Source organism: Primulina eburnea, chromosome 1, assembly GCF_022965805.1.
Source record: "Primulina eburnea isolate SZY01 chromosome 1, ASM2296580v1, whole genome shotgun sequence".
Taxonomy (NCBI): Eukaryota; Viridiplantae; Streptophyta; class Magnoliopsida; order Lamiales; family Gesneriaceae; genus Primulina; species Primulina eburnea.
In genome coordinates this window covers 53607694-53679533 of record NC_133101.1, presented here as the reverse complement: position 1 = coordinate 53679533, position 71840 = coordinate 53607694, and the positions used below count along the sequence as shown (strand labels likewise).

The window sequence follows — 71840 nt, the reverse complement described above, 5'->3', positions numbered from 1 at the left end:
CCATGCGAAACGAATGAGTCTCAACGAGCCTTTTCAGGTTGTCGCTCTGGTTGAGAAACTCCCTCCTCCGTGGAAGGAGTTCCAAAACTATTTTAAGTAAAAGAGAAAAGAGATCGAACTCGAAGACTTGATAGTGAGATTGAAGATCAAGGAAAACAAGAGCAATACATAAGCCAAGACAAGTAAGATGGTTGCGAAAGTTAATATTGTGGGATCTAACAACCAAAGAAAGAAGAGAAAGTTTGATGGGAAACAAAAACAATAAATCAAAATATCAAAAGAAATTCAAAGAAAATTGTTACAACTGTGAAAAACCAAACCACGTGGCTAAGGATTGTAGGAAGCTAAAGAAAGGGAAAGAGCAAACTGATATGGTTCAAGAAAAATCGATACAATTTGATTTTTTTGAATTTGACTTATCTGCTCTTGTTTCTTAAACAAACTTGGTGGATAACCCAAACGATTGGTGTGTGATACGGGTGTAACCCTTTCACATATGCTCTGATAAAAAGATGTTCTCCACATACACTCTAGTTTTTGGAAGAAAGCTCTACATGGGAAAGTCTGCTACATCGGAGCTAGTGAGACTTGGAAATATTGTCTTGAAGATGATATCAGGGATAGAAGTAACTCTTGTTAATGTACTTCATGTTCCCGACATTAGAAAGAACCTTGTGTCATGTTGTTGTTGGTCAAATATGGTTCTGGGCTTGTATTTGAGTCTAATAAACTTGTATTGACCAAGAATGGATATTTTTTAGGAAAGAGGTATCTGGATGCCTCTTCAAAATGAATGTATTAGCGATTCGTTGCGAGATATATGTTGGCAATAATACTAAAATTTATTAATACTTACTTGAGTGTTCTAATTTATAGAATGTTCGTTTAGGATACAGAAATTTTAATAATCTGCGAAATTGAATGAATTTGGAATTGTTGCCTAAATATAATATTGATCACACACACAAATGTGAAATATGAGTTGAAGCAAAAAATGACCAAAATGTCTTTCCATTCAGTTGAATTTTGTACAAATCCTCTAGAATTAAGTCACTCAGATATTTGTGATTTTAATTTTGTGCAAATTAGAGGAGGAAAAATTATTTCATAACATTTACAGACGATTGTATGAGACATTTTTATATGTATATCTTTTAAGAAGTAAAGATGAAGCACTTGAGAATCAACTTAGAAAACGAATTAAAAGTATTCGCAGCGTAGAGGAGCAGAATATGGAGCAGCATTTGATGAGTTTTTTCCACATTGGGCATTATAGATCAAACTACTGCACCATACCCACTTCAATCTAATGGAATCGTCGATATTGTCAGCTAATTAAAGTCTAAACAAGATTCCCCATAAGAAAAATAACGAAAAGCCATGAGTTGTGAAAAGGACATAAATCATTCTAGAAAACTCTAGAAAAAGAAAAGAGAAATGATGAATGACAGATATGCAAATATTAATGAACCTACACACAATAAGGATGCTAGAACAGACAATGGTCCTTCAAAAGAAAAGAAACCTTGACAAAGTAAAAAAGCTAGATCTTTGTAGTCTTTAGGTCCATATTCCCACAATTTTATATTGGAAAATAAAATAAAAACCTTACAAGATACATTGTCTAGCCTTGAAGCACCATACTAGAAAGAAGCTATCAATACGACATGGACTTCATTATGCACAACCATACTTGGGAACTAGTAGATCTTATAGCAAGTACTGAGGCATTAAGATGGATCGTGAAAAGAAAGTATAAAACATATGGTTTAGTAGAAAAGTACAAGGCCATATTGGACAACTTGAAGAATAAATACATATGTAACAACTCAAAATCTATATAGTTCAAGGTCAAGAAAAGAAAGTTTGCTTACTCATGAAGTCTCTGTATGGTCTTAAACAAGCGCTTAAATAGTGGCATCAGAAATTTGACAAATTGATGTTGTCAGATATTTTTAAAATTAATGAGTGTGACAAATGTGTCTACATTAAAGACACTTGAGAATATAATGTAATAGAGTGTTTGTATGTAGATCAAATGCTTATAATAGGAAACAATCAAGATATGATCAAGGCAATGAACAAAATTTAACAAAATATTTTGATATGAACTATATGAGTATTGTTGATATTATTATAGAGATTAAAATCTCTAGAACTCCAGAAGAAATCTACTTATCCTAATCTCATTATGTTGAAGTGTCTTGAGAAAGTTTAATTCTTATGACTCATCTTCGGTAAATACGCCAATGGACGTAAGAGTCCATTTAGGTCTAACTGTACTCGACTGGATATCGCTTGTTCGATAAATAAATTGAGTCAATTCACGAGTAATTCTAGTGATGCTCATTGGAAGGCTTTGACATGGGTGCTTAGATATAAGACACGCCTTGGAATATGGTTTGCATTATATGAAATATCATGTGGTGCTAGAAGGATATAGTGATGCTAACTTGATTTCTGACACCAAATATTTGAAATCTACTAGTGTCTATGTATATAGCATTGGTTGTGGCATAGTTTCTTGGAAGTCATCCAAACAAACTTGCATCGCGAGATCGACAACGGAATCTGAATTCATAGCCCTCGATAAAGCTGAGGAAGAGGCAGAGTGGCTTCATAACTTTCTAGAGGATATTCCATGTTGGACAAAACCGGTGCCTGCAATATTGCTACATTACGACAGTTAATCGTAAATTGCAAGGACATGAAACAATATGTAAAATGATAAGTCTCGACATATTCGTTGAAAACATAACCAAGTGTGATAATTCATCTCAAATGGAATTATCTCTATTGATTATGTTAAATCAAAAGATAACTAGACGGATCCACTTCCAAAAGCATTAAATAGAGATCAAATGTATAATTTGTCTAGGGAAATGGTTTAAAACATACAAAATAAAGTTTTCATAGTGAAAACCCAACATTGTTGATTAGAGATCTCAAGATCTTGGTTCAGTGAGAAAAATAAATTATGAAAACTTAAGCTAACACTCGGGAATTCTTCCCTTCTCATTCTGTCCTAAGTGTTGATGCCTACCAATGCAGTGAGGTTATGTATTAGACTTTTAATGGTTCCTTAGCTTGCAAATGAAGAGTATGGTAGGATATTCTTAAAAAGAGGTCGCCAATGTTAGTGTGAGGACGAGCCACCTCAACGAAACACTTATGAAACCAAGAAGTGCTTCATGGCCAAAACAGACACAACCAGTAAAGAACTAAATGAAAATGGTTGGAAAGTTATCTTGTAGGTGCTTATGTATGATTTTACATAAACAGACAAGAAGTTTAAGATATCAAGTTGACTTCATGACCCTGTAAATTCGATAGTATTATAAGGAAGGTTCAATGCCAAAAATCACCTATCTTGATGCAATATTTTCTGTGTATACTCTCTTTCGACATCACGTGTATTCATACATTAATTTCATTCTTGTGGGAGATTGTTGGAATATATTTTAAGGTTTAATGAATCGAAATTAAGCAAAGAAAAGCTCAAAAGATTGTTTGGGCGCCAAGGGAGGAGCTAAAGCACTTAAGGGGCGCCTAAGTGTTGCTTGGATCAATCCAAGTCCCAGAAGAGGCGCCTAGGCTCCTCCCCAATGCCCTGAATTATTCCGGGGTCGTGGGAGAGAAGCCTAGGAACCTCCTGCCTCAGTACCCTAGAATTTCCAGGGCTGTGAGGAATGCGCTTAGTCGATTGATTGAAAGTTGCAAGTTTTAATATTATATTGTATCTAAATGGTGTCCCTTGACTTTTTCATTAGACTTTTCGATGAAGAGACGCCTCTTAGATGAAACAAATGCCCCTAATGATTTAGATCTATAAATACATTATCAAAGATAACAATAAAATATTTTTTATCATCGGATTTTCTGCATACATTTTATTCATTTGGCCTTCTCATCTACTTTCTTATTTTGAAAGAGAGTACACTTTATTTTTCTGGCTATTGTTCTTACAATTTACAGTGTTGTTATTGTAAGAGGAATTTGTGGTATCTTGAAGAAGAATTGCCATAAACTGAAACACTAAAAGGAGACAAAATTATTATTAAGTAGAGAGTGTCCAACATCTCACCTTAACTCATCCAATTTTGCTACAAGATTCATTTTATCATTATCGAAGATTTCAAGATATCACCAACAAACAACATGCATACACGAATTTTTGTAAATCCTATACCGAAGGATCGTGTCAGACTAATTAATTTCATTCATATGAATAATTTCCATTTTCTTTCTCCTCTAATTGAGCTAATTACCACGATTTCTCACATTATTTATGCTAACACCTAGCACCACCCAAAAGATGACAACATAGGCCAAATGAAAAGAACCTCTCCCCTTCCTAGCTAGTGTGTACTAAAGCAATACGCAATTGTTTATAATAAATCAATTTAGTCTTCTATTTGTGAGAATATTAAAGTTTGTTTTGCAATTGTTTACTCCTGATGGATTTTATCATATTCGAGTATTAAAATAATTCTAGTGTAAAAAAATAGAATTGATCCGCAGCCATGTCTCTAACGCTCGGTTTTGGAGAACTCCGGCTCGATTATATCGAGGTATCTGCCTTTTTGAGCTTTGAATCGAGCTAACAATCCAGGCAAATCGATTTGAGTTTTAAGGTTTTGTTAAGTTTCTGTTAACATTCAACGCAATACTTGTGGGTATAGATAGATTCACATACATGATTGATTATGGTTGTAGCATGCTCGTATTTAAAACCTCCTTAATTTCTTGGAACGAAAATCGCTAAGAACTCCCTAATGTGAACTCATCAGCCCGAAAGATGACAGCCAAAATAAACATTATATCGAAAAGTTCCATTATTCATACAGATGGAGAAATAAGAGCTCAGTAACAAGAGCATTTCAGACAACAAATGGGGCTAAAGTTCGACTGATATCATTAAAAGAAAGAAACTCTCACTTAAGGAACATATACATAGGCACACTAGGCTTGCTCTTGTACCTATAGAACACCTTCTTTTTTGTGAATGAACCATTAACTATAGTTATCACTATTTTCCCAGGCTCTCTAATGTGAAAAGAATTTCTCACAGTCGCCCCCATTTTCTTCTCCTTTTGAAGCAAGATCATGTATGAACAATCATCTTCTGGTATGAATTCCTCTTTGTAGGTCACATCATATCCGACGACCGTGACATCCCATGTCACCGTAACTTCGACCTTGTCGTAGCAGCAGAGTCAGAAGTTAGAAACACGGGAGGAAGCTCAACAGATCACAATACAGTTTTTCTTTTCAAAACAGAGAATGCTATCCTATGAATTCATAACATAAGAAAACTATGTGTCTGCAGCTGTGACATTCGAAATCTGATTTTGGTGTCTGATTTTATAACAATTCCTAGTGACAACCAGGGGCATACCTCATTGATTGGTATCTGAATTTGGTCGGTCGTATTTGCTCTGATATTTTGTTCAAGAACTTTATCATTTGTGGAGAATTCAGTGTCATTCTCTCTTTTCAGGCCACCATATTCAACTACTATGTTTTCTGGGGTGGCATATCTACATTTCAGACCAATTCAAATGCATCAAACTTTGTCATTAAAATAGATAATCAAGATTCATAACCTAGAAATTCACATAGACATAAAAAAAATATTTACTTGAGAAGGGTTTCTGTAACTTTTGATGGCTTCACAAAAACAAACTTGTTCTTGCTTCGTTGTGAGATGAGCCGTAAGTTTAGAGCATGTAGAGCCATAAACCAAGCTGGAACATTTATGATTAACTGCATCCATGGAATCTCAAGAACAATAACTTCATTTTTCAAACTAATAACACATATACTCAAATGAATTGATTTGTCAATCGGGTCCCTTTTTTTATCTTACATTTTTGTAGACCATTCCAGGATAATGATCATGAAGCAGGGCCATCATTTTCTTGCAAATCAGCATGACCTCCTTGACTGCAGTTCCAGGAGCATTCTTCAAATCAATAATCTGAATAATCGAATCCTCTCCACCAGGCCTAAATTGGAGATTCGCAATCCCTCTTTCAACGCACTGAACCCTCCACCTCAAGAAAGCTTTGAATCTCTCACCATTGCTCGAGAATTTCTTCTTTGATTTCTTGCCCAACACATTGTAACACAAAGGGCGGCCTTCTTTATCCATACCATTGCTGAACCACAAATAATCAGGCTCAGGCCTTAAATTCTCTTCCAGAATTTTATCTGCATTAAAATCTATACGCCATTTCAGGGTCCTGCGCAGTAAAGTAAATGCCTCGTGCACCTTGTAATTCTTTGCTTTCAAAAATTTCATCAGAATGATATTTATCCCCTCGTGATTTTCACTAGGCAATAAAGGGACACCCCAAAGCTTAATGTCCTTCAAATCTCCTTTCTTGGCATCTTCTTGGGAGAGAAAAATCCCCCTTTTCAGCCCAAACAGATAGTTTCCACGAATTGCATCCTCCACCCTGCATCGAAATTCAAGCAAGGCCTCCTTTCGCGATCTTTTCATTTCAACAATAGAATAGGCTGGATCACATTCTTCTTTATCAGATGATTCCAGCTCGCTTTCTTCACTGCTAGGATCTTCATCGGATCTTTCCTCCGGCATATTATTCGCCGGCAGTATGAGTCCGGCCGGTAAAGACGCGCCTGCCAGTAACCCAACTCTGAGAAAGGATTAATAGTTCCAAAATGAAAGGTTTTCAAGTCTTTTTCTCCTTTTGTGAGCAAAACGAGCTGTTGAAGGGTTGTAAAGCTCCTCAGCCAACAGTTTTTTCAGGCGGCGGTGCGATGTTTAAGGGGAAAATTCTCTCACCCCATTAATTTTTTCTTACTTTAAAATTTAAATTATTATTATTATTATTATTAAAAATTTTAAAACTAATTGTATGAAATTTTTAGTTGATGGTAAAAATTTTACGTTCAGATTTAAAAGTTTCATTTATTATTCTATTTTTTTGTGATAAAATCATAGAAGAGTTATTAATTAACTTCGGGAAATTTGGGTTCAGTCCCCAGCCGTCATTTTTTTTTTGTGTTCAGTTCCTAGGTACTTTTTTAGTACCACATTTCCACATGAAGTGTACCACATTTCTACATGAAGTGTACCACATTTTGTATGACATAGTACCATAATTTTGTGGGTAGAGAATGAAGCCAAAGAAATGTTTTCATTGGGGATTTTTCACCAACTTCCCCTTAAAACTTTATTTGATTTAACAAAAGAGGGATCACACACAACTATTCGATCCATGTCACGATCATCTTCACCAACAACAATCGCATCATTTAAGTCCAAGTTTTCAAGCATCTCATTTACCTCTATGGAAAAGCCTGAAGACTTCTTCTTATCAATTTTTTCATATCAGTGTGAACCAAACTTTTGGTGAGAAGATCATAACGAAGCCTCATCATTTGATTCTTGTACACAACATCAGACTCTTGCTCACATTCCCATTAGATTTTTCACTATACTGATTCCTATTTGTTAGCACTTTTTTCCATCTCATTTTTATGTTTTTTGATGGTATTTCATGCACTTTCATAAAGTTTAAAACAAACAATATGTGTCTACACAAGATTCCTGCCATTTCAAAATAATGACAAGTGCATTCGATCTCGTTATTTACCACATCAAACGTAACATTTCGAATTTGTTCTGATTGTCCAAGAGATCTTATATCAAACTTCAACGGATTGTCAGATACTGCAGGCAAGGAATCAAACTCAATGTTCAAAGAATTCACCAACTCCTTTTCAAATATTTTGTGAATTTCAAGTGTGTAAACAAAATGCAGCATATTGCACAATGACTGATTTTTCACCACAATTGAAGGAATTTTATGTTGGCATCTATAGTCCTCTTTATTTTCATTCATCTGCCACCGTTTCTGAATTGTTTCAGACTTTTTTCACAAACTCAAATAAATTAAAAGTTTTCTTTCCCCTGTCTTTCGAAACAAAATACGTAGACTCACTTCTAGAAGTAGCTTTAAGACCCACACAAAAATTGCCCGTATTGAATGACGTTGATCATTTGAACCTTAATTTGTGCATTCCCTTGAGCCATGGATGGTCTTGAAGACAAAAGTCATTATTCATTTTTGCCCACACTATATTAAATTCTTCTTTAGAATCACAAAATTGCATACATTTTGTGAACATTCCTTTAAATGAAGGATTGAGGCTCATACTACCTAAATGTGATGGAGCATTTTTTGAAATGTGTCATTGGCAAAGTTAATGTTGTGAACAGGGAAACAATGATTCAATAGCATTCATCATTGCCTGACATTGATCAGTAAAAAGCGTTTCTGGTTGTTGTCCTCCCATGGATTCAAGAATTAATGTTTTGAATAACATAGAAACGAAGTCTCTGTCTCATCAGATATATAAAAGCTAACCCAAACATCACATTATCTCTATGATTATTTATGCCAACAAATGGAGCACATATCAAATTATACTTATTAGTCTGATAAGTCGTATCAAAAGAAATCACGTCACCGAAGTACTCATAATCAACTCTCGCTTGACTGTCTCTATAGAAAAAATTAGACAAACGACCATTTCCATCCATTTGAATATCCCAGTAAAATAAATTTTCATCATTTTGACTTGGTTTTGAAATACCGCATCAACTCAAAAGAATCACCATTTTCAACTCTTGAATGCCCCTTTGTGTCACATTTCAAATAATTATTAAGCATCTTTTCGAATAAAGCTTAAATTCTCCACTCCATGTGATTGTTTTTTCATATATGACAATACACTAAAAGATTTTATCCCAGCCTCTGACATTGCTCTTAAAGTTTCACCCTGAGCATATGAAATTTTACGAGCTAATCTTAGCAAATATCTTTGGCTTTCATCAATAATTTCATTATTATATTCAATTTCAAAAAATCGCTACTCTCTGAATTTCATTTTTTTCCTTCGAATTCTTAATCTCGCCTTACATTTGGTTCTTGTTTCTAATTTCTGATACAACGCCTATTATTATTTACACTCTGTTTTCCATCCTTTACTCCTTGAGATGGGCACTCAAACTCTTTCATATAAAAATATGCAATGAAATAAAATTACTGCCAATATATATATTTAAATATAACACATATCATAATTATACAATAAAACATTATTATATGAATACATGAAAAATAAATTATTGTACATTTATATTCTACCACTATATTGTTCATTTTCAGAGAAATCATTTAGAAAATCTGCAGCATCAATATTGTTCATTTCTATCACATCAACATATTGATCATTTCCAGAAAAATCATTCATAAAATCACCAGCATCAAAATGAGTTGAATCACTCAAACGGTCACTGCGTTCATTGAAGTTGGTCTCCTTTTCATTCCCTTTAATGATTTTTTATAAAGTTTGCAAAGATGCTCAGGGGCTCGACAAATATGGGACCAATGTCCTGGAGTACCACATCTGAAACAAGAACTTTCATATCTTTTTGAGTGATTCTCATTAACACTTGTATTCTCATGATGTCTTTTCTGTGGATGGTTTGGGACGCTCTTTTGAGATGAGTTATGAAAATAACTATCTCTATTGTTTTCAAAACCACGGCCTCGACCACGACCACGGCCAATTCTACGTCCACGTCCACGACCTCGACCTCGACCAAAATCTTGTCTTTGAATTTGATTTTGGTTTCGAGGTTTAAATTCATTTTTACTTACAGCATTTACTTCTGGAAATGCTGTTGATCCAGTGGGTCGGGACTGATGATTTCTCATTAATAGCTCGTTGTTTTTTTCCGCCACAAGAAGACAGGCGATGAGTTCAGAATATCTCGCAAATCCACGTACTCTATATTGTTGCTGTAGAGTAATATTTGATGCATGAAACGTGGAAAATGTTTTTCAAGCATTTCCGATTCTGTGACCTCATGTTCACAAAATTTTAGCTGCGAGATTATTCGATACATCACTGAATTGTAATCACTGACTTTCTTAAAATCTTGGAATCTTAACATATTTCATTCATCACGGGCGGTCGGAAGTATAACTTCCCTTATATGTTCAAATCTTTCTTTCAATCATTTCCATAAAGCCATGAGATCTTTTTCAATTAAATATTCACATTTCAATCCCTCGTCGAGATGTCGACGCAAAAATATAATGGCTTTTTCTTTTTCTTGTGATGTCGATATGCCATTTTCTTTTATGGTCTCACTTAGACCCAATGACTCAAGATGCATTTCTACATCGAGAGTCCATGGCATATAATTTTCCCCCGTGATGTCGAGCGCAACAAATTCGAGCTTTGTTAAATTTGACATGGTGGTACTAAAAAAAATTACGATGCATTTTATTAGTTAATGAATATTGCAATACAAAGTAATGGATAAACAACAAGTACAAGCATTTGTAAAAATAAAGAAAACACACGAGGAGGATATTCTCCGATAAATAAAAGACTCGTGAGTATGATAACCAAAATAATTAAAAATAACCTTGAGAAAGCCATCTTCTTTTTCTTCGAAAATTTTAATGAAGAATAATTTTTAGAGAAGAAGAGAAAGTTGGAGTGATTGAAAGAGTTTGTGAGATCATATTTATAGGGCAAAAACTAGCCGTTTTGTTACCGTTTATGACCGTTGGTGTACAAAAAAATAATGTATGTATTTGTATAATTTTACGGTAATAATATGATGTATATAATATTAGACATGTTAAAAAATTATGTATATCATATCACATTATTATAATGAAGTGTTATAATTTATTTTGTTTAAAAACCTTACAGGCTTTTATACTTGTCGTATCTCTTACAGGGAGTGTGGGATGTCGTCTTAACATCCTCCCAGGATTTATAACAAGTTTTTGAAAAATTTATTTTTATTATTAATAATAATATTATATTATATTAAATATATACACAATAAATAAATAACAGTAAAATAAATATTATTAATTTTGTTACTTTTTTCTTCTGTCTGGAGCTTGGAAAAGGATGGAGGACTTTTAGAGCTTCGTGCTGAAAACGTGTTGTGAAAAAGTAAAAATTTATGTTAAAAGGTAAAAATCTCAAACTCTCAAAATTTAGCAAACTACACACTTTATAATATTTTTCTCTCTACTCAATTGTGATTTTCTTCATAAATGAGAGATCTATTTTTAGGAAATCTTTACAAATAATCCAAAAATAAAATACATCATTACCTACATCATCACAAACTAATTTTCAATATTTACAACTCTTATTTTCAACATTCAAATATTCAATACACGCATTTTAAATATATTTTTCAACAAACCCTAAATTTTTTTTTATTTTACGAAAAACAATAGCGACGGAAATCATAAGACAAACCGTCGCTACCGTCGCTAAGTAGCGACGGACAGCTTAATAAAACCCATCGCTAAATTGCGACAGAATGCAGAAACCCGTCGCTAATAGCGACTGTTTTGTTTAGAAGAACCGTCTCAACGTTTTTTTAACAACGATTTTTCAATGCTACGACCACGGTTTTTCACCGTCGTCTTTAGATGTCTGCGACAACGGTTTTTCACCGTTGTCTTTGAGCACACTCTTTAACCACAGGGCTTTTAACAACGGTTTTACAAGACCTACGACAACGGTTTTTCACCGTCGTCTTTGATGTCTGCGACAACGGTTTTTCACCGTTGTCTTTGAGCCCACCATTTAACCACAGGGGCTTTAACAACAGTTTTTTTGACCTACGACAACGGTTAAAAATCGTTGTCTCGCCTTTTTTTCTTATAGTGAAAGTGGATACTTTACTTCCAATTGTTCTAAACACTATCAGTTATAGCATACAGAAGAGTATCCATTCTATAAATGAGAATTTAATGATACATACTTTGCCTAACAGAGACAAGTTCATTCTGTCGGGAACTAGTATAAGTGATCGTTGAAAATTTTTATCCGACCATTGGAAGCTTTCAACTATTTATAGATGCAGATTCAGCTTCAAGAAGTACCAAATATACAACTCTCGCTCATCTTTCAATCTGCATTATCAAGATTTCTAAGCACTCCTAAAAGAAATACTTAAAATTTGATCAACCTATAACACGCTTATCAGAATCATATCAGATCATCAAGGATCAACTTGTGTCTCACCAACAACTCAAGCCGTCAAGTCTGACCGTTGGCTTTTATATTTGTTGTCTGATTAACCAAGGGTTCTTAAATATCCTGAAGTCTAAAGTCATCTCTAAGAGTTTCAATTAAGTAGTGATAATCCTAATTGAAGTGAGTTGTTACAAGACAACGTAAAACCAAAGTATTTCAGTGAAAATTTTACTAAGTGGAAGAAAGGGTGACATAGAAGTTTTATCTTCAAACATCCATAAAAATACTTTTATTATTACATTAGACACTAACATTCCCACAAATCTCATTTCAAGTTGTTTATTGTTAAACTGTTACATCACTAATCAAGTTGGATCGTCTTCGCACTTATACTCTTTAGTGGTCCAGCAATCTAGTCGTTTAAAAATATTTCATAACTGCCTGAAAAATGTCAAGAACAGTTCAAAAACAAGGAAAATTTTACAAGAGTTTATTCACCCCTTCTAAAATCCAACCTTATCCCAACATGTGGTATCAGAGCAGGTTTTTTCTTGAACTTTGATAACTATATTTTTAAATGGCATCGTTTAACAAAATTCTAATTTTTTCTATAGAAGATTATGATAATTGAAAAATATATATGCAGACATATCTAGCTACTCAGGATGATGACATGTGGCATGCCATCACTGATGGTCCAATGAAGATACTTAAATTCAATATAACAGTTGCAATATATGATGATGCTCTACAAATGATCGAGAAACACTGGTCAAAGTGGATGACTGATGACAAGAAGAGAGCAAACCTTGACAAAGTGGCAAAGAACATCTTATACAAAACTCTAGACAATAACATGTTCAGTAAGATCAAGACTTGTACAACAGCCAAAGAGATACGGGAGAAGTTGACCCCACTCTACGAGGTCAATTATCAAACCAAGAAAAACAAGTTAACTGTTTGCAATCCAAAAGTTCGAAAACGCCAAGATGAAGCCCGAGGAGACTCATAATGAGTTCGATGAACGATTCAGTAGTATCATTATTTAACTTGCTTCTCTTGGTAAAGAATACTCTAATCGTGAGATTGCACTGAAGGTTATGAAAGCACTGTCCAGATAATGAGACGTGAAGACTGAAGACGGTGACTATGAGAGAGTCCAAATATCTCAACAAACTTGAGTTGCAAGATCTATATGCTGACCTCAAAACATATGAGTTTGAGCTAGGGATCTGGATAGAAGAGAAACCATCCACTTCACAACCAACCAAAGCTCTAGCCGCCCCAACTCTAACCGCAAATGAAGAAGCATCTAGTAGAAAATTTTCCGACTAGATAAGCAATGATTCCATGTCTTTATTTGTTAAAGAAATTTGGCAAATTCATGAAAAAAAATCAATCTAAATTTAATTATTATCGTAAAAATGACCAAGTTGATGATAATCAAGCTTGTTTTAACTGGGGGGAAAAAATATCATTTTGATTCAGATTGCAACAGGCCAAAGAAAGATGGTAAGAAGCAGTCAAAAAAATGGGGCGAATCCAGACCAGTCCATTTCAGAGCCATCCTCTCGTGAGAGTGATGACGATAAGGTCCAATGTATCATGGCAGATGTTGAGCTGGAAATTTCAGATGTGAACCTGGAAACTACCGATGACAAGGACGAACCTATGCTTGGCCCGTCCTAGGCTGTAGCCCAACCCATTTTTTTTACAAGGATTTATATAGATTCAAGCCAATTCTAATTTTACTTTTTTTTTTATAAATATATATAGAGATTTAAGCATATTCTGATTTTTTTTAAAAAAAATATTACAAGATTCAATATGTCCATAATATCAAATTCTTTATACCAGATACATAAAAGGTAAAGTTATCAGTCACTTCATTTTTAATTCTCCCACGTCAGACATTAGTATCTCCACGAGTGCAAGCCATTTCTTTTTTTAAATTTTTTAAATAATGATTTTTGTGTGGTTACATATTAATTTAAATAATATATAAAATTTGAAAAATGATATTGGTTAAACTTTTTTTTCGAAAAATAACTCACCTATTTTAAATACGCTAGGAACAATAGTTTTTTTTTAAAAGAAAATATACCAAGATCATTTTGCTAACTATTTTCATATTAATATTTCATATTTGGTATATACATACATACACACACACACACACACACACACACACACACACACACACACACATATATATATATATATATATATATATATATATATATAAAACACGGAAAAACCAACATATTAAGCTTCAAATCCTTATCAAAAACCACGAAAAAAACCAAGAAATCGAAGCAAATCGCCTAAGGAAAAAGGTGGAAAATTTAGCATAAAATAATTCACGAACAGAGCTCTATCTAGACAGAAACGAGCATGAAAACAACAATCATGGCTCAAATCGAAGCTACAGATGTGGGGAACAAAATCCTTCAAGAATGTTGAGTTTTGACATTAGCCGAAGAAGTATGGCGATTCTCGGTTGCTACTACAGTGATGACAGGAAAAAAGAGGTTGGAGATGGGTTTTCTTGTTCTTCACCTGGAATGAGAAATGGGTGTACATATGTATATCAGTATATGTGTATATTATACTTAGTTAGTAATAATAGTAACGTATGCCAATTTATTTTGGTTATCATTTATTTTGCTCTCATACATTATTTTAACTCAATATGTATTTTATATCATTCAAATCTTTGACATCCAAAATACATATTTTAAAAATATTTCTTGAATTTATTTGATATAAATAATTATATTAATTAATTAACTCAATAATTATTCTAATTATGTCAAATTATCGCATAATTAATTATAGAGCCTTACAATCCTCATCATGATAGCTATCCACAAAGAAATCGTGCCTCGTTTGTTCATCATTATTTGTATATGGAGTTATTTGATTTGGATTACACCTTCGTCTTGCACTAAACTTCCATCTACGCCCCCATCATCTGGCCATGGAATGGTTTGTTCATCTTCATGATTATTCACATATTGGATTATTCACATATCATAAATTTCAGATAAAATAACTTAAATTACATCTTAAAATCGAATTCAAATTGGTCTTTTATTTTTTTCTATGTTTTGATAAATATAATATTCTTCGTATTATCTAATAAATTTACAACTCACTGTTATAATTATTAAAATGAATAATATATTAAATCATAATACATTTTGTTAAAGTATAATATTTTTCAGATTAGTTTTATGGAAACATGGTTTAGAAAAAATAGTATGTTTTGATATAATAATTTTTTTTAACAAAAATTAAATTTTAAAAATTGAACATAAAAACATTCATTTTATTTGCACACTCTTTTTAACAGATATTTTATGAAAGAATTAAAATTGAAATAGTTTAAATTATCTGGTAAAATAGATTTAAAAAATTAGATATATGAATTAATAAAATTGAATTTGAGACTAAATAAATTATGTTGGAAATTTGGTTAGTCACTAAAATTTTGTTTTAACTTTAATTTTGACAATCATATTAAAAATTCATTATGATTGTTACTTTAGTTATATTTTCTAGAGTAGGTTTTTTGTGAGACGATCTCATAAATCTTTATCTGTGAGATATGTCAACCTTACAAATATTCACAATAAAAGTAATAATCTTAGTATAAAAAGTAATATTTTTTCATGGATGATCCAAATAAGAGATCTGTCTCACAAAATATGATTCGTGAGACTGTCTCACACAACTTTTTACCTATTTTCTAATTTTAGCTACGTAATCCTCGTATAATACAATGTTTAACACAATTAATATGATTACTGATTAATGTATTATATTTAACACAATTAATATGATTACTGATTAATTTTATATAATTAATCAATTTTTTATTGCAAAATTTTATTTTATTTTTCATATTTTTCGATACATATATTTAGTTTTCTCATAATTTAAATAAAATACCAAAGTAATTTACGACTCATTATTATATTTATTATAATATTTATTTAAAAAGTCCCAGAGTTGGGGGATTGCATACGAAACACAAACTTGCCCACAGAAATTGGATTGAACCCCCAAATTAGAGGGGGGGAAGATTTCGAGGGTTTAAGGGAAATTGCAGCGTTAAAAAATTCATCCAGCTGAAATCGAGATGGTTGCGCCCTCTACTTGGTTCCGCTACATTGCCAGCAAACTGGACTACTCCGTCTCTCTCAGCCGAAAGGCGAGTCCTTCAGCTGATCGTGGAGTTTTTCTTTTTTTGTATTCCTTTGTTTGTTTTGAAGTGTGGTTTTGGATTCTGCTGTATTTATCCTAATATAATTTGTGGGAATGTTGGATTCTTACAAATTCTGTAAAGATTGAATCGTTTCTTGTTTTAATTGGTAACATTTGTGAAAAAATTATATTTTTGTTAGTGGATAAAACAATAGTGAAAATGTTTCTTTACTGGGTTAGCTCGAAATAATGAACCCATTCCGTGGGTCAGAAACTCGGGAAGAGGATAGATAAAAGAATGTTTTTATTGCTGAGAACGCTAGCCTGTTAAAGTTTTAGATATAAAATCAACATATCCTTTGAAACTCCTTTTGATTTCTAGCATATGTTATATTAAGCTTTAAACTTTTAGTAGTTGTAGCGAGATAAATTAAGGGGTAGCTGATTCCCCGGTTCTATTCATCAATCACTTTTTTGGGTGGAAAATGGATAAGTTTTACTGTTTTACTATTCAATATTCCTGAAAGGCTTCAGTAATGTTTTGTTGGAGGCCTTTGGCTTTAGCAACTTATTCTTCCCTTCACTCTGCTTAGGGCCTCTGTTTCCATGGTTTTTCGTTTTTTTTTTTTGCCATATTATTGTTATAGATCCTTATATCATACCATATAGCTTGTGTGTTTCTTTGTCATTGTCTCCTGTGTATTAAATTGTTCTCATAGAAGAGCCTGGTTCTGAGTTCTGATGACACTAATCTTTCGAGAGTTTGTGTCGCACAACTTATGCATGGATGATGCACAAAACGAAAGGGAAAATATCCGTCTGCCTCTGATTGGGAGCGTGACTGCACCATGGGGTTGCTTTTGGTAGTAAATGTCTTTATAACTTAAAAAGGAACATCATGGTCTGTGGACTTTATGTATTAGTTAATGCAGTTTTGTTAAGAGTGAAGGAAAAATCTATGAGACCTGAAGTCGGCAAAAGAGATGTAGTAGAGTGTACAAGGTTGGCAGTGAGTGTGCAAGGTTGGCTGTTAGAGCCTAATGTTGAGGAGAGGCCATGTAGGCATTGTATTCTATTTTATGTCACCTTGTTGGCAAAATATTGTATCATTCAATATTTTAGCATCGATTCTGCTCTAAACGGTTGTGAGAGCTGTTGCTTTCTTTTGCGTGAGCAACTTCTGTTATAAAATTTTAAGAAGAAGGGCTTGTTATTATGTGTTTGCTCTATCTGTTCTGCACATTTTAGAGCATTTATCTTTAACTGTTCTGTATTATCACCCGGGAATTCTAAATTTGGTGTTTGAAGATGTTTCGTGTAACTTTCTTTGATATAATCTTCTGCACAGATCTATGTAGGAGGTCAAATTGCAGACACTGAAATATTTGATACCATATGGAAAAATCTTTTTCAAGGAAAGTTGACATTCTTGCATTGGAACAAAGGAGAGGAGATGGCATCAACCATTGGGACTCAGGGGGGAACTCTTCTCGTTCGGAAAATTCCAGCTGCTGATCCAACGTAGGTTTTATACAAAAATATTCAGTGTTTTTACATTTATTTTATTTCTGTATATTGGATTTGGACATTGGTCTAATTTTCTCGTCCATTAGCATATCAGTCGTATTGTTACCTATTTTATTTTTGTTGGATATTGACCGAGAATATTTTTCTACATATGCAGATTTAACTTGACCAAAGGGGTTGGTGTAAATTACCATTGCATCTTAAAATATAATTGGGATTTAATTTTTCGCATTGACCATTTTGTTATTATTATATGGATTAAGCTGGAACAAACATTACATAATTTCCTGATTTTCCCTCCTGCGACTGCATATTTTGATTCTTGCCTGTCTTGGTTTCATATATGTTTGAGGTCGGGGTATCAGACTTCTCATTTTTGACTGACGTTTGAAGAAATTTTGACTGCACGTGAATGTTTTTTGACAGGAGAGTCTATGTTGGAGATGTGGTAGTCCTAAAGGATCCCTTGAACGTAGACAAGTATCTTGTGAGGAGGCTGGCTGCTGTGGAGGGATTTGAGATGGCTTCTACTGATGAAAAGGATGAGCCTTTTGTCCTCGAGAAGGATCAGTGCTGGGTTTTAGGCGACAATGAAAGTTTAAAACCTAAGGTATGCATTTTATTAGAAATCAAAGAATGTATTAGGAATTAGATTTGATATTGTTAAGATAGACGTATCTTTGGTATGATTTCATCTTAATTTAAACTTAGGAATGATTTCTAATCAGATTTACGCCAATACACTTTCACCTTTGCATAGAGGAGGTGATTGTGATTCAAATTGAAAGTGATTAATTGAGTTTTTGCAATTTGGCCTGGATATAGGTCTTTATGACCAATTCATGTAAATCTTGTGTTGTGTTGTATTATCTCGTCCCTGATTTCTGTTATTCAAAACCCGGCATGTCCTTTGTGCTTAAATGGTTCTTGCTTCTGTTATCACGTCACAAGTATCAGATTTTTATCATTCGAATAAGAAAAGTTTAACATGGAAAATACGATCAAAGACGATAATCCTGTTTTCTGGGCTTGTACAGGAATCCTATGATAGCCGAACATTTGGTCCAGTTACCATGACAAACATAGTTGGCCGAGTCATATATTGCCTGAGAAATGCTGTCGATCATGGACCTGTAAATAACAGGTTCACATTTCTTTTTATATACTCTTCATACTAAGCATTACCTATTGCTATAGAGCTTATGCTTTGCAGCAATGCAACTTTTTTTTTTCCAGCCATTTTAGCGAGAGGCAGGATTCACATGTTTTGGAAGTGGAACTTGATGTCGATGAAATGGCAAAAAATCATAAAGCCTAGGTTCGTGCCTCTGATCCATTTGGTGGCAGCTCTGTGCGTTGATTTTGTTGGATATCCTCGTCTGTCAAGTCTTCAGCATGAAATAAATGTAGCACATCTTCTTAATGTTAATTTTACTTGGCAAGGAGGCTTGTATCGAATGTTGTGTTTATATGTACTTCGAGACTGTTGTGGTTCAAGATATTGAACTTGGAGGTTTTTTGTAACCTTGAGCATCTGATAAAATTTTGTTTTTCGAAGGGTATTTGCAAAAGAAACTTTTCTTTCTTTTTTTTTTTGAAAAAAAAAAAACCGTCAATTCTTTACCAAATCGTCATTCGTCAAGTAGTGATTTACAGCCTTTCTGAGAAACAAAGGAACAGCATCCCAAAACAATACATCCCAGCAAGAAAGAAGGCTGCTGCGAGCTAGTTCGTGTTGTTGTGATCTAGTTTGTGGGCTACTTGGTTGGCGTTACCAAGGGTAGTGCAGAAGCGAAACTCCCTGTGAACTGGAACTGAGTAGACGAATAACCTCGGATATATGGTCTTCCTCTGCGAAAGGAGTACGAGTGTGTATAGATTGTGTTGGATCCCGGTTTTCTACACGCCCAAACGCAGCGGAAGTTTAAAAATTTTATTTTATTTTGACAATCAAAATATGTTTGGACGCTCGTATGATTTTCATAATCAAACATACATAGGATATTAAAGATTATACCTTTGTGAATTAAATCACTTGGCTCCAACTATTCCGGGGTTAGCGGAGATAGCTCTTCGTAAATCCATACGAACGTTCTTCGATCTACTTCGAATTAGGTCCACGACTAAATGGTTTATTCCTCTTCCAATTTACACTAGAAAATTGGAAGATATTTTACGTTGAGATAAAAACGAGAGACGGCTCAAACTTTTCTTCAAAAGAAAGTGGCGGAAATTCTTTGATAGGAGAGGGGAGAGTTTTCGAAAATCCTTAGGAGATGGAGGTTAGGGTTTTCAAAAATTATGAATGAATTAAATTAAACTCTAAGCCTGATATACAATATATAAGCTTAGGGCCCATTAACTTAATTAAATACTTAATGGGCTTAATCAATTAATTATTCTAGTCCAACTAGTTTAATTAATTAATTAATCTTTTAAAGTCCAATTAAGATCCTTAATAATATGTATGATGATCTTGTATTCCTACAAGCTCATTATACATATACCCATTACATTTAATTTAATTCATTTATAAATTCAACATTTGAATTTAATATTTAAATTATAAATTCAACTCCTTGAATTTATCACCTCCAAAATTTAATATTTAATAAACTCAACTTTTGAGCTTAATAAATTAAATCCTCAAATTTTATAAATTCAACTCCTTGAATTTATTCTCTCCAAATTTCATAAATTCAACTTCTTGAATTTACTATCTTATAAATTCAACTCCTTGAATTTATTTTCTCAAAATTTAATTATCATAAATTCAACTCCTTGAATTTACTATATCATAATATAAATTCAACTCCTTGAATTTATTCTCTCAACGGAAATAAACGATCCAGTGCTTGTGTGACCCTCAATGGTTCAGGGATACAGCTAGCCGTGGGTTCACAACTCTTTGTGATTCAGGACATAATCCTTTATTCGGGCTTACCCTAGTTAGCCCCATTCTTTTCATCAACACCTTGATTAAGAATGTCAGAACTCATTTCTGATTGCACCCATCGGATCATGGTAAGAGCGTCTAGTAGCATCGCCCCATGATCCCCTAGGTATCACTGATAGTGTCTGCAAGAACCAGTCGATTATGATTAACGTACAGTACGGTCCCTTCATCTCATATATCCCGATCGAATCTGCAACCATTGGTTCATCGAGGGTTGCATATTAATTCGATAACTATGTGATAACTATAATAGTAGCATCGCGTGTACTATTTGGAGAACTCCTTCTCCAACGTACATCTCGTACTCTGGCCAGAGATTCCATGCACTATTATTTCATTAGATCACATAGGATATCCACACCCGTAGGTGAGCGGTGAATCCCCGACTACAATGCACTGGCTCCTATATGTGTCGCAACTGTACCCAACCTCGCCACCTGATGACTCTCCTGGAGCCGGTAAACGAGTCAAAGCACAGCCCTAGCATATAGAGCCTCAGTGTTGTCCCGGGTCGTAAGGACTAATGGTGTACAATCATAACCACGAACTTATCCTCTCGATGAATGATAACCACTTGGAAAGTCCGAGGGAGGGTTGTTCGGTATAATCATCATATGACTACCCATCTGTATGTTTGGACATCTCTATGCCCTTACCAAGAAACGCAGTACACAACATCACAGATGCTAGTCTCGAGCTCAAGCGACCTTTATCCATGTTTTAGGCGGCTGAATTGACTAGGAACGAATTTAGAATATGCAGTGTTTACAAATGAGTTTCAACATCGAATTACGATTCATTTGTATTAAAGCATAATCAAGGACTTTATCTATGCTGCTTGCATGGGTATACAGATAAAGTATAACGAAACCATTACAAGTTAAATTATATTAAAATAAAGATTGTTTATTTCACTTGAGTCGATAAATTCCCTAGCCAACCGTTGGCTTGCAGGGCATCTACTCTAACAGATTGAATGGCTTTTTAAAAGCGTCCGACTCCACAAACCAAGTCGGCCATATACCAATACTTTTAGATGCTCATTGTTCTCTCTGCCCACTATCCCAATACTAAAATGATCATCTGACTCAAAACTGCAGCATCCACATTCACTTTCAAAATATTTCCCCGGTGCTATCTGCTCGGGCGAGGACATCCTCGGGTGACTGTTTGTGGCCATGGAATATCATTTGAATTTAGCTCAAACTGCATGCTCCAAACATATCAAAAGAAACTTCTCCAAATTAATTCAAACGCCAAATTAATTCAAGCGCCTTTCTCAACTTTCCAGTTGAACAAGTCACCAAAAGAGCCCAAATGGAAGGCTGCATTCACAACAGATTTTTTCGAAAAAAGATAACTTGCATTACTACCGAATATCAATCAATACTACTTCTTTAGAACATGAATGAGCAAATTTAGCTAAACTATGCGCAGCTTGATTGATGTCTTCTCGTGTGATGGATCCCAATAAAACCATTCGTCGTGATAAGATGTTGAATTTGTAAAATCAAAGACGACTCCGGGACCAAAATAATCAGAAGAAGTAGACGCTGCTCGGATTGCCTCGGCTGAATTGGAAAACACCCAAATGGAAGTACAATCACTCGCCCCTATCAAGAAACAACTCTTGTGCTTATTAAATTCTTCGTCTACATCAAATCTAAATTGGAGGTTTAATCCAATTTAATTGCAGCTCAAGACTCGGGATGCTGTTAATCAAAGGGACTGCTTGACTTGCATTTTGGAATTAATTATATTACAATGTCATTGCCCAGTTAACCAAGATAGGCTGGCTGATCGCGCAAAGACCTCGTTGGTTATATAAAATCAAATAACTAACGCTCTTCATTCAACCATTGTATTTTTCCAAAAATTTCTTCATTCAACAAAAAAACCATTGCTCTTAATAATTTGGATATTGAGTTTTTAATTCTTTGATTAAATCCATTAGAGTTCATAGTTTGCCATAAACTTCATAGCAATTCATCATTCATGGAGGTCATCTCCAACCCATAAATCTATTTTGATGCAGTTTCTACACCAAATACAACATTCGTCTCCAACCTATTTACTTCAAATCATACCTCAAAAAGAATATTCTCGAAATATTCTTTTTATTTTACATATATTAATTATTATATTTTATTTAATATATTTATAATTATGACTAAGATTTTATTATTAATAAACTTAAATATTATTATTTAAGTTTATAATTTAATTAAACATTTGTATTTATTATTATATGTATTATAAATCATTAAATCAAATCAAATGTGTCCTTAATTAATAATAATTAACATAAATAAATATTTTAAAAATAAAAAATTATTAATTTTAAATTTATATAATTAAATATTTAAATATTAAAATTATAAAATAAATATTATACTATTATTTAAATAATATTTATAATTTTTAATACAAATATTTATAATAAATACAAATAAAAAATCAAAAAAAAAAAAGGAAAAGAAACAAACATATGCGCCAATGGCGCATAGGACCGTTGGAAGAAGAAAAGCTGCACCAGCGTTGGAGATGGCCTTACATGACTCTTGTTTCATTGCAAAATATTTTTTTTTGGGACCGCGTGGATCATGAATTGTTTGCACAAGAGTTGACCATTCAGGATATATACCATTGGCTAAGTAATATCCTTGATGATACTCTTTTCCACCAATAAAGTAATTTGCTGGAGGAGCGATACCTTGCGCAAGATTTGAAAAAAGATTGGATGCCTCGAGAACATTGATGTAATTGTTAGACCCTGGCATACCAAAAAATGCATGCCATATCCAAAGATCATAATCAGCAACCGCTTCCAAAATAATGGTCGGAGAACCACTACGACCCGCGTATTGTCCTGCCCATGCTGTTGGGCAATTTTTCCATCTCCAATGCATACAGTCCAAGCTTCCCAACATTCCAGGAAATCCACGTTTTTCACCAATATGCAGTAGTCTATCAATATCAATGGAGGTAGGTGACCTTAGGTATCGCTCTGCAAATACCTCTACAATATCCCCACAAAAACGTTGAAGGCATTGAATTGTTGTTGATTCTCCTATCTTAATATATTCATCAGCAGCATCCACCGGTGTACCGTATGCCAACATCCGCATTGCAACAGTAATTTTTTGATTAGTAGAGAGTCCCAGCCGACCAAAACCATCTACTCGTTGTATGAAATAACGATCATGATTCTTTACAGCTTCAACAATACGAGGCCTCGTGACATTCGAAAACATCTTCGAAACATTGCTTCATTGTATCTTGGATTATCAGCAAAATAATTGTTGAAAAGATTATGATCCGCCAATTCTCGATCACGTGGAATTATGATATGATCGGGAATCAACCCTCCATGTTTGACTTCAACTTCATGTTGCTCAGCATATGAAGCCGCTAAAATTGTGTAATTGGTTGCTAGACTCCCCAATAAATTTTCTGTTTCGTTGATGGACTCAAATTGATCTTGAACATGTGAATCAAATTCATCAGATGAGCTAGACGATGCTGAATTTAAAAAATGAAAATTTTGATGTATATTGATAGTTGGAAATTTTAAAATACGAGTTGGATAACTTCATATGATTGATATTATATAACAAAACCAAATCTATTCACATTATATTTATCATCTATCCAAAAATTCTGAACCGATTTATACATCGTCGGATTAGATTTCATTTAATCCGAACCATAGGATCTTTAATATATATCCAAAAAAATCTGATCTGATTTATTCACCGTCGAATTAGATTTCATTTAATCAAAACCATAAGATCTTTTTTATCATTTATAAAACTTATCATATTTTGAATTATATATATATAATACAAACAACTAGCCAAAAAGATGATAAGTACTAATAATAATAAAAAATAAATAATAATAATAATTAATTTATCATGCATCGATGATAAGGATATGATATTATATACAATAAATACAAATGGCCAAATATGTAATAATAATAATAATAATAATAATAGGATCATTATCCTATATGCAAAAAAATCCGATTCGATTTATTCACCGTTGGATTAAATTTCTTTCAGTTGGAACCATATGATCATTATCCTATATCTATAAAATCTGATCTGATTTATACTCCGTCAGATTAGATTTCATTTAATCGGAACCGCAGGATCTTTATCCTATATACGAAAAATCTATCTGATTTGTTCACCATTGGATTAGATTTCATTCAATCACAACCATCAACTTCATATCCTCTAGTATCACTCATTCTATATATAGATATAACATAATTTCATTTCGAGTCACCATTATCATTCTCTATTTAATAAATATTATACTTATCTCCCAACATATTTTTGTTCCAATGGCTTCGAATGCACGAACTGCTTCTTATTCATATCAATAAGACATACACCTTTGTCATGTTTATCTTGACATTTCCCAAGATCCTATCATAGGCATAAACCAATCTCGAAATCAATTTTGGAGTCGTGTCGAGCAAAGCTACAACAGTTCCAGAGCACCCGACATGACTGAAGTTCGTAACAAAAGATCTGTGCAATCTCGTATGGGCTTAATATTGGCGGCGATTAGTAAATTAAACGCATGCATCCAACAAGTTGAACAACTCAATCCAAGCAGTGCTTCAGATATGGATATTGTGAGTTTTGTTTTGATAGAATATCTATACTTATATTATTATTAGTTTTTTATATTATTTAACTTAACTTTAATTTTTTTTTTTTTTTTTTGAAGGTAAACAGCTCCATTAAGATGATAAAGAAAGATCATGTTCTACAGCTTTCAACAACCAAGTAGGAAAACCACATGTTCCCCAATCTAAATTAGACAACAAAATCAAAGCCTTGTGGGCTAAAAGATGAGCTACTACATTGGCAGATCTCTTCATATGGTGAATCGATAAGAAATTATGCTCATGAAGCATAGAATGAATCTCCAAAGCTAAGGCACCGACTGATCCCAATTCTTCTTCAGGTTTGGTTACTGCATGGACCGCCTGAAGAGAGTCTGAAAAGATACAAACATTAGCAAACTGTTGGGCCACACAGTAATCCATTCCAAATCTTAAAGCTTCTAATTCAGCACCCTTAATCGACCCCTGATTTCGTATCAATTTTGCCTTGGCTCCTAAAAGAAGCCCATGAGAGTCTCGAATAACAGCCCCAACACTGAATAGGTTATTTGCCTCATCCCAACCTGCATCCACATCAAGCCTCACCTGACCAACAGTCGGCCGTTTCCATAGAGTATCAGGAATAATCTGCTCTTGCAAAGGCAACACTTTGCATGATTCACTTGCCATTCGAAAAGCCCCCAACAAAGAAAAAGCCCATCCCACTTCTATATCAACTGGTAACAGCTTATCGGCATGCAGAAGCTTACATAAATCACTCCAGATAGCCCAAGACACAATGGCAAACACTTCAAACTCTTCCTTACCACAAGTTTTTAATATTAGTAAGCCACAATCAACAAAGGAACACTCCTTGAGTTTGCACAAATAAATCCAAAAACTTGTATTTTTCCAAACCTTTTTCACAAAAGAACAAAACAGAAGGCAATGGCTAGTCGAAGCATAGTTAAAATTGCATAAAGGACACCTACCATCAGTCGGTACATGGTGTGATTGCAAGTTCGCTGACGTAGGTAAGAAATTCCTAGACGCCCGCCACATAAATATCCGGATTGTAGGAGGTACATGAAGTTGCCAGATAACCTTCCACCAAGACTGCAAAGAATGCGACGATTGAGAAGTAGGGGGAGCAAAGCTGTTCGCTTCTAGTCTATATCCATCTCTGACTGAGTACTTCCCATTTGAACTGCCATGCCAATATCTGATATCAGTACAACCTCTCCTATTCAGAGGGATGTCTAGGATGGCTTCAGCTTTTGGCCTCGAAAAAATCTGGCGGATAATGGAATCATACCAGGACCCATTTGGTGAAATGAAGGAGGCCACTTTAAGATTACCATCTAACAAAGTACTATTTTTGCATCGAAAAGAAGGCAAACCCGGAATCCAAGGATCCAACTTTGCTGAAATTTTCTCACCTGTTCCCACTCTCCAACACAGACCTTTACTAATCAGCTCCCTGCCCCAAAGAAAAGACCTCCAAACAAAAGAAGAGTTAGAGCCCAATCCTGCATCCATAATGTCTGAATTTTTAAAGTATCTCGCTTTGAGGATTCTCGCCATTAAAGATTCAGGATTTTGAACCACTCTCCACACTTGCTTAGCCACAAGAGCTTTATTGAAAGCTACCATATTACGAAATCACATGCCACCAAAGCACTTAGGCTTGCATAGATCATTCCAGTTCAACCAGTGCATACTTTTAGATTCTCTGTTATTGCCCCACCAGAATTTAGCACACATCCTTTCAATCTCATGACATAAAGAAGTTGGTAGTTTAAAACACGACATAGCAAAGGAAGGAATTGCTTGCAGAACCGATTTAATGAGAACCTGTCGACCACCCATAGAGAAAAATTTGTTGCTCCAGCCCTGAATTTTCTTACTAATCCGCTCACGAATGTAGGCAAATTGTAATCGTTTACTACGAAGTGAGAAAGTAGGTAGGCCCAAGTAAAATTCATGCCCCTTAACAACATCCACATCCAATACTCTCCTGATTTCCTCAATTGACAAAGCCGGAGTACTCGGACTGAACGTGAGGGCAGATTTATCGTAATTAATCAGTTGTCCCGACGCCGAAGCATAGCTATGTAAACAATTACGAACATTCTCACAGTCCTTCTTTGTCGCTTTAAAGAAAATAAGACTGTCATCAGCAAAGAACAAATGCGAGACACTCGGACAAGAAGCGGCAATCTTAACTCGTGCAAAATAGTTAATGAAACAGGATTCTAATTTCAAGAAAGGTTTTAAGTTTGATCATGTATGGTCTATTATGAAAGACATGGAGAAATTTGCAGCTTCGTCAAATTATTCACGGTCAACAATTCAAAGAGGTATTGAATTTTTCGACTCTCAACAATCGGACACACAAGCAATGGATTCTCCCAAATCAGCGTCCCTTGGATTATCACTATTTGAGATTAATTTAAGTGATGAAAATATTGGTGGTACTTCGTCACAGCGGCCACTTGGAGTGAAAAAGCAAAATCAAAAAAGAAAAAAATGAAAATATGTCACAAACAATTGAATCAATGAGATTAGGACAAGAAAAAATTCTGGAAATAATCCAAACTGGAAATGCTTATCGTGAACATAACAAAGAATTACAGATAAAACGTATGCAACAAGAACGAAAATTGGAACAAAATGAAACAAAAATAGAACAAAATCGACAAATGTTGGATTTGACTAAGTTTCAAGAAGAAAACAAAATTTTGGTAATCGATCTCAACTCAATTCAAGATCCATCTTTACGTGAAAATTTTAGGGCCGAACAGTCAAGAATTTTGAGTGAGAGGGAAGAAAGAAAACGTGCATGTGATAGTCTCGACTATGGAAAATATTTTGGAGACATTGGAGGATCTGGATCCAGCTTACCTTCGTTTTAAATTTAAGTGCTTGTCATCCTTATTTTATTGTATTGTGGTATGATTTTTAATAGTTTGTTGTTTATTATCTTGTTTAGGTTTATGTTGTAGCATTATCTTTGATTTTAAGTGTTGTCATCATATTTTATTTTATGTTGTATTGTAATGTCAATTTTAATAATTTAGTGTTTTTTTATGTTTGTTTATTTAATTTTGTATCATTTTCTTTGATTTTAAAAAAAGTAGAGTTTGAAAATGGCATATTTTATACTATTTTATTTACTACGACTAATTTATCACAAATAATTTATTAACATAATAATATTATCTTTATTAATTATGTATTAAATTAAAATATCCAAGTTTTTTAAAATCACTTTGTTAAAATTTATTGTTTGAAATAATACATTTTTATAATTAAATTAAATTATAAAACTAATTATATAATGTTTAGAGTTTAAGTAAAATTACAATAAAAAACAATTACAAAAATAAAAGAAAAAAGAAAAAAAAAACAACGCTATTGTTACAGTGTTGCACAAAATTTGGTGTAATACTGTAGCAAATCTCTATTTTTAAAAATAATAAATTTGTTCTCAACTATGTTTGCTCGATAGATTCATAGAAGATAATTTGCTGATAAATTTTTTTTTTAAAAAGAAATTTAATATTTTGTGAAAATTTTAAAATAACATATTAGGAAGATATATGATATCATTTTCGGTCGATATATACAATTTTTTTTTTTGTTTGCAGATATCTAAGACAGTTCAAGCTATAAAATCCATACAATTTCATCAAAAAATATATAAATATCAGCAAAATCTTGTGAAAAAATCTACAAAAATCTCGGGTAAAACCCTGTGATATTCTATAAAGTCAGTAAAAATCTATTAACTAAGCAAATACTATCATTTAAATACACATGAGAATACCATCTTTCTAGTATAATTATAAATGAATGGGCAAAAGCAAAAACAAAAATAAATAAATAAATAAATAATCTTGTTGCTATGGGCCATAGGCCTAAAATGCTGGCAAAATTAGTATGTGGGCCTATATTTTAAAGCCCATTTGTTGTCCTTACTACTTGCCTCACACAGTAACATTAAACACACCATTGAAATACCACTGCCAGAGTTCGTCACGGGTCGACCCACGTAAAATCTACACCGCCGTTTGAAGAATTTCCTCGTGCAGCTTCTAGGCATGTCGCATCATTCGGTTTCGTTCGTTTGGAAGATTATTCCAGGTAAACGTTTTGTTTAGAATGCACGATTGTGGTTGTGCAAAGCATTTTATGCATGTATTAAGTTTTTGCTCTCAAAGTTTCGTGCTTGAGAAGAAATGCCGGCATATCTGGTTTCTTATTCGTTAATGTTCGTTTTCGTTTGTAAATGAATTTATGTGAGGATTTTGTTTGTGCCTGGGATTGTGTTTTTGGCTGATGCTCGTCATCTGTTTGACGAAATGTTTGTGTGAGTGCATTCCGTGATAGGCCTTAGCATGTTGTTTCGGTTATTTGTGTGTATGAAGCTGTGCCGTGGTGGAGGAGATGATACATGGACTAAATCTAATGCTGATTTGAGCATTGGGATGTAAGGGTGTTTTTATTTCTATCGATATGATTTTATGGTGATAGGTCTGTTTCTAATTGGTGATTATGATTGTTGTTGTGGAGGTAAGTTGAAAATCTATTTTGACTGAGAAGAAACTTGGAGTTCTTGGTCTCTTGCTTGGCTCCACAGTCATGAACTTGGTTCCACTGGTAGTATAACTTGTGTAATCCTTGTTATTGCTATTTTTTAGCTTTCAGCATGCCGTTTAAACATAGCATGAGATGGTGCTTGTAGTTTATGGCATTCGAGGTAAATACTGGAAAAATGTTTTGATAATCTTTCTGAATTCTACTTATCCTTAATCTGTGCGATTCTTTTATAGGATTTGTCAAAAATTGTAAAGATGCTGAAATTATATTGTTTATCAGTCAATTTTCTAATTTTAATTTTGTAAGAAATTGTTCTTTTGTTTTTTAAATTCTTGGTTGTTAAACTTCTAACTAGAAATTAATTTTTTTCAGAAATATTTCTTAACCTCGATGCAGGATATGTGCCACATGATGTTAGGTGTCAGACCTACTCAGGAGTGTCTGGAAAAACAGTGGGAATATTATTCAACTCTTCTCGTGGTGACCACAAACTCAATTCTGATGTAAGGTGTTTATCATTGAGACATGCTTCTAGGCACACATCTTCTGTATGTCATGCCAGTACTGGCAATTATCAGAGAAATTCAGATTCCTTTAACCGAAAAAGGTCGGGCTTTTCCCGGAATAGGAATAGGCACAATGAAGAGAGAGATGGGCATGAAGATCTTGAAGCATCTGAAACGGTTCCATCAAAAAATGGACGACCCTTGCTTTCTGTCTCTGGAAACCAAAAGTTTCAGGGAACTGCAACTCCTGGCCCTAGAGAAAAAGAGATTGTTGAGTTATTTCGAAAGGTGCAAGCACAACTTCGTGAAAGAGCAGCAATGAAGGAAGAAAAGAAGGTTGAGGAATTACAAGGAAAAAACAAACAGAACGAAACTGTTGATTCTCTACTCAAGCTTCTTAGGAAACATTCAGTTCAGCAAGGAAAGAAAAGCACCAACGGCTCCAGAAGCAAGGAATTCATTCTTGGTGAACCTGAACATGTCTCGTTAACTGAAGAGAGAAGCACAAACATCTCAGATTATGATAATAGTGTGAAACACAAGACACAAGAAAGCCCAGATCCACTTCATAACAGGCCGAAATCAAATTTCCAAAAACGTTCACCGGTCCCTGAAATCAAGTTCCAGCCCAAGGATTCTGATGACTTAGTTACTCCAATCTCGCAGGGCAATCTAGATGGTAATACAAAAGGGCTGACATTGGAGGTCGAAGCTGAAAACAGTCTTGAACTCAATATTGAATCTGATTTTGATTCTGAATCTTATGTGGAGCCACTTTTTTCAGAAGGAAACGTGCTTGATGAGATGACGGAGGATGAAGCTTCTCATATTTATGGTGGCGAGTTTCTGGATGCAGCAGAAGCTAGCGATTTAAGTGCAATGAAGCTGACTGAATTGAAAGCTCTTGCCAAGTCTCGTGGCATGAAAGGATTCTCGAAGTTGAAAAAGTTTGAGCTTATCGAATTGCTGAGCGAGAGCTTGATCTGATGTTGTCTCCTCGTGGGGAATAGCCACTAAGTTTTCGATGCTGAGATTTTTCTCATGTTTCTCTTAATTAATTTTCTCGTCAGTTTGTTCTCTCCTCCAACATCCCCTGTAACTTTTCACCCTTTTGATTCTGGAAACATTTGTCATGTTACTTATTTTTGGTGAAATCCGTTTCTAGTTAGTGAAACCCGTGAAACTTTGATCACAAAACCAGCATGTTGGTTTATTCGCTTGCTCTCCAATCCATTCTATGAAAGTTCCATTTGTGGTGTTCATGGATGGAGTGGGGACAGACGAAACATAGCGAGAATAACGTCGGCCTGGTTTTTTGTCCGTGATTGGAGTCATGTTGGAGCTATGAGAGAAATGTGGTTTGATACTTAGATGTATGTCAAAGTTCTCGATAAAGTGTGCATGGAATGGTAACAGAAACACACACAGTGTAATGAATCAATACCTTTGCATCATTTACAGTCCGAGAGATAAAAATAAGAACTAGTGTGTGATGAGAACTACATTAAAATCAGTCGTTACAAGTCACAATTAGGACCACAATCAAAATATACAACTCATGTGACGAATTATAATACTAGATAAAAACATTGCAATTTAAGTTTATATTCAAATAGAATGTACTTGGATGGATGGATGGATTTCTCAAAATATATTACTTGAATCAATTACATTTGTTTCGATAATCATGAATCATTTTGATTTGATTTTGAGGGTCTGTATTAGCTGCCTATCCTATCTATGACTACTACAAAACAAGGTTTACAGCCCCATTTTAAGTGACAAAAGAGCCTAAATTTGTTTATGCTGATGAGAGTTAGAGCACATTTGGTTTCTTCTCTTCTAAAGCCTTAACAAGCAAGTGGGTTGTGGCCAGCAGATTTGGGTTCATATAGACTAGTTTAATCATTTAAACTTTGTTGAAATTGCAATTTCTCGTTGGATTTTGACCCAAAAATAATCGTAGTTAGTATAGTCTAACTTTGAATTGGATAATCCTTGTAGAAGTTTCAATTTTTAACTTTAGTCCCACCATTATTATAATCATATTTCTTTATATTTTTGTGAATTTTAGATGTACTTACGTGGATTACAAGATTTTGGAGTAGTAAAATATTTTTAGTATAAAAATTAATATTTTTTTATGAATTGGGTCGGGTCGGAGATCTATATCACAAAATTGACACATGAGATCATCTCACAAAAAATTTATGTTTTTTACTATATCTGTTTGCTTTAACTTTTTTGTTTCAACTAGGCATGCTTATCGGTTTCACGGTTCCAGATTGGGTGGTGCCGGAACCGGTACATGAACCGATTCAAATATTTGACATGTTCGGTAATTTTTAGATCGGTTACTGTCCGGATCAGACCAGTTCTAAGTTCCGTGTTCGACTTTATTATTTTTAACATAAAATTACTTTTATTAATGAACATTTTTTTATTTAGTATTTTGAGTTGAAACAATACTGACTAATCTTAAAAATAAAATAATTGAAACATGGAAAAAACTTGTGTGAGACGGTCTCACGAGTCGAATTTGTGAGACGGATCTCTTATTTGGGTTATCCATGAAAAAGTATAATTTTTTATGCTAAGAGACTTTTTATTGTGAATATGAGTAGGGTTGACACGTCTCACATATTAGTATCCGTGAGACGGTCTCACATGAGACTCACTCTTGAAACATTGATTTTACAATTGAAGATCTAAAATTCATCATGATTTATTAAAACATATTTTGAATATTCCGGATCTTGGTCGGAACTTGAGCTTTGAAATTAATCTATTGCTCCAGCTGTCTTATTCTTTTTTCGGCTGCAACAATCTTGTAGTCATGTTAACATGGAAAGTGTTCTTTGGCTTTAAATTAGTTCTTTGTTTACCAATGATTCTTCCACGTAGTGAAAAAATGCTGATTCGGAAGCAACACTTGAACTTTGAATGGGTAGGACATCTCTTGCAATTGCCGCTAACACGGGATAAAAAAAAACTTCCACCAATCATGGACATCGAAATTCTCCGTAGTCACAATAAATTGGCTTAGATAAATTTGGATCTCATTATAATTTGTTGTTATCACATATTTTCTTTTGAACTTTTGTCATTTCAAACTTTGAAAGAAATTGAGTGATTCAGTTTTGCTTTTATATGTCGGTCTCTCCTCCAATTGCGCACTCGGTTCATCACATTGTTCACTAGCATATAAATCAAACAATTCTTGGAGAAAATGCACGATTGACTTCTTTTGATCGTCAACATTCATCTGAAATTTTTTTAGCATAATTGAAAAAAAACATGCCTAATCCTCCTTGATTTTGACTTGAATCAAGTAATGTTATTAAACCATGCACAATTCGGATATTCTCCCAATATTTTTTTTAAAAAAATTTCATCTTTGAAATAAAATCACGCATAAAATAATCATCACGATATTCGATAAATTTATAAAACATATTGAAACACAAAGATAAAAACATGGTTGAAGTAGGGTAGTTAATGCCAAAAAAATTCCGTTACTTCTTTAAGAATTTCTCATAAAAAACACATTTACTCAAAATATTCCAATCATCGTCAGTCAGCGTTAAAGATTTTACCGCAATTATTGTAATATGTAATAATTAAATTTTGAAAACATAAAAAAGTATAAAGCAAGTGATATAAAAAAATTCCATCTAATTCAATAGGAAGATGAAATTTTTAAAATTTAATTCCGTTTGTTTTGACTAGTGTTTTCTAATCACGTTCATGTCTTCTTTCACGTAATAATTTCTCACATAATTTGAATTTTTCTATTACAATCGACGTATGCTCGTCATAAACGCATTTAACACATAAGTTGATAATATTAAATATAACATGCACATCTAACATGAAACAAATTACCATCTAAAATTGATTTTAGTGAATCTTTAGATATTTAATCGCAAGAGTATTGACATTCGCATTATCTAATGTGATCAACATTATTTTATTTTGTACGCAATAAATCTTAAAAATATTTAAAACATATCTAGCTATAGTGTATGTGTTGTATGACGATTTTAAAAGATCTAGCGCTAAAATTATTTTTTGCATAGTCCAAGTTATATCAATCCAATGGGATGTAACAACAAGATAAAATTCATATTTCAAATTAGTCCAAATATCAGCTGTTCAAACTAATTATATGAGAAATATTTGAAAGATGTTATTTTAATGTTTTTTTATATTTTTTATAAACATCACAACAATATTTCTTAATTGTGTGCCTAGAAATATTGTGAAAACCAAGTTGAATAATATTAGTAAATTCAACAAAACCTTCTTATTCAGGTATTATAAAGACAAAAACTTGTGTGAGACGGTTTCACGGGTCGTATTTTGGAAGACGAATCTTTATTTGGGTAATCCATGAAAAAATATTACTTTTTATGCTAAGAGTATTACTTTTTATTATGAATATGGGTAGGGTTGACCCGTCTCACAGATTGAAATCCGTGAGACGGTCTCACATGAGATCTACTCTATTATAAAAGGTTAACAACATTTGGTAACAAATTTTAAGATGGTTTTTTGAGAAATTTCTTTTGTAATAGTAAAAGCTTTACCACTTGAAGGATTAATTTGGAGTTTCGTTGGTTCCCTACTAAATGGTTGTAATGTATCATAGTCAAGTTTGTGTATAATAACTAAATGTTTTTTCTAAGTGCTGATATCACCGGAACCACCACCTGTTTTGTAATAACATCTCGTTTTTCAATTTTTTACATACAGTAAAAGAGTTTTTCGTACATTGTTATTCAATATCAAAGTAATCTCAAATTTTGCTTCGGTTTGCTCAAGTTGTTGTCGTGCTCGTTGACATTGTGTTTCTTTCTCGGGTGGACGATGGTGTCCTTACATCTTTGTTGAGGAGTTTCATGGCTTCTTCCCCCTCGTAATCAGGTTCGGCTTCATCAAAGTCGGAGAAGTAGCCAAAATGTTCATCAAAGTTGGAAACATATTCACCTCCACTCAAAATTGGGGGCCAAATAGTAAAGTGACTGAAATCCAAATATTTAATTTTACAATTGGCCTGAAAACGGCTACTGAAATCCAAATATTTAATTTTACAATTTGGCCCCCAATTCCGGCTACTGAATCCATTGCGATTGTGTAGCCTGCAGCTGTTGGCCCAAAGGTCTTTTATTTTTATTATTATTATTTTAAAAAAAATTTATGTGTTCCGGATCCAGTTACGGGCTGGAACCGGGTCGGAACTGGTTGAACCGATTCAGAACATGCTGAACCGATTCAATATGTTAAACCTTAAATTACGGTTTCGGGTCCGATTCACCTTTAGCGGATCCCGGTTCCGATCTTAACGGACCTCTGTTCTTGGCTGGTTCTAATCCGAGCTGGTCTATTTAGTATGCCTAGATTCAACGATGAATTTAATTTAAAATCATATTTTGACAAAAAGGATTTGGCGGACTTCCCCTTTAATATTTTTTGTATGTCACAACAATTTCAAATTCATATATTCAATATTAAATATTTATTTTTTTTCATTCAAATGAGCCTATTTCGAATCATATCTAGGGAGATAACGATGCGGTTTTGCGGTTTTTTTTTAAAAAAAATTCAAACCGAATTGTCATATGCGGTCGGTTAGTATTTAAAAATAATAATTGCGATTTTACATGTAGAATCAGTCTTACAATTTTGAGCGGTTGCTGTCAGTTTATAGTTTTTTTAATGAAAAATATTAGAACATACATTTTAATTTATTTGAAAACAACAACAATATTGTGTCTTCAAGTATAAAATATTGTTCAAATCACAAAGATAAATGTAGATAAAACAATAATCAAGATTCAAAATTAAGTTAATAATTTAAAAACACAACACACTGACAACAAAAATGACATTTACGCTATTTATCTTTCTTTACTTTCAAATTTTAAACAAAATATTGTTGTAAAAGAAATAAATACTATAATAAAATACTAATATGAAGAATAATTAAGAACAATACAAGTTTTTTTTGTAGGATTAATAATTTGAAGAGAATTGAGATATAATGAATGATGACTTCTTTAATTAAATATGTTGTTTGCAAATTATTATAATATTAGACCAAATATTATGGCAAGTGGCTTAAGCAGTGTTGAAAAAAGAACAACTGAACCGTATATGCGGTGTAGTTTGTGATTACTATTTTTAATCACGATTATAAAATATTAGGAAAACGATGCGGTGCAATTTGATTTGGACAGTTATGGTGGTTAATTAAAAAAATTAGGGGTGTTCATCGGTCGGTTCGGTTCGGTTTTCGGTTTTTTATTTCGTTTTTTGGTTTTACAAATATATAATCCGATATCCGAACCATTTTTCTTCGGTTCGGTTTTCTACCGAAATGGTTCGGTTATTTCGGTTTTGATACAATTATTTAAATTAATAATATAAATATATTATAAAATATAATATATTATTTTTTAAAATGATTTCTTAGTAAAATATTTAAATATAAAGTACAAATGAATTACATAAACAACAATCAACTAAGTATTATTCAAAATAATTCTTCATTCACTAATATCATCTCAATAAATAATATAAAATACAAATAACATTATTAATTTAATTAAATTTCGGTTTTTTCGGTCGGTTCGGTTTTGACTTTATAATCCGAAACCGAACCAAATTAATTTCGGTTTTAACATTTAAATCCGAATTATAAAATTCGGTTTTCGGTTCGGTTTAGTGTTCGGTTTTTTCGGTTTGGATTTTCGATTTTTTCGGTTTTATCCGAAGTTTGAACACCCCTAAAAAAAATTGATTACTTCTAACCATAACTATTGTTATTTTAATCTATTTCTCAAATAAAAGGGATGTAACTTTCTATATTTCATGCTAAATATAAATTGGCCCTCAAATTTAATGCTATTTGTAGAGAGAGACCTGTCCCTCCTCCACACCTCCACATTATATACTGTACTTGCCGATGGTGCTGCGTATGACTGGAACATCTCGTACGATTTGCAGCTGGAAATGGCAAATATTATTTTTCTTTCTTTTTTGTCACAAAAAATTGTCATTTCATAAAATAAATACGAGTCTTTTTGGATATCACCCTTTTCACCATTCCCAATAATTAATATATATATATATATATATATATATATATATATATAGATATGAAATTTATGATGTTCTCGTTGATGCCATGATTACAGATTCCTTTCTACTCTCTTTATCATCTCTAACCCGTCATAGATACTAAATAATTGCTATAAAAAATGATTGTCAAGCAGTCATATCATTAATCGATTCGTTTCCACAGCCAGCGAATCTGCATATAAAGGGCCCAGAAATTCGACCGCCGTCTTCTATTTTTTTTTGGGCCCTTTGCTTTTTCTTGGTGTTTCCTGCCTTTTCTTTTTTCTGAATTATGAAGCAAAGTGAAGAGGGTTGGCAAGAAGTCTTGGTTCAAAGCAAAAATATTGGTTTTTCAATTAGATTTTCGCGCTGATTTTGATGATCTTGGTAGATCAGAGTCATGGGCTCTCATGTTAATACCTGATTCCTTACTGGAATTCATCAAGATCAGTTCTTTTCCTTCCTTTAAGTGTCTAGACTCGAGGAAATAAATACAGCAGAGGTACATTTTTAATCCGACTTTCACATGCTTTTACTTCTTTTTTCATGGATTAAGAGGAATTTAGGGGACGCAAATTTTATGGGGATGTTGGACACGTGTTTAAAATCACGTTTTAGTGTGAATTTACAGGGTGGTTCTAATCACATTAGGAACGGTAAAACTATGAAGATTTCCCTTTCCTCTGTCGGTTTCTTCTCACAAGTGTCGCTTTTTCTCCCTTAAGCAAATTGCCAGATGCTGCTTGTGTTATTAAATTTTATCATTCTTGGCTTGAAACGAGATAATAAGATTTGAAAAAATGTCGGCGGTGTGCAGCTGTGAAGTGGGCTTAAATTTTTTTTATAGGCCATTTCCCTTTGTGTTTTAAATTTTTCTTATTTCTTTTCAGTAGAATTTTGGCTAGTGTCCAAAGACACACTCTTTTGTCAATATGTGTGGTGGCATACTTTTGCGCAATGCAGATTGGCTTCATGGAGTGCTAGTTTGTTTACATGTGACAAGTTCTAATAATTCACCACTAATAAAACGTGCCATGTTGATATTATTGCTTCGGAGTTTTGTGGATAACAATGACTCCTAATGTGATATGATGCTGTAAACGTAATCGAGTGACATTTTCCAGTTTTATTACACCGTTGTTTCTAACTTTTAAGTCGGACATCTTCTGAAATCCACGGGTGGTAAAGAGAAGATCTTGTGATCACCTGAAAGTTTTCTTTTTCCAAATATAATCACCTTTTTGCTTGTTGTTGGTAAATGCAGAATTTACTGTTTTCTTTCCCACGGTGGTTGTTGATTACCTAGCGTTTCGTTTTACTGTGGTTTAATTTCTTTATATTTCTGTTTGCTGGCAATTCTGATGGTATGATTCTTTGTTATGGTAAATTTGTTTCTTAGTATTTTTTGAACCTGAAAACGAACTTTTTGGTGAAATTCTAGTGTGTGAATTGTTGCTCACGTTGCATTTTGGTAGACATTTTCGGCGGTCTCTTCCTTTTCCGCTTTGTCAGTTGATTTTATGCAAATGCATGCTCTTGGTGCTTTTTGATTCCCGCTTTTTGATTCTATCGGTCTATTTTCTGTCGTTATGTAAACAGGTCAATGGACTTGACGTCATTACGAAGTCTTCTTAACAGTATATCTCGCTTCATTCATTTGGTATCATGTTGTGCCTCTGGGAAAATTCCAGTCGAGGAGGAATACAGAAGTATAGCAGCTTTCTTGAAGCAATTGAAGCCAGTACTTGATGATATCGCCGATTGTAAAGATACTTTCGATGAATCTCTAGCTAAAGTGTGTGAAGAATTGGATTCTGCTGTCAATGGGGCTAGAATGTTACTTGAAAAATGGTCTCTGAAAATGAGCAAGATTCTTTGTGTGAGTAACTTGACGCGGCTTTCATAGTTTTCTTTGTTTCGAGCAATCTAAGATTTATCATCGGAAATGAATACTGTAACCTTCTGTAGACAACCACGAATCAGTGTCACCATATAAAGTTCAAAGAAGAATATGGAGATGTTTGGAGTATTATATAAGTTGTGCACTTGTGCTCTCTCAAAAAATTATCTTAACATATTCCCGTTGTCTCTTTCAGGTACTAGAAAGTAAGCCCTTGGTGATTACAATTCAGATTTCCATAGTCAAGCTATCTTGTGTTTTATACAGAATATCTGTGTCATCACCAACCACTTTGAGTCTATCTCGCGCTCAGGTACCAACTACATTTAATTCTCTCTTTATGGGAAGCTTGTTGATCCGTTATTTCCCTTTTGTTTTGGCATCTTCATTTTACTAAAAAAATGTCTAACGTTAGATTCAATTTAGTTATGTATGCAGGAATCTCAGAATTTGAATCTCGGAAAAGTGTCAGAATATATAGATGCGATTGTTAAAAGCAAAAAAGGAGGAGATATTTTTGGCACCGTACATCTTATGGCAATTATCGAGTCCCTCAACTTGAGATCAAAACAAGAATTCTTGAGTGAGTGTATTGCTTTGGAAAAGGAAAAACAGAAAGCGGAAGACAATAGAACAAAAAAGGGTTCGGATCAAATCCCTCAGGCTACTCAGCTTATGAGTCATATTCGTGATTACATGGTTCGCGAGAATGTTGAAGACATACACGGTATTCAGATTCCTCCATATTTCCGCTGTCCCTTATCTTTGGGACTCATGTTGGATCCTGTAATCTTGTCCTCTGGCCAAACATACGAGTGTGGTGCCATTAGAAAATGGCTCGATCATGGATTAGAGACTTGCCCCATTACTCATAAGAAACTCTCTCACAAAAATCTTATTCCCAATTGTACAGTTAAAGCTCTTATTTTGAGTTGGTGTGATGAAAATAAAGTAAAGCTCTCCCGCAACCCTCCATATATTGTCTCAGTTGAACTTCATTCAGAAGAAATTAGTAATCAAGATGGTCTCCAGTGTTCAGCGCAAACGAAAAATTCATCTTTGGGATCAAACAGTTCTCGACCTATTGAAGAAAAAAACGGTGTTGACATAGAGGAGTCTGAGAAATTCGATCAATCGTCCCCGGAACATTCATCTATTCACAGCCGGAGTGAATCAGCATCAAGTGCTGTTTCAAGCATCGAGTATCTCCTGACAGAATCAACTGAAATTTCAGGGATATCCACAAAGCAAGATGATGCAAGTGAAAAATCAGGGGATATAACATCTGCTTGTCCCACTTCCTCAGTTTCAAATAAAATTTTCAGGGAATCTCCTTTAACTGGGAAGCAGTGTCTCAGCTTGGCCGTAAACGGAAATCATAGAGACTCATTGAGGACACCATCATTATCGTCCGAGGCAGGGTCTAATGATTTGACTTCTACTTCCCACATCGAAAAACTGGTCGAAGACTTGAAGAGCGAATCAACCGAATTGCAAACTGCTGCTGCTGGAGAATTACGGTTTCTTGCAAAGTATAATGTGGAGAATCGCTTCATTATAGGTCAATCCGGGGCAATTTCCCCATTAATCTCATTGTTAAACTCTGATAAGGAGCTCATCCAGGAACAAACGGTCACCGCAATTCTTAATTTATCGATTAATGAAAAGCTCAAGGCCAAGATTGGAGAAGAAGGTGCTCTAGAACCACTTATCCACGTTTTGAGAACCGGAACATCAGAGGCCAAAGAGAATGCCGCAGCTGCTCTTTTTAGCCTCTCACTTTTAGATGACTATAGGATGAAGATTGGTCGATCAAGTGCAGTCAAGGCATTGGTTGATCTATTAGGAACAGGTTCTATCAGAGGACAGAAAGATGCTGCGACTGCCTTATTCAGCTTATCTATATTTCATGAAAACAAGGCTCGCATCGTTCAGGCAGGAGCTGTAAAACATTTGGTTCCATTGATGGATACAGAAATGGCCGATAAAGTTGTAGCTCTTCTCGCCAATTTGTCCACTATCGAAGATGGATGCACAGTTATTGCTCGAGAAGGGGGGATACCATCACTTGTGGAGGTTCTAGATACCGGAACTCAAAGAGGAAAGGAGAACGCCGCTTCCGTGCTGATGCAGCTGTGCATTAACAGTAGCAAACACTGTCGGAATGTTTTGCAAGAAGGAGCTGTTCCACCCCTTGTCGCACTGACACAATCTGGAACTCCAAGAGCTAAAGAAAAGGTATGCATGCAGCAGAGCTCCAGTTATCTCATAGTACTGCTAGATACTCAAATCGACATACATAGCTTATGAGCTCAAAAATGTAAGTTCTTGTTCATTTCATTGATTCAAACATGCTCAACAGCTTCTTAATCACTTCCGGAATCAACGGGGGAGTCCCATGGCAAGAGGGAGATCGTGAAATAACAAGATTCACTCGTTCATGTTTTCTTTTGCTGTCTTTTGTGACTATTATTGGCACATTTGTCTGCGGAGATGTTCTTGCCTTGTGGTTTGTTTGTTCATTACATAGACTGCACATATGCTCAAAATTCAAATCCATCGTGCTTTTTTAATCAATCGATTTGTTTTTAAAGGAAGCATTTTTTTGTGAGACGAGTTAACCTACCGATATTCACAATAAAAAGTAATACTCTTAGCATAAAAACTAATATTTTTTCATGAATAACCCAAATAAGATATTTGTCTCACAAAATACGACTCGTGAGATCATCTCATACAAATTTTTATCCAAATTAAAAATATCTACAAGTGTATAACCCAAAAAATTTAGGTTTCTTTATAAGTTGTAAAATTATGTAACGTGTATAAGTATTTAATATATGATTTTACTTATAATTATTGGAGTTCTGACTCAAATAAAATGTTTATTCAATTTATTATTATTATTATTTTTTTATCGAATATCAATTTCTATTTATTAAAAAATTGCAATATGTGATGCACTATTTCACCATAAACTCATAACTAGTCATCCAAATTAGCCCAAATCGAAACAAACCGAAATTCATGGTTTGGTTATTGAAACTTCATGATTCTTTTTTTTGGGTTTAAAATTTGTAAAACCAATAAAATATGGTTTGGTTTAAATTTTTATCTAAAACTGAACCAAACTGTAATTAAATACCCCTATATCTAATCACCTTAGTATCATTAAAAAGGGAAAATATGGCGAGGGAAATTACATTTTTGTCATGTTATTTGCATGTTTATAACTTTCAGTTTTGTCGGTCTTAGTCTACTAATTTGTATTTTTATCGAAACATTGACATGGCGCCAGAAAATTATAATGTGTCACCCGAAACTGTTGATGTGACGACATAGGGTGAAAAGAACTAAAATTGATCCCCAAAAAATGTAAGGTAGCATATTAAGATCACGAATTCACTGATAATGCGATAAAAAAAAAAGTGTAAGATACAAGACCTAAATCATAAATTCTTTATTAAAAAATATGAAAATTTTCTAATGAAGAAATACATATTATTTGTGTGATACAGATTCATGCATTTGTGTAGTAGATCATACGATGTATCATGGCTTGGTACCACAAGAAAGGGACATCAAAATATTTTCAGCTCAGAATTAGAGCTCTCTCCATGTTTGTCTGTTCAAGAAACTGAGACATCAGCAAGCTCATGTTTCAAATTCTAAGAGAAAATATTCTTAAATCAATTAATTCTAGTCTCATGTTTCACACACACACACACACAAAATCAACTGATAATGGTTTTAAAGAATGTTTGAATTATTCCATAACAAATGCATCAACAATTTTCAAAATTCATCGTTATATTGTCAAATTTCAGTTTCAAGCAATTACTTTTGTATTCGTTTTTTTATTTTTTTTGTATTTTTTTGTCATTTTTTCATATGATATCAACGTGACAGTTACATATATACATAACAAATGCATCAACAATTTTCAAAATTCATCTTTATATTGTCAAATTTCAGTTTTAAGCAATTACTTTTGTATTCGTTTTTTTATTTTTTTGGGTATTTTTTTGTCATTTTTCCATATGATATCAACGTGACAGTTACATCTATACAACATCGTATCAATATTTCCAACGAAAAAACTAAAATTATGATACCAAGGAAGAATTTTCACGATACAAATAAAGAGCCAAAATCGCCAACATGCTGACCAGAAATTTTTTATATAAAAAAATGGAAAACGTAATAATTTAAAATAAATATATCTAGTTAGGGATGAGTATGTTTCCGAATGAGACAGGCAAATCGCGTGTACGCAAACGCTACATAAGTCTTCATCTTTGACCATAATACACAATTAAATGCTCAAAAAAAAAACTTGTATTTCAGATTAATTAAATCACATTAAATTAAAAAAGCTAAATAAATCAGGTTTAGTCTTTATTCCATATAGAGAAATTCTCCTCGACGCTGCGAAAATGTATCACATTTTAATGAAATTCGAGATCACTTGTTGATGATCCAAAAGCTAAAATCGCACTCGGAAAAGAAACACTCTATATCAAGATGTCTTGTGTGTGATTCAATAATTAAAACCAACTGGCCTAATAATTTGTTTGATAGAAAATTTGACGAAAAATATAGGAGGAAAGTGACAAAGCACCTTTCTTGAAAATGGTTTTGAGAATTATAAAGTAGAGAAATTGTCAAAATAAAAATAAAAAAAAAAGTTCCATTTATCCTTCTGTTAACTCAACACCTTCATATTATGTATCAGATTTCTCGAGAAAGGAACTGATTTCACTCTCTTTTTATAGAAATCCACACTGTTGTCAAGTCTTCCACCATGACTTTGCCACAGTGCTGCATTTAAATTTGTTACTTCGTCTTAGGATAAGTTAGGCAACAAAAATAAATTCGCATCAAGAGTACAAACAGCAAATACTATTTTGATTTGACATTATATATATATATTGATTTTATTTTTTATTTTTATTTTTTCTAAAAGTGAGAGGTTCAATCAATATTGTCCACAAAACGATGATATTTATTGATGTAAAATAGTTATCGACATTAAATTGTTTGGAATTATAATTTGAAAGGTGTAGTTTTTTTATATATAATAATTGAGTTTATTTTATGACTGAACATATGAAAATAATTACTATATAATTAATATGTTAGTTTAAAAAAATAGTGCATATTCTTTTTGTCCCTTGTTTAGTCTAATGATATTATTAAATTTATGTAATTAATAATTATGTAATTAATAATAAATATTATATAACAAAATATAAGGAACAATTAGTCCTGTGAATTTTTTCAGTAATTTTATGGAAACTAGTAACAGTTTTTTTTATATAAAAAAAAATTGACAATATACTTCATAATATATAATATTAAAAGAGAGATGGATCGACAATTGTTGATAATGCAATTTAGGACCATTTTTGTCATGAAAAAGGAACGACACAAAGCATGTACTTTCATTAAAATTTGAGATTAATTAAAGCTCATTCTAAAAAAATAAAAAAAACATATATATATATATATATATATATATATATATATATGTGTGTGTGTGTGTGTGTGTGTGTGTGTGTGTGTGTGGATCTTAATTAGATGGTAGAAAACTAGAGATTATTAAAAAGAAAATCTTGAATTTGATATATATATATATATATATATATATATATATATATATATATATATATATATATATATACACCAGAAGTGAGAATCCAACCTCTGGGCAAAATTTGTAATTAATGAAAAAAAGACTCAGACTCTTTCAAACTTTTTCATAAATAAACGTCACCAAAATCATTGAACACGATACTATTTGTGGTAATAGCTTCGATATTTATCGTAAAACTTAACCGGAAAAAGATAATGAAATGATATCGATCTCATCATTCTCACAAAACGATACCGTAAAATCGAGAAATCTTGCATCTGTATATTTCATTGTTTGATGGGAAATAATTTTTTAATTAATTGTTTGACGCAAGGGTCAAAAAGCATTTTACCCTTTTGATATAAATACTCCTTGAAGTACCAGGTTAGTCTGTTAAAAAAAAAAATAGTAATTAAAATCAAATTGTAAAGAAAGAGATAAAAGTTACAAAAATTTACCCGTTTTAACATTTACCTTTTTTCTTGTCTGCATCTTCACCCACTGTCTCCCTCTTTCCATTTCCACATAAAACCCTAGCATCCAACAGTCTCTTTCTCCCATGAGCATGAATAACAAACAGTTCAGTGAGAAATATATGAAAATTCCGTGACTGAGAGTCCCCTATTTTCGGAAAATTGCATCCTTAAAATGCACCAACCCATTTTCTTTAGTATTTGCTCAAACAAAGTATAATAACATGACCACTCCACCAATCTCTTCTCTCTTATCTTTCATCTATCCTATCAATCTTTACTCCATAAAAATGGTTGTCTCCTGATGAATCAATCATGATATAAAACCCGATTTTCTTCCGTCTCTATTGAGGTTTCTGTTTTAGTGCTGAATTCAATGTTCTTTTCTGTGTTCGGAGAAGTCTAGGTTTTATCATCATGTCAAATGCATAAGTAAATGGTTGATTAATTGTTGCGTATTCTCTCTTTCTTGCTTTGATTTGCAATTTTGAAACCATATGAGGAGAAATATTGAAGCTGGTGGTGTTGATCTGGATAAAGTCTTTCTTTTAACTTGTTCTTCAGGAAGCAAGCTGAGGGGGTATTAGATATTATATTGCCTGAAGTTGAAGATTCTTGGTTTCTTGATTGGATTTCTGTTGGTTTATGGATTCATCGTCGTTACAAGAAATGGAAAACTCCAACTCCGAGAACAGCATGAACACCTGCAACAACACTTCCTCTTCAGCCGGAGCTTCGTCTTCCGGCTCCACGGTCAGCCGCTACGAGAACCAGAAACGCCGAGACTGGAACACATTCGGTCAGTATTTGCGCAACCACCGCCCGCCACTATCCCTCAGCCGCTGCAGCGGCGCGCACGTGCTGGAGTTCCTCCGATACCTCGACCAGTTCGGCAAAACCAAAGTCCACAACCAAGTCTGCCCGTTCTACGGCCATCCCCACCCGCCTGCCCCCTGCCCCTGCCCGCTCCGCCAGGCCTGGGGCAGCCTCGACGCACTCATCGGCCGTCTCCGTGCCGCTTACGAAGAAAATGGAGGCAAGACGGAGACAAACCCTTTCGGAAGTCGATCTGTACGTCTTTACCTCCGAGAGGTGCGTGATCTACAGTCGAAAGCCAGAGGGGTTAGTTATGAAAAGAAAAAGCGGAAGCGCCCGCCACAACAGCTGACCACGCCGCCACCAGCCCTGCCGCAACCACCAGGTGAAGGCTCGTAATATGAACATGAACTCCTGGTAAAAAAAAAGAAAGAAATCTACCATCACTGTTGGGCCGATTTCGATGATCGTACAACGATCTTTACATTCTGTACTTCCTTTCTAGATCCATCTTAGGGTTAAATTTTCATCCAGTTTCATCAAGAACTGATGTTAATCAATCAAGATCATTGCGGGTTGCTTTCCTTGAACTAGTAAAACCGAAGCAGTGATAGAAATCGTTATCAGTAGTTTCAGACAAGTAACAGTACTCGCTCCTTTCATTTTCGTCTGCTCAACTAATTTACCAGCTTTACTGTCTGAATAATTAAGACTTCTCCCTGCAGTTTGAACAAGTGAATTGGGAGTGTTCCACTTCAAATTTACCATGCACAGTGCACTAATTATTATATATTTTCGGATCGAATTTGAATTCCCTTTTGCATGCAATTTTAATGGGATATCAATACTCAAATAGGTTCATTGTATATCTATATTATTTATATTTGAGACGAAAACCCTTTCATCCCATTCAGCTAGCTTTACAAAACTAATTAAACAAGAAAATAATGTAAATTTTGTTAAAAAATTGTAGCATTCATGTTAATTGTCCCACATCGGTTGTATAAATAACCTTTGAGTGGTATATATCGGATTGGACAATCCTCCTCCCTTGAGCTAGCTTTTGGGGTTGAGTTAGGTCCAAGTTTCAATCTTAACATGGTATCAGAGCCCGAGTTTCACCGTTATGTGTTGGACTGCCTATAATTAGGCCACCCGTTCTGCCCATAATTGGGTCATTTGTAAACTCCACGCTCCAGATGTTCATTCCTGGACGTGAGAGGGGTGTGTTAATTGTCCCACATCGGTTGTATAAATAACATTTGAGTAGTAGATATGGGATTGAACAATCCTCCTCCTTTAAGCTAGCTTTTGGGGTTAAGTTAGATCCAAGTTTCAATCTTTAACAATTCAAAGGATTGAATTGTTTAAAGAATCTGTACCATGTAGTTAGATTAGGCACATGGTTTTTTTATATATAAAAAAAAAATAGGAATTTTTTTGTTTGAAAATTCGCGTATAGAAATCTATAGTTAGATCCCCGTCCATTGAAAAGGACAAAGACAAAATTCAATCTCTTTCTTTTTAATTTCTTCCAACATTTATGACATTTTTTCATCTTGAACATGGAATACTATCATTAAAGCGAGCTTGACATGTTTGAAAAACTTATTAATCTTTTTAGAAATATAATATAAAGTTTCACCAATTTGGCCGACAACAAGCATATAATCAGCCATGCCCAAACACACACACACACGTGTGTGTGTGTGTGTGATCAGAGATCATTTTTGTAGATGGCTTAATTAACTATAAGAATAAGGAGTCACTTATTTCAATTATTTATAAAAATTAAATTTAATTTTTGTCTCAATCTAAAAATATTATTTTTAATTTACTGCCTTTAATTTACGTGTATGTATATAAAAAAAACATATATACGTGGGAATAATATATTAGTGTGCATAATTTCTTAGCATTTTTATTGGGAATTATTAGGATCGTGGTTTTCTTTGGTTCATTACTTAAGAAGTCTATTTTTAGCATTTTATCATATTCTTCCGACAAAAATCTTAATGTAGGTACAAAATATATGTATACTTGTATGTTGTTTTTGTTGAGGAATTAAATTGTTCGCGTGGTATGAAGAAAATGATTATTAATATTAATTAAACCTCAGCTTTATACATGTATTTTAGATTTGAATTTGAGTCTTAATCTGCTATTTTTTTCCTTTCAATTTTTTAGTTTTAATACTCACGACACAGAGCTGATGGGGCACTGACGTGACACTAACACGACTTCGTTAGTGTTTGCACATCAGGATAGCCAATTAAGAAAGAGTAAAATTTCAAAATATTGAAAAATATATGATTAAAACTTAAATTAGATAAAATAAAATACCAAAATCATAACAAACTAAAATATAATATCAAAATTAAAAATTTCACTTAATAATTTATTAAAGGCAGTTCATTTCAGTATATCTCAAAATTATGATGGATATAAATTATGAAGGATATATATTATAGTAAGAATATAAATAAATCTTGCTACGATATATAATAAAATAGACAATTGTGATATGATATCCACCCACCGTGTTCATCTATGTGTCTACCTTTGAGGTGATAATCTCCTATTAGATGTAATTTGTTTTATATGTTCTACTATATTCGATAGGTGATCAGTATAACATTGACGGTAGACACGATAGATGAGCATCATATCAGTTTCCATATAATAAATACATTATATATAAACTATAGGTTTGGTCTGAATAAAGTTTTGGATATTACAAGATGAGATATCAATGTTATGATCCAATGGCTTAAATTCTATAATATCTTAAGTAATACAATGTGCTGATTATAATTGATCAATAGCCAGAAATTTTCAAATCATTCAATTGATCATGCATGCTTTGATTGTATGAATAAATCTATATATTAGAAATTTCATGAAGTTGATTTATATTACAAGCTTTCCATAAAATTGTCGTTAATTTGCCTACGATTTTCTTAAAACCGTGAGGGCAAATTCAATTTAGCTAAGGAATTCGAAATACTGTCGCTAAATTTAGCGATGGTTTTTTGAACATCGTCGCTAAATTAACATTTTTTTAGCACGTGTAAACTCGAATAAAATTAATAGATTGATCGAGGTTCATATTAGATCAATTATTTCTGTCCTACTAGTGGAGCATGTGATATTTGAAACTGGTGTCAAAGTGATTGTTGCGGCTCTCAAAGATCAAAGTTAGAATCCACTAGCTTTGGATTGATGGATGAATATTGCAAATATATATATATATATATATATATATATATATATATATATATATATATATATATATATATATATATATATATATATTACAAAAAAATAAACAATTTTTGCAAAATTTTATTAACATTTTAATGAATAAATTTTTATTTGGTTAAGTATCAAATACATAAATATAGCAAATAAAAAACTAACTTACATTACTGTTACGCAGTTACAAGAAACCATCTATTATAAACTTCACGAAAACTCCTATGATATCGTCCCCTATCTTGTGATACATATATCTTATTCAATCTGATTCCTCAAAAAAATTAGTTGTTATGCACTCTAAATATGGACCGAATCAACACATATCATATATATATATATATATATATATATATATATATATTTATATAGAAAATATTATTACCATTAATCTGTTACTTATTTTGAAAATATATATTCAAGTAATTGGAATTGTCTAATTAATATTCGCTTAGACTCATAAAATTAAAGTTATATAGGGTACATGTGAACTTCCTATTAAGTCATTTTTAAATGTTTTCATGGACACACATTTAAATTATCTATGTTTTTATCATTATCATCAGAAATATTGGTATATATCTATATTTACACCAATATTTATAATACTATATTATAATATACTATATTATTATATTATAAAATATGAGGACAATACACTAACTAATTTTGATGTAACAAATTTCATTCACTTTTAAAATCTATAAAATATGTTTATTTATCTTATATGAAAAATTGATGATAAATATTCTAACGGTATTAACATGCATCACGTGGATCGGACCACTGATATATGATCGAAGGAGAGTACTCATGTGTTGTTACTTCTTGTTGATAATGCACTGTGAAGAAATAAATCAATTATAATTAAATTTTTACAATGATTAAATTTTATGACAAAAAATAATCCATTTACTGCAAAACTCGACATATAAAAAATCACAAAAATATTATCTCATAAATTCACGAGACACCTAACTTTTTGTAGGCAAAAAATTATGTGAGACGATATCACATGTCGTATTTTATGATACAGATCTTTATTTGAGTCATCCATGCAAAAATAATATTTTTTATGCTAAGAGTATTATTTTTTTATTGTGGATATCGATAGAATTGACTCGTCTCACAAATAAATATTTGTGATATCGTGTCATAAAAGATATACTCGTTTTTGCATAGTTATATTTCACAGTAAAATGATAACAAAAATAATGCATCGTTGGTACGAGAATCCCGCTTTCTGCGGTCAATCCGATTTGACGCAAAGTGGGGCCAATTGAATTCGGAACAAAGTCCGAATCCGGTGCATCCCAAGTCCATTCACGTGCAAACCTGTTACTTATGTCGGGTACAGTGGACCATTACCCGCTTCTGCTTTGGATCCGCTCCATCCAACCCACTCTTCACTGAATTGCTTTCAACAGCACTTTTAGCTGCTCTTTTCATATATTCTCAATCATTGACTTGAAACAGCACTTTTAGCTGCTCCTTCCATATATCCTCAATCATTGACTTGAGCGTCGAAGTGGCTACGCCAGGACATCCTCCTGGCCCCCTTTTAACGGTCTTGATCGCACTCAAACCTGATATTTATAAGAGAATACTTGGGCCCTTGATGAACTTGTTTTCCAGTTGGACTTGAGATGGGCCAGGGGTAGTGGTCCATCCCTGGGGTATCACTTCCTATTCCATTTAGTTTAATCCACTTAAATCAATAATACACACATTTTTAAGTATTCGCGTATGGCAAAAACTTGTGTGAAACGTTCTTACAGGTCTTATTTATGAAACATATTTTTTATTTGAGTTATTTATGAAAAATATTATTTTTTATGCTAATAGTATTACTTTTTATTGTGGATATCGGTAAAGCTGACATGTATCACAGATTAAAATCTGTGAGACGATATCACATGAGACCTACTCTTCTCGTATAACAATACCCAAAATAGTTCATAAAAAGTTTGTGTTACAAAAAAGTTGATTGTAAAAATAAAAATTTTACCCATAAAATGCAATAATTATGAAAGTTCAGATATGATTTGAAGTGATATACGGACCAACAAACATTTATTGCGATTAAACGTATTCTTGTCACGTATTAATTATGCATACGAAACACCATATTGATAATAACGCTGAATAGAGAAATCCACAGCACCGATACTTTTTTTAAGGTGGTGCACCCTAAGATGCCTGTCAATAAGACAACAAGAAGAGTAATCGCTGCGATTATTTGAAGGTTGTAGCCTAAAATTCGAGATTCAATTGTAACTAAAAAATAATGATAATAATAATCCACTAATCAAAAAGAAAACGAAAAACCCATCTAAAAATATCAAATAAATATATTGACTTTGTCAAGGAAAAAATCTCCACGATACAAAGGGTGGATTGGTCCTGATTTTGACGCATCCTACATTGTTGTGATCAAGACAATTAAACAAATGACACTATAGAATCCATAAGAATTATGTGGTGACCCGGAAGAGTCGTGTCAACGAAAGTTTCGAAAGATCTTCCCCATAATGGACATGATCGATGAGCGGTCGGAGGTTGTAATTATTACATAGGCCCGAGTGCAGAGTTGTATGATTTGGCTTACCAGTTCCAAGTTCTCCGAACATCTGCTTACCAGAATTGTTCTTCCCTTGCACATGTAGCACTCAAGCATTCGTGAATGAGGAGTCTTCGATAAAAGGCACCTAAATGAAAATGAAAGTGCAACAAAAGTAGTCCGTTTTTTTTTATGCCTTCGTCTTAATCCTTTGCAACCCGAACCACCAATCCACTGGGTGTCTGGACGGTTTTCAGGTGGCCTGAACCAATCAGATCTCGAAGATGAAATCTTATATCGAGAGGAGAAAGTTGGAGACGCTTCTTCTCCAAAGTAGCCAACAGCATCTCTTTGTATCGCTTACGATTCAGTAAAGACAAAAGCTCCTTCCTTCCCTTCAAAATAATGTGAATCTTTAGTACGGATTTCCACATTTCTAACAGCTCATAGTGTGCATAGCATTGGCTCAATGTTGTGCAACTCGAACCAACTATTTCGTGGATACATACAATGACTAAACGAACAGATAAAATATAATTTTGCATCTTAAATATGAACCCCCAAAATGTGATGAGTAGCCATAAGCAATACCTGTGAGAGACCTTTGAGCACTGAACCAATGTTCGGAATTGAAAACCAATACATGTTTCGATCGATAAGTTGGCAAACCTAGAAAAGAAATACAAATTAATTTCATGTTTTTCCAACAAAATCCAAGACCCAAACACAAGTACACATCCCTCTCTCGATATGGCAAATGCAAAAGAAGAAACAGGTGAAGTAAATCGCCTTAATAAGACTCGAAGCCGTTACGTAATGGACACAAGCAGTAGTGCTTTCGTGAAAAGTGAAGTGTATGTATACTCACAAGAAGACCAGTGTTAATTAATTGAGTGATGTGATCCTCTTTCACCACTCCACCCAATGACAGAAGCGAGCACTGCAAAAGATATACAAGCTGCTGCTTCAAGCACAGTTATACATTTGAACATTTATTCAAGGAAAGCAATACTCACAAGTTCTTCATGCTCAATGCTAGTATCCAACTTGGATTGTATCACATGCAATTTAAACCACTCAAAAACGGTGACATCATTTTTCTTCTTTTCTTCCAACCTTCTCATAACACCTTCAATCTAAAACAATTCAAATACCTCTGTCAGTCTTTGATCGTTAAGGATAAGATTCTTCATATGCGAGACAACAGCATATCTTCTAATGTGATAGCAGTCGTACAACACAAATTTCAACTATTCAAACAATACTCATACATGAACAAATTACTGGGCAAGTAAAGACCCAAGAAAAATAAAGTCTGAAGGGAGAGTTTTAAAAATACAGGGTCTTCTATTTTTTGAATTGAGTCTGTTTTATAAGCTTAGATGATATACAATGCACACTTTTTTCCAAACTTTTGTAACATGATTCATAAAATAACGAAGAAATAACAAATCATGGAACCTCTAGGCTCCACAAACTCCTCCGGAATGATGAAATAACAATACGGGATCAACGTTCAAAGAATAAAAGATACATGAAAGGAAGAAATTGGAATGACCCAAAATGCACGCCATTCATTACGCAATCCCATGCATTTAGGCTACAATTTATCAGAAACAACAGTTATTTGAGAATGAAAATATACATATTTAAGTATTTTCCTATGAATCATAAGAGCACCAATTCCATGTACAAAATTTAAAGATTAAAAGAAAAATAGGCATGGACAAGTCATACCATTAACTGTTGAATTATGATTAGAAAAAAGGAATCCAGAAGGATCTAAATAGACAAACCAACCTGTTTCACGTAGTCATCCATAAACATTATGGCATGATCATCCTGTCCAGTATTTAACTTAAATACACGCAACACTCTGTCCCTTCGCAAGGACTGCAGAGGATTAAGAAAAAGAAGGACCATTACATCCACTAATCATGTACCTAGTGAATAGAGTTTAATAAAGAAAAAGGTGAACAAATAACATTTAGTTGAGAAGTGAACTTTAAAGTTTTCTGTATGGCGATATCCAAGATGGTCTTCTTATGGGGTGATTATGATTTTGTTTTCCATTAGCTTTTTTAAAACTATGTGCATTTCATCACAACCACAGGACTGTGTGTGCGCGCACGATAATCACCCCATAAGAAAACCATCTTGGAATACAGTTCCTTTTAGGAGAATAATGTATGATCATTAGTAATGATAAATAAGGAGATAAAACAGTGAAGCATGATTTCAATCATTAAAACATACCTCGAATCAAGTCAACAATTGACGTAATAATCACATTCCAACAAGAAAAAATATATCTTAAGAAAATGTAAATGCTAAACAAGCTACTTAACCTCTAAATCTCGGTCCACTTGTGTCCTATCCACTATGCTGCTGTACAACTGTGACCGCAAAACAAAAGGTTGAACAGACACCTGAATACACATAGAACTCCAAAATTGGAAGCTTTGCAAACAAATAAAATTGAACTGCCTTGAAGAGATTCATAAAAGAGTAAATATATTAAACTTCCAAAATTTCAATATTGTATGTGAGAGTAAATAAAGACCTTTTCAATAGCTGGAAACTGAGCTCGCATCATCTGAAGAGCAACCAGAGTATCATTAAATGAGAAATCCTCCTCTGTGAAGTAAAGTACGCAAAATCAAACGATGTCATAACAATGAGTCCAAGAAAGTTTCGGAAGAAAACAATCGGACAATAAAGCATAAGAAGGAAAATATATTGTTTCACCTCGGAAGGAAGAACCTGAACAATCAGCCACATTTTCCGGGTCAGTTTCCCCTCCGGATTCTTGATATCTTGGGCGTTTGCGGCCTGTGGACGGCTGTAAATCCCCCATTTTCTAGCTCACACAAATTACTATAATCAAATAAAACCTCTTTCTGGATAAGTCTTGACTTTTGTTGTCTCTAATCTCAATTTTCTTGTCTTTTCTCTTGATTCTTGCTTTCGAGCTCGAATCTCTCCCTACTCTCCAGATTTTTTCCCTTCTCTGCCCAATATTTGAGCCCATTTTTCGGATTTTATATATCCTAGCGGATGATGCGTGTTCTGGATAAAATTATCTATACAAATAAAGAATAAATTAGTCTTTAAAATAAAAATCACAAAGTTTTGAAATTGAAATAAAAGATAAAATAGAATATAAAAATGTAATTATATATAGATATCAAAATAAAAATCACAAAGTTTTGAAATTGAAATAAAAGATAAAATAGAATATAAAAATGTAATTATATATAGATATCATGTAATTACTTTGAAAAATACGTTGATATTTTAAGTAAATATAAAATTATTTCATAACTTTATATAGTTAGTATAGAGTGTTTTTATATAATATAATTGTTAGTAGAATAAGTTTCATCTTGACACAGCTTTTAGGAATGCGTTTTCTTCCTATTTTAGTTTAGTATAAATAGTTACTTTTCTTCATTTGGTAACAATTCTGGCAGTTCATTTTCTCGTTGTAAGCTGAACCTTGGAGTTTCTCCAGTTTATGAGAAAAGTTCTTATGAGATTTCACATGGTATCAGAGCAGAATTTCGGATCTGAAATGTACGTTTGATTTTCTTCGACGCATCGCTCTGTAACAACACCAATTTGAGAATCGGTGTGCGGTTATTTCAATTCTTCTTTTCTGGAGCTTCGGTCGAGTTTTCTCAATCTCCAAGTATCTTCAATGGCGGCTAGTATTGGATTCAATGATCATCTCTACATTCATCCCTCCGACACTCCTGGTATGTGCCTTGTTAATGATCACTTGACAGGGGCAGACAATTATGGAGTGTGGAGTCGAGCCATGCTTATTGCATTACGTGCAAAGAATAAAATTGGATTTATCGACGGTACGTGTAGAAACCTACTCTTGAACAACCAGCTTTGCATCAATGGGAGAGATGCAATGCGTTAGTATTGTCATGGATCATGAATTCGGTTTCGAAAGAAATTTTGGGGGTATTGTTTACGCCATTGATGCATTTGCCGTTTGGAATGATCTCAAGGATCAATACAATAAAGTGAATGGTTCACGGATCTTTGCTCTGCATCGCGCAATTGGACGCTTAATGCAGGGTAGCAACACTGTGTCGAGCTATTATTGTAGATTGAAGCAGTTGTGGGATGAGTATTCCTCCGTAGTCACCCTTCCATCGTGTGAATGTGATACTGCAAGATAATACATTGCACATGATCAGCAACACAAGCTTCTACAATTTTTGATGGGACTAAATGACGGTTGCTCAAATTCGAAGCCAAATTTTGATCATGAGCCCTCTACCTTTTGCAGGCCAATCATTCTCGATCATATCCCAAGGGAATCACACAAGTCACTTTCTACAGTTGAATTGCCATCAACAACCCTTTTCTGTACAAGGCAAACTGAATAATCAGAAAAGAAATACTTTAACATGTGACTATTGTCACTGGAATGGTCATACCAAGGAATTCTGTTATAAACTTGTTGGATATCCTCCCGGTCACAAACTATACAAAGCTAACAACAATAGGAGGGGGCCAACCGGAAGATCATACAAGGATGCTCCTAAAAATCAAAGGCCATATGGAAACTTAACTGATGTTGCACCAGTAGAGACTTCACCAATGGGTAATGCGGAAGTCCCCAGTGCTACCAGTGCTTCAATCTTCACACCAGCTCAGTATGCTGAAATATTAAAGATGTTAGGAACACACAAGGTTCAATCTCCAACTGAACCAACTGTGAACATGGCAGGTACACCTGATAATTCGAACTCTCCCTCACAATGGATAATTGATAGTGGTGCAAATGCACATATGGTTAGTGATTCTAGTTTGCTGCGCAACTCTGAACCCATAGTGACTTCTCCTAGGTCTGTACGATTGCCAAATGGTAGCAAGGCTTCTGTCAGTAGAGTAGGATCTGTTTTACTCACTGATTCTATCACACTTGACCACGTATTGCATATGCCTGATTTCAACTTCAATCTTCTTTCAATATCCAAGTTTACCAAGGACCACAATTGTTTTGTTACACTCTATCCCCACTTTTGTTTATTTCAGGACCTCAAGACTGGGAAATTAATGGGGATTGGTAAAGAATTCAATGGACTTTATCACCTTGATACAATATTTTTTTCCAGCTCAGATCACAGTCTAGTACCTTTTGTTCAATCTCTTGATTCAGTCTGCAATAATTCTGTTCGTAATAATAGTTCAATTGTCAATGTTTCTGGTGATAATTTTCTTTGGCATAAACGCTTAGGACACGTGTCTATTTCTAGAATGCAATTGTTGCCATTTATTCAAAATTATGTAATTCTTCCTCATTGTTCCATTTGTCCCATGTATAAGCAAACAAGACTTAAATTTCCCTCACTGAGTTCTTCCAAATCTTCTTGTTGTTTTGAGTTGATTCATGTTGATGTCTGGGCCCCTTCCATACTCTCACGCATAATGGTGAGAAATACTTTCTTACAATAGTTGATGACTTTTCTAAAGCAGCTTGTGTTTATCTCATGCATTTTAAAGTTGAGGTGCTGCAAAATCTTAAAGTTTTTTTTCGGATGGTTCATACTCAATTCTCTGCCATCATAAAAACCATCCGAACAGACAATGCAGGTGATTTCTTCAAAAGTGAATGCAACCTGTTGTTTAAATCTCTAGGCATGATACACCAAAGTTCATGTCATTACACTCCACAACAAAATGGAGTTGTTGAACGTAAACATAGGCACATACTTGATATTTCCCGTGCTCTGTGGTTTCAATCCTCATTACCTTTACGATTTTGGGGAGATTGTGTCTTGACATCTTGTTATCTCATTAACCGTACCCCCAGTCCATTGATTCAGAACAAGACACCATATGAGATCTTGTACCATAAAACTCCATCTTTTGATCATATTCGTGTCTTTGGTTGTCTATATTATGCCACTTCTTTAACCCTTCGAAATAAGTTCTTTGCTCGAGCTAATTCTTGTGTATTCTTGGGTTATTCTAGCACTCAAAAAGGTTACAAGGTTATGAATCTTGCTACTGGGAAATTTATTTTTTCAAGAGATGTCTTTCATGAGAATATTTTTCCTTTTGCTATTCCAGACTCATTATTACCTATATTTCCATCAGATGCTACTTCTAACCCTTGTTCCATTACATCAGATTTGGAGGGGGACATCTCACCTACTTTTTTTAATCCTACTGTCCAACCAGCCCCACCTCTTGTTCCTCATACTGACCATGCAATTTCCCAATCACACAGAAGATCCTTGCATGTCTCCACACCTCCCATTTGGACCAAGGACTATTCTTGTCCCACTTTATCCCATAGTAATTTAGCCACCTCTAAATATCCTTAGCACCATTATTTTTTTTATTCCAAATTTTCCCAACCTTATCAAAAAAATTTGGCATGTGTTTCTTCTGACAGAGAGCCTAGCTCTTATCATGAGGCCATCTTGGACACTAGGTGGAAGGCAGCCATGGATTTAGAACTGGCAGCTGTAGAGTTTAACCACACTTGGGATTTGGTTCAGTTGCCAATTGGGAAGAAGTCTATTGGTTGTAGGTGGGTGTATAAAATTAAGCGACATCCAGATGGAACTGTTGATCGTTTTAAAGCTCGTCTTGTAGCCAAGGGATACACACAGCTAGAAGGCATAGATTATCATGATACTTTCTCCCCCATAGCAAAGATCGTCACTATACGTTGTTTAATAAGTGTGGCAGCTACAAAGCATTGGCCCTTTTATCAAATGGATGTACCCAATGCCTTCCTCCAAGGAGATCTCTAGGAAGAAGTGTATATGCAAATACCACATGGGAATCCTCTTCAAGGGGAGAAACGTGTTTTACGGTTGCTTAAGTCTCTATACGGTCTTAAGCAGGCTTCTCGGCAGTGTAATACTAAATTTGCTAGTGTTATGAAGCTGGCAGGTTTTGTTCAATCCGTTAATGATCATTTCCTCTTTACTAAGCATGATTCTACTCATATCACGTTGTTGTTGTTGGTATATGTAGATGATATTATAGTGACCGGAAGTAGTGAGAAAGCCATTACTGATCTGAAGAATTTTTTACATTCTCACATTCATATTAAAGACTCGGCTCCTTGCGTTATTTTCTCGGCATAGAAGTTGCTCGGTCCAAGGCCGGGATTTATCTCAACCAATGTAAATATGTGTTAGAATTGCTAACTGACTCGGGTTGACAGGTGCTAAAATTTGTGATACTCCTGTTATTCAGCACCAAAAACTGACCAGTCATGAACTTGATGTGTTTAGTCAACAGAGTTCTACTCCTGGTCTCACTGATGATTTGTTGTCTGATCCCAGTGCTTATAAGAGATTGGTTGGTAGACTCATTTACCTTACAATTACAAGACCTGAAATTTGTTATGTTGTACAAGTCCTCAGTCAGTTTATGTCTGGGGACCCGGACGTTAATCATGTTCTAAATCATAATTATGACTAATTAATCAATTAGTATAAACAGGGTCTATTTTTTTTTTTTAAATTACACAGCGGAAACGTAATGTAATTAAATTCAAATTACATATTAAACATAACATACAATTATTGTATCATTTTCAATAATCCAACTAGGTTCAACTACATATCAGTGCTGAATCCTAAGTGGCTTCTGAGTCCGAATCTCCACGCTATCTAGTTCAGCCTCATTCTTGTCCTGACCCCGCTTCTATCCCACCTGTTGCCATGCACACATACAAACAAGACAACAGCCGGACAACTCCGGTGAGATATAAATATCCCAGTATAAATCATGTATACATGCAATCATATAAACAATATAAAAGCATATACCAGAAAATCCTATCATATATCAAAATCATGATATGAATCAATAACAAGAATAAATCATATTCTAAACATGTACCCTAATCAGGAACATAATTCAATATCAAGAATAAATTCTATTCTAAGCATGAACCAATATCAGGGACATCATTCAACATCCATCAATACAAATCAATACAACTGTCACTCAAACTCGTGACTCCATGTTTTAGACTAGACTCAATCCTAGCCTAGGGATCCCGGTTTCCAGGCATTGGCATTCCATATCGACCAACAGTAATAGAAAAGACTCCAGTTCTATACACGTCGATATAGTATCGTTCACCAGTAATAGAGAAGCTCTGTTTCTATCCACATCAGTATAGTATCGACCACCAGTAATAGAAGAAACTCCGATTCTATCCACATCGATATAACATCGATCAAAAGTAATAGAAGAAGTTATAATTCTATCCACATCGATAGAGTACTGATCACCAGTAATAGAAGGAGCTATAATTCTATCCACATCGATAGCCAATTATCCAGTGACAGACTATGTCACTTCCGCCAATACAATATCTCATGACATCGTGCAATGTGCCCGTGGTAATCCCACCACTATCAGGCACTTCTGTCATAAGACTACTCGTCTAACATCTGTCATCTATAATTCAAGAGAACAAGTATATCAATCAACTCAATGCAAATATCAACGCAATAAAGTAAAGTATGTGATTTAGGAAAACTCGAGTCAAACCTCACCTGAGTTGTGAAATCCCAACTCAACATTAATTTATACCTTTATCTTCTCGCTCAGAAGAAGAAGAAGAATTCCCAACTCTATCTCGGTCCATTCTCAATCTGGTAATAACAATACCGAACAGATATAATATCAATATTCAACTCAATTCAATACATGTTCTGATTAATATTTAAATCGAAATATACGCTGATCGATATCAAATCACGATACACTCTAATCCATATCGACCATATCACGATATAATCGAAATCACTACAGAATCTGATCAATATCAATTAACTGATGTTTCGACGGCATAACAATACAGTCTCGATAACCCCGTCAATCCGAACATCACAGATATAATACCAGACTCATAATCGATATCGATACCAGTCATAATTTCAATACAATACAATTATGATATGAATTCTCCGTCAAATCGACTCCAAAAATCATAACAATTCCATAAGCAGTATGTTTCTCAATCTGACTTCGATTCTATGATGTCTAACATGACAAGAACATCATATATGAATCCTATTCAATTCTGACAATAGTATAATTTCAAAACATGTCAAAACGTAGCAAAACTTACGTCCAGTTGTAGCCTACGTTGATAGGAACTCAATACTGTACTCAGATTCAAAATCTGATGGACGGATTGAAATAAAAAGACGTAAGGATTTCTGAAGCTTCCCTCGTGGCTTTTCTCAATTCTTTCTTTCTAAATTCTAAGGGACGAACTTGATATATACATATATATATCCAACTTGCATGATAGAGAAACGTGGCACATTTTCATATTTTTCGATCGGCGCTCGAGCGGTTAATCTTTACCGCTCGGGCGCCAAGCTTTCTGTCCGAAGGTTTAACTTATCCTTCTTTGGCGCTCGGGCGGTAATATTCTACCGCTCGGGCGCCAAACATTCTGTTCAAGTATCATTTTTATGGTGCATTGGCGCTCGGGCGGTCTCTTTCTACCGCTCGGGCGCCACGAGCTCTGTACAAAATTCTTGTTTGTCTTGCACCGACGCCCGGCTTCTTCATAATTCAAAATCCAATTCCAGCGTGTCCCTTTATATGACATTAATTAATCCATAAATCATTTCAGATTAATCTCAGATTACGTAATTATACCCAAATCATTTTAGATTACAGTAATCAAATTCTCGGGCATTACATTATGCATGCACCAAAGAAATCACACATGGACTCGGCAGTGCGTGTTTTGCGCTACTTGAAGTCTGCACCAGGATTGGGCATTTTGTTATCTGCCAATAATTTTTTTTTTTCTCTACATGCTTATTGCGATTCAGATTGGGCAGCATGTCGATGACACGCCGTTCGATCACAGGTTATTGTATCAAGTTGGGAGAGTCTTTGATCTCTTGGAAGTCTAAGAAGCAAAATACGGTGTCACGATCTTCCGCCGAAGCAGAATATCGAGCAATGGCAAGCACCACTTGTTAGATTACATGGATAATTGGGCTACTGAAAGATATGGGAGTGACATTACTTTCAACTCCAACATTGTATTGTGATAACCAAGCAGCGCTACACATTGCCGTGAATCCATTGTATCATGAGTGCACCAAGCACATAGAGATTAATTTCCATCTAATTAGAGAAAAGATAAAGAGTGGCATGATCAGAACAGCACACATCCCTACCACAGAGCAACTAGCTGATATCTTCACCAAGGGACTTAGTCGGAAACAACATTCTTATCTCCTATCCAAGATTGATGTCTTGAACCTACAGCAATCTTGAAGGGGAGTGTTGGTAGAATAAGTTTCATCTTAACACGCTTTTAGGAATGTGTTTTCTTCATGTTTTAGTTTAGTATAAATAGTTCATTTTCTTCATTTGGTAACAATTTTGGCAGTTCATTTTCTCGTTGTAAGCTGAACCTTGGAGCTTCTCCAGTTTATGAGAAAAGTTCTTATGAGATTTAACGATAATATATATACTGAAAATAGCACAAATCTACTTTGATCTTTAATATTTAACAAAATCTCAATTTGATCCACTTTCTTTAGAATTTCTCATATTGATGTTTTATCATTCTAACAATTAGTTCAAGTTGGTCTTTTAGATATAAATATTTTTCAAATATACCCAAATTAACCATGGTATAATTATTATTATTATTATTATTATTATTATTATTATTATTATTATAAAATGTATGAAATTGATATTAGAACCTATGTTCATTTATTTCAGACATATAAATTATTATTATTATTAATTAATTTATCTTGTTGAGGATGAGATAATTGTCAAATTATAGATCCGAACATATATTCAGCATATTAATTTCAGGTTTTATTCCAATGTTTTGGAATATGAAAAATAATGAAATCTGATAAATGTTAGCTATCATGAACAACCAAAAATATATCAAATTACTAAAGCAAAATATGATTCAAAATACTAGATTCCTGGAAATAGACCCGGATTCCTCTAAATTCTTGGGAGATCTTAGAGAAATCCAAAATATGGTGCAAAATGTTGACCAACTATATTTTATACCACGAAAATTTGAATAAATCATTGGAATAAAAATTCTTGGAACGTTGAAAAAGTTATTCAAACAAGAATCCTAATCTTTGAACAACAACTCAGTTCTAGCGATAGAATATCAAGAGGAGGTTACCACAATTTTTTTAGCACCAAACCCTTATTACATCAAAGAGAGAAGATAAAATCATGACTCTCTAACTCCCAAGTTGCCCTCACGGTACATTGGCATTGCCATTGAAATAAAACAAGTGGGATTTTTTTGTTTTTGAGCTTCTTCCCTTTCCTACCCAGAATTAAGAGAGATGCTCGACATAAGTCAAGTATTCTTCAATTTGAACATCTTTCGGGTCAAGAACGTACGATTCATCTGCTACATACCTTCGTAGCAATGATAGATGAAAGACGATGTGAATGCTAGACAAATACAGTGGTAAATCCAATCGATATGTCAAATTCCCACCACATTCCAAGATCTCGAAAGGTTCGATGAATCTTGGGGCTAAGTTTCTCATAGTCCAAATCTCATCATCCTGCGGAATGGTGAAACTTAAAAAAATACTTTTTCCTTTGGCTAAATTGTAGGGGTATACACTTGGTAATCGCTTAACTTTCTTGACGATCTTGTGCAATTTTAATTATCTTCTTGATCAGTTCCACTTGGTCAATGGTTTGTTGCACTAATTCATGTCCTTTCACTGGACGTTCTCCTAATTCGTCCCAAAACAATGAAATGCATTAACGTCTACCATATAATATGTAAGGACCGTGTATCGTATTATCGTAAATCCTATGTGATTATCGATAAGTAATGAATTTGATATGTGATTATGTATATGATGTGCATTTTGACCATGAGTATTGGATATGAATTGACGTTGTAAGAGCTCGATTGGAAAGGCCGGACGCCAAATTAGTACAAATTTTATATTTTGTACAGAATGTGCGGCGCCCGGGCGGTAGAAAATGACCGCCCGAGCGCCAGGGTTGAGTTGGAGAGTATTCGGGCAGAATACTTCGCGCCCGAGCGGTAGTTTGTTACCGCCCGAGCGCGATGTAAATCATGTTCTCGGACAGAACATGCCGCGCCCGAGCGGTAATTTCCTACCGCCCGAGCGCGGTGCAATTGTACTCGGGGGCAGAGTGTCTCGCGCTCGGGCGCGAGAATTCTACCGCCCGAGCGCGAGAGGCGGTGAGATAAGCTTAAATTCTTCTGTTTCGTTTCTTTCTTCATTTCTCACCATAGCTTCGAGAAAGCACGAGAGATTTCGAAATTCTTTCTTCCGATTTGACTTCGAGACGTTGTCTAAACGCGAGACAAATTATATATTTGTGATCGTCGCGTCGAGGGCTTCAGACTGAGGTAATTTTCTTCTGGTTTCAGCAGCTTTAAATATCAAGGTGCTGGAATAGCATGTATTTGAAGTTGAATTTCTGATATGTAGTAGAATATCCGACAATAAACTCGTAATCGAAGTCGGAATTGAATTATGATATGATTATGATTTGATATGAATTTTTGAAGTTTCAAATGATATTTGAAACTCATATTAATGATTTTGGAGTATGTTATTGATTGAAATGAGTATGTAATTGATGTAGATAAAGTGTATCTTCCAGCTACATCAATTGGAACGAAGAATTAAGGTATGTTGCGACCGGGTAACATACGACATGTATCTGTATTATATGATATATGATTGGATTGATTTGATTGGATTGGATTGGAATACGTGTCTATGTGCCTAATTGATGATTTGATGTGGCATACATGACATGGAGATTGGAGTATCGATGTATAAAATAAATGTTTTGTTAACACACGTCATTTTATGCATACATCGATACATGACATGCACGTTGAGCTATGATCCTTGGATACCCTGATATGATTGGATTGGATTCCGGGGTTTGTGAACACAATCGCTATGCCGGTATTATATGACCCGTAAAGCATAGAAAATTGTGGCCCCATATGATTGGATATGAGATGTGGGATTGACGACGCTTCGTCGACGTTGTCATATGTGTATTCCCATATCGGCCGGTGTGCCAGCTCGAGCATTGATTTGATTTGATAGCGATTCGATTGATTCTGACATGTGCTCAGTGGATGGGCATTTGACCTGATACCTCCACGACATACATGCATTGCATACCATATATCATTGTTTAGATATCTGTGGTATATATGATTGGTTGTTCCATACGGAGCTTTGCTCACCCCCAAGGGGGGACTGTTGTTGTCTTTGTGTATGGACAATGGCAGGTACTCCAGGACATCAGGAGACCGGAGAGGGTACTTCTGGAGGGAGCCACTGTTGAGTTGAGGTTTTTATATGTTGTTCCCAGTATATATGTATATGTATCTATATACCGGGGCATGTTCCGAGAATATGAGTTATTTGTATGTGATTGGTTTTGATTATGTGTGGGCGTGTTTTATGATTTGAATTTAGATACTATTTTTAGTATTTAAATATCAGAAGAGATATTTTGGGCTCATTGTAAAGAAATTTTAAACCCGTTTTCCGCTGTGATTAATTAAACCCTAATCAGATTGCATTGTAATAACGATTAGGAGTTAAGGGCCCCTGTAGTGACCCGTTCCAGAATCACCTACTAATCAGAACTTAAGCATGCAAAATTAACATTTAAAACTGAATCAGGTAAACAGCGGAAAAACAGTAATACAACCCAATCAAATCTGTAAGTACAAAATACTTAAACAACCAGATCGAACTATATACCAAGAACAAATACCAACAACTACAGGTCAACCTCTGCCAGCTCCCTGTCCACCCCCTCCTGGACCGTCCAACCTGAGACCTGCCCCATCGAATAGGGTGTCCAAAACAGAGATAAACCGAGGACGTGAGCATAAAACGCTCAGCACCGAAAGCATGAGTATACAAGACTATGACATGCATGTATGCAAAATGTACTGGATACCAGGATCTGGGTATATCGAAATACTGCTCAGGTAAATGACGTCAAGGTATGTAGCACTCTGCGCCGTCGCACCAGGAGGTGGCTCCCATACCAAAATAAACCTGTGGATATACCGGTGACCTGACCACCGTCGGCCAACGGGGTCCAACCATCCACAACAAACGAGGGCTGAGCACCCTCTCAACAGGCTATCTCAAAGATAATCAGGCTCAACATGATTATGCAAATGCCGCATAATAAACCATGCATCATATGACAGATAATAATGCAACATATAAACATGCAACACATAGTAAAGCATACTCAATCCTGCTATCTCGGATAGTACTTTCGTACCTCAAACCAGTAGATCCTAGCAATCAGCCCTAGAATCAAGCCTACAATCCAAGTGATACCATATCACTAAACCACATCTAAAAGCCTTAACTAGACTAATAGATACTCCCAAATCTCAAAGGGAACCCAGAACTATACCTGCGTCCGTAGTCAGCCCACTGATGCCGCTAGCCCCCAACTAGAGCACAGCTCCGCTACAAAACCAGTAGCTCCCCGCTAGTGCCCGAACCTCGGGAAAAGACTAGAAACCCATCAGAAACGACTAAAACGCTCTGGAACTCTCAGAATTGGCGAGTGAAAAGTGAAGCCTCGCGCTTCTATTTATAGACAACGATCGGAAGATCCGATCCACTTCGGAAGATCCGATCCGGTGCACTTCGGAAGATCCGATCCACTTCGGAAGATCCGAACTCTGCATGTCTTCCACGTGTCCAGCCACCTGTCTTCGGACGATCCGAACCCTGATCGGACGATCCGAACTCTGACATGACATGACTCGTCTGACTCCGAACAGAATGGTCGATCCGAACCCACTTCGGACGATCCGAACCAACTTCGGACGATCCGAACCCGGTTCGGTCCTTCCGATCCCACCGAAATACAATTAATCCAATAATTAACTCAAATTAGGCATCGGGATACTACAGCCCCACACTAGATGGTATCAGAGCATAGCTGGGAATGCTCTATTGAGTCTTGTGTACACTTGAATAGGCACAAATGAATTGTGCGTATGTGTTTGACTTATTTGTATTACTTGCTCTTATGTGATTTGATTTGAGTAAGTATCTGATGAGATTGATGATATGAGATGATGAGATTATGAATTGATATGAAATTGTGATATTCATCTTTTGATTTGTAGATGGATCACACAAATGAAACTGCGAGTAGCAGTACTGAAAGGATTGTTGGGCAATTTGAAGGATTGTCCATGGATGTTGTGATGGCTCGATTCCAGGATCTGAAACCACCGAAGTTCTTTGGCACTGAGAGTGCTGAAAGAGCTGAGGCCTGGCTGAAGGATATCGATCACTTGTTTAATATTGTTGAGTATTCCAAAGCTCGGAGACTGAAACTTGCTCTTTATCAGTTGAAGGACCGAGCTAAATCTTGGTGGGAAGCCGCTGAGATTGGACTGAAAGAGGCTGGGACTGAAGTCACATGGGATGTCTTCAAGGCCCAGTTTTTGGAACAGTATTCCCCTCCTTCTTATTATACTGCTCAGGAGAATGAATTCAATAATCTGCAGCAGGGAATGATGACTGTTGCAGAGTATGCTTCGAAATTTTCTACGTCATTGAAGTATGCACCTCACGTGGCTGGGAATGCGAGGGCAAAATATAACAGGTTTGTAAATGGTTTACATCCTGTCTTGTATACCTATGTTGTTTCTGGATTGCCTACCAGCTACGCAGAGGCAGTTGAACGAGCCAAGGCAGCCGAGGCTGGACTTAGGCGGGGAGGTCCACAGTATACTCCTCCACCACCGGTGTCAGCTCAGCAGCCTACTTTGCGACCGAGGGGTAAGAAGTTCAAGAAGACTGGATCTGCTTCTTCGTCTTCTTCGAGCTCTAGTGGATCACAGCGAGGGAGTCCTGTGATAGCTCCCTACTGTAGTCATTGTGGAGGCAAACATACTATCGAGCAGTGTCGAGGTATGTTTGGTACTTGTTATCAATGTGGGCAGGAAGGCCATTTCTCTCGAGTATGTCCGAACAGGGGTACGACTTCTGCTCAACCCCAGTCAGGATTTAGAGGTGGCCCTAGTATGATGAGACCTGCTGTTCCTGTTCCATCTTTTCAGCAGTCGAGTGTCCCACGATATCGAGGACCGGGTGGTCAGAGTGCCCAAGTTCCTCCTCAAGTGAGAGTGTACGCCATGACTGAGGATCAGGCAAGAGAAGCTCCTGGAGGTGTGATTGCAGGTATTTGCACGCTTTGCGATTATCCTGCACGTGTTTTATTTGATACAGGAGCATCTCATTCATTCATATCTCATGCATTTGTTGCATCTCACGATATTGAGTGTACCCCGTTGTATGATACTTTGTCGATAGCCACGCCAGCAGGGAAGATTATATTGTCTGAGAAAGTTGTGCATAATTGTGTATTGATATATGAGGATAATGTGATATTTCTGAATCTGATTGTCCTCCCTATGCACGACTTTGATTGTATTGTTGGCATGGATGTCTTGATGACGAATCGAGCTACTGTTGATTGTTGTCATGGAGTAGTTCGATTTCGACCGATTGATGGACCCAAGTGGAATTTTTATGGCAAGGGTTCCCAAGCCAAAATTCCATTGGTATCTTCCTTGGAGATGTCTCGATTGTTGAATAGCGGAGATGAGGGTTATCTTATCTACGCTATTGATATTCGAAGAAGGAGTCTTCTTTATCTGAGATTCCTGTTGCGAAAGAGTTTCCAGATGTATTTCCCGATGAGATTCCTGATTTTCCTCCTCATCGAGAAGTTGAGTTTAGTATTGATCTTGTGCCGGGGACTGCGCCTATTTCTAAAGCTCCCTATCGCATGGCACTATTGGAACTGAAAGAATTGAAAGAACAATTACAGGATCTTCTCGATAAGGGATATATTCGACCGAGTGTATCACCTTGGGGAGCTCCAGTTTTATTTGTTCGGAAGAAAGATGGTACGATGCGAATGTGTATCGACTAAAGGCAGCTGAATCGGGATACTGTGAAAAATAAGTACCCACTTCCTCGTATTGATGATTTGTTTGATCAGCTTCAGGGTACTTCTGTATACTCGAAGATTGATCTTCGTTCTGGGTATCATCAAGTACGAGTTCGAGACGAAGATGTACCCAAGACTGCTTTTCGTACGAGGTATGGCCACTATAAATTCTTGGTTATGCCTTTTGGTCTTACGAATGCTCCTGCTATCTTTATGGATTTAATGAATCGTGTCTTTCGAGATTATCTTGACCGATTCGTTATTGTGTTTATCGATGATATTCTTGTGTACTCAAAATCGAAAAAGGAGCATGCTGAACATCTGAGACTGGTACTTCAAACTCTTCGTACTAGTCATTTGTATGCCAAATTGTCCAAATGCGAATTCTGGATGGACAAAGTGGTATTTCTGGGCCACGTCATTTCGAGACATGGCATATCTGTTGATCCTGCGAAGGTCGAAGCTGTATTGAATTGGCCGAGACCTACGAATGTTCCTGAGATCCGTAGCTTCATGGGTTTAGCTGGATATTATCGCCGTTTTATTGAAGGATTTTCGAAAATAGCTAAACCGATTACTCAACTGACACAGAAGAATCAGCGATTCATTTGGTCAGATGAATGTGAAGCTAGTTTTCTTGAATTGAAGACGAGATTGACCACAGCACCTGTGCTTACTATTCCCTCAGGTACCGGAGGATTTGTGGTGTGTACAGATGCGTCTGGTAAAGGTTTGGGCTGTGTTCTGATGCAACATGGCAAAGTGGTTGCTTATGCGTCTCGTCAATTGAAATCTCATGAAACACGTTATCCTGTTCATGATCTTGAATTGGCTGCCATTGTGTTTGCTTTGAAGATTTGGCGCCATTACTTGTACGGAGAAAAGTTTGTTATCTATTCGGACCATAAAAGTCTGAAATATCTCTTTTCTCAATCTGATTTGAATATGAGGCAACGCAGGTGGATGGATCTCCTGAAAGATTTTGATTGTGAGATTCAATACCACCCCGGATCGGTGAATGTTACTGCGGATGCCCTGAGCCGTAAAGTTCATGATTCTGTTCTAGCTTCTGTCAGTGTCGCCAAGGTACATGAAGATATATGTACTTCTGGTTGGACTTTTCACTCGAATTGGAATTCTGTCACTGTCTCAGCATTGCAAATTGAGCCGAGTTTGATATCGAAGATACGAAAGGCCCAACGAAGCGATGCTCAGATCCAAAAGTCGAAAGAACTTGTATCTGCAGGACATCAGTCTGGATTTCAGATTTCTTCTGATGGTTCTTTACGACTTAATGGTCGGCTGGTAGTTCCTGACGACTCTGATTTGAGATCTACCCTTCTTCGAGAAGCACATTGTAGCAAATACAGTATTCACCCTGGAGGTCGAAAGATGTATTTGACACTGAGACCTCAATTCTGGTGGAGACGTATGAAGAAGGACATTGCTGAGTTTATTTCAAAATGTCTTGTCTGCCAGCAAGTGAAAGCCGAGAGAATGAAACCTGGAGGACTGCTCCATAGTCTTGAAATCCCGAAATGGAATTGGGAGCATATCGCTATGGATTTTGTAACTCATTTACCTCGTTCGCCCAAGGGCTGTGATGCTATTTGGGTGATTATTGATCGGCTTTCGAAATCTTCACATTTTATTCCGTATGAACGGACTTATTCTTATAAGAGAATGGCCCGTTTATACATTGAGAATGTTGTGAGACTGCACGGGGTGCCAGTCTCAATTGTATCTGATCGTGATCCCAGGTTTGCTTCTAAATTCTGGGGTAGTTTCCAGGAAGCGATGGGTACGCGTTTGGCTATGAGTACTGCTTATCATCCTCAAACTGATGGCCAAACCGAGCGTACGATTCAAACGTTAGAAGATATGTTGCATGCTGTGGTGATGGACTTTAGAATGGGATGGCAAGATGCCTTACCATTGGTTGAATTTTCTTATAACAATAGCTTTCAGACGAGTATCGGTATGGCTCCGTTTGAAGCTCTATATGGGAGACGATGTAGATCACCGTTATTCTGGGATGAGATTGGTGAGAAACAATTGACTGGACCTGAAATGATACAGGAAATGAACGATAAGGTTCAGTTAATTCGGCAGCGGATGAAAGCTGCTCAGGATCGTCAAACGAGTTATGCGAATAAACGAAGACGACCCTTGGAATTCCAGAAAGGTGACAGAGTGTTTTTGAAGATATCTCCCTTTAGAGGCACTGTTCGATTCGGCATGCGAGGGAAGTTATCTCCTCGATATGTTGGTCCATACGAGATTCTGGATCGAGTTGGTGATCTTGCGTATCGATTGGCATTGCCACCAGCTCTATCTGCTATTCACAATGTGTTTCATGTTTCTATGTTGAGGAAATATGAACCTGATCCATCACATGTACTTGCACCTGATGAGGTTGAGCTGGATCCTTCTCTTTCCTATGTTGAACAACCTGTTCGCATTATGGATCGAAAGGAAAAGATATTGAGAAATAAATCGATTCCTCTGGTACGAGTGCAATGGACACGACATGGTGTTGAAGA

The 71840-nt window shown here is 34.9% G+C and overlaps 7 protein-coding genes and 1 pseudogene across 16 annotated transcripts; 5 read left to right on the top strand and 3 right to left on the bottom strand.

Annotated features, from left to right (window-relative positions):
• Window positions 1–4817: 4817 nt before the first annotated feature.
• LOC140831281 (patellin-4-like) lies at window positions 4818–6801 on the bottom strand. The gene is made up of 4 exons (XM_073195076.1): window positions 5870–6801; window positions 5642–5766; window positions 5399–5540; window positions 4818–5198 (listed from the first exon to the last, which is right to left on the bottom strand). Exons 1-4 carry the CDS (start codon window positions 6602–6604, stop codon window positions 4935–4937), a joined length of 1266 nt encoding a protein of 421 aa, XP_073051177.1. The 5' UTR covers window positions 6605–6801; the 3' UTR covers window positions 4818–4934.
• A 9276-nt stretch (window positions 6802–16077) lies between these two features.
• Window positions 16078–19381, top strand: LOC140831265 (mitochondrial ATP-independent inner membrane protease subunit 2-like). The gene is made up of 5 exons (XM_073195075.1): window positions 16078–16276; window positions 17618–17790; window positions 18223–18406; window positions 18834–18940; window positions 19033–19381. Exons 1-5 carry the CDS (start codon window positions 16205–16207, stop codon window positions 19112–19114), a joined length of 618 nt encoding a protein of 205 aa, XP_073051176.1. The 5' UTR covers window positions 16078–16204; the 3' UTR covers window positions 19115–19381.
• A 2637-nt stretch (window positions 19382–22018) lies between these two features.
• Window positions 22019–24006, bottom strand: LOC140808084 (protein ANTAGONIST OF LIKE HETEROCHROMATIN PROTEIN 1-like). Its single transcript, XM_073165107.1, has 2 exons — window positions 23397–24006; window positions 22019–22077 (listed from the first exon to the last, which is right to left on the bottom strand). The coding sequence occupies exons 1-2, from the start codon at window positions 24004–24006 to the stop codon at window positions 22019–22021; spliced, it is 669 nt and encodes a 222-aa protein (XP_073021208.1).
• Window positions 24007–27222: 3216 nt separating this feature from the next.
• LOC140808069 (uncharacterized) lies at window positions 27223–28291 on the top strand (annotated as a pseudogene).
• A 1072-nt stretch (window positions 28292–29363) lies between these two features.
• Window positions 29364–31746, top strand: LOC140831229 (rho-N domain-containing protein 1, chloroplastic-like). 3 transcript variants are annotated; one of them, XM_073195073.1, is made up of 2 exons: window positions 29364–29522; window positions 30375–31746. In XM_073195073.1, the coding sequence occupies exons 1-2, from the start codon at window positions 29480–29482 to the stop codon at window positions 31469–31471; spliced, it is 1140 nt and encodes a 379-aa protein (XP_073051174.1). In that variant the 5' UTR covers window positions 29364–29479; the 3' UTR covers window positions 31472–31746. The 3 variants fall into 3 exon arrangements, with proteins under 3 accessions (XP_073051174.1, XP_073051173.1, XP_073051175.1); XM_073195072.1 differs by having other exon boundaries at window positions 29371–29522; window positions 30351–31746; XM_073195074.1 differs by lacking the exon at window positions 29364–29522 and adding an exon at window positions 29593–30138.
• Window positions 31747–37640: 5894 nt separating this feature from the next.
• Window positions 37641–42071, top strand: LOC140831206 (U-box domain-containing protein 3-like). 4 transcript variants are annotated; one of them, XM_073195050.1, is made up of 4 exons: window positions 37641–38108; window positions 39206–39485; window positions 39703–39819; window positions 39933–42071. In XM_073195050.1, the coding sequence occupies exons 2-4, from the start codon at window positions 39210–39212 to the stop codon at window positions 41814–41816; spliced, it is 2277 nt and encodes a 758-aa protein (XP_073051151.1). In that variant the 5' UTR covers window positions 37641–38108; window positions 39206–39209; the 3' UTR covers window positions 41817–42071. The 4 variants fall into 4 exon arrangements, with proteins under 4 accessions (XP_073051151.1, XP_073051142.1, XP_073051170.1 ...); XM_073195041.1 differs by lacking the exon at window positions 37641–38108 and adding an exon at window positions 38257–38702; XM_073195069.1 differs by lacking the exon at window positions 37641–38108 and adding an exon at window positions 38257–38788.
• Window positions 42072–45605: 3534 nt separating this feature from the next.
• On the top strand, window positions 45606–47070 carry LOC140831199 (protein LIGHT-DEPENDENT SHORT HYPOCOTYLS 3-like). The gene has a single exon (XM_073195030.1). The coding sequence runs from the start codon at window positions 46260–46262 to the stop codon at window positions 46827–46829; it is 570 nt and encodes a 189-aa protein (XP_073051131.1). The 5' UTR covers window positions 45606–46259; the 3' UTR covers window positions 46830–47070.
• Window positions 47071–52018: 4948 nt separating this feature from the next.
• LOC140831178 (uncharacterized) lies at window positions 52019–55320 on the bottom strand. 5 transcript variants are annotated; one of them, XM_073194981.1, is made up of 8 exons: window positions 54994–55320; window positions 54809–54882; window positions 54594–54674; window positions 54046–54138; window positions 53262–53381; window positions 53114–53185; window positions 52837–52914; window positions 52019–52640 (listed from the first exon to the last, which is right to left on the bottom strand). In XM_073194981.1, the coding sequence occupies exons 1-8, from the start codon at window positions 55100–55102 to the stop codon at window positions 52449–52451; spliced, it is 819 nt and encodes a 272-aa protein (XP_073051082.1). In that variant the 5' UTR covers window positions 55103–55320; the 3' UTR covers window positions 52019–52448. The 5 variants fall into 5 exon arrangements, with proteins under 5 accessions (XP_073051082.1, XP_073051117.1, XP_073051098.1 ...); XM_073195016.1 differs by having other exon boundaries at window positions 52019–52635; XM_073194997.1 differs by having other exon boundaries at window positions 54594–54641.
• Between the last annotated feature and the right edge of the window lie 16520 nt (window positions 55321–71840).

Coding starts and splice junctions, on each gene's coding strand:
- LOC140831281 (XM_073195076.1), bottom strand. CDS start 6,604: ATGCCGGAGGAAAGATCCGATGAAGATCCTAGCAGTGAAGAAAGCGAG. Junction 5,767..5,869: donor CTGGAATGGTCTACAAAAAT/GTAAGATAAAAA, acceptor CCATGGATGCAG/TTAATCATAAATGTTCCAGC. Junction 5,541..5,641: donor GTTACAGAAACCCTTCTCAA/GTAAATATTTTT, acceptor TCTGAAATGTAG/ATATGCCACCCCAGAAAACA.
- LOC140831265 (XM_073195075.1), top strand. CDS start 16,205: ATGGTTGCGCCCTCTACTTGGTTCCGCTACATTGCCAGCAAACTGGAC. Junction 17,791..18,222: donor ATTCCAGCTGCTGATCCAAC/GTAGGTTTTATA, acceptor GTTTTTTGACAG/GAGAGTCTATGTTGGAGATG. Junction 18,941..19,032: donor CATGGACCTGTAAATAACAG/GTTCACATTTCT, acceptor TTTTTTTTCCAG/CCATTTTAGCGAGAGGCAGG.
- LOC140808084 (XM_073165107.1), bottom strand. CDS start 24,006: ATGTTTTCGAATGTCACGAGGCCTCGTATTGTTGAAGCTGTAAAGAAT. Junction 22,078..23,396: donor AGGATATTACTTAGCCAATG/GTATATATCCTG, acceptor TTGTGAATGCAG/CCTTCCATTTGGGCTCTTTT.
- LOC140831229 (XM_073195072.1), top strand. CDS start 29,480: ATGTCGCATCATTCGGTTTCGTTCGTTTGGAAGATTATTCCAG. Junction 29,523..30,350: donor CGTTTGGAAGATTATTCCAG/GTAAACGTTTTG, acceptor AATTTTTTTCAG/AAATATTTCTTAACCTCGAT.
- LOC140831206 (XM_073195041.1), top strand. Junction 39,486..39,702: donor AAATGAGCAAGATTCTTTGT/GTGAGTAACTTG, acceptor TGTCTCTTTCAG/GTACTAGAAAGTAAGCCCTT. Junction 39,820..39,932: donor TGAGTCTATCTCGCGCTCAG/GTACCAACTACA, acceptor GATTCAATTTAG/TTATGTATGCAGGAATCTCA.
- LOC140831199 (XM_073195030.1), top strand. CDS start 46,260: ATGGATTCATCGTCGTTACAAGAAATGGAAAACTCCAACTCCGAGAAC.
- LOC140831178 (XM_073194981.1), bottom strand. CDS start 55,102: ATGGGGGATTTACAGCCGTCCACAGGCCGCAAACGCCCAAGATATCAA. Junction 52,915..53,113: donor TAATTAACACTGGTCTTCTT/GTGAGTATACAT, acceptor TTTCTTTTCTAG/GTTTGCCAACTTATCGATCG. Junction 52,641..52,836: donor TGCTCAAAGGTCTCTCACAG/GTATTGCTTATG, acceptor ATTATTTTGAAG/GGAAGGAAGGAGCTTTTGTC.